General features: G+C 35.2%; 8 protein-coding genes across 11 annotated transcripts; 3 read left to right on the forward strand and 5 right to left on the reverse strand.

Moving 5' to 3' along the window:
* Positions 1-2,408: 2,408 nt before the first annotated feature.
* Positions 2,409-6,886, reverse strand: LOC105223308 (putative gustatory receptor 39b). Its single transcript, XM_049446600.1, has 3 exons — positions 5,874-6,886; positions 3,787-3,957; positions 2,409-2,910 (listed from the first exon to the last, which is right to left on the reverse strand). Exons 1-3 carry the CDS (start codon positions 6,771-6,773, stop codon positions 2,827-2,829), a joined length of 1,155 nt encoding a protein of 384 aa, XP_049302557.1. The 5' UTR covers positions 6,774-6,886; the 3' UTR covers positions 2,409-2,826.
* A 7,357-nt stretch (positions 6,887-14,243) lies between these two features.
* Positions 14,244-21,212, reverse strand: LOC105223296 (dynein axonemal assembly factor 1 homolog). The gene is made up of 6 exons (XM_049446546.1): positions 20,785-21,212; positions 20,343-20,713; positions 20,169-20,267; positions 20,044-20,108; positions 19,873-19,958; positions 14,244-18,826 (listed from the first exon to the last, which is right to left on the reverse strand). Exons 1-6 carry the CDS (start codon positions 20,978-20,980, stop codon positions 14,406-14,408), a joined length of 5,238 nt encoding a protein of 1,745 aa, XP_049302503.1. The 5' UTR covers positions 20,981-21,212; the 3' UTR covers positions 14,244-14,405.
* Positions 21,213-25,780: 4,568 nt separating this feature from the next.
* LOC105223297 (uncharacterized) lies at positions 25,781-37,433 on the forward strand. 2 transcript variants are annotated; one of them, XM_011200976.4, is made up of 12 exons: positions 25,783-26,172; positions 26,254-26,503; positions 27,330-28,682; positions 28,745-29,236; positions 29,564-29,681; positions 29,747-29,882; positions 30,266-30,395; positions 31,694-31,891; positions 32,287-32,355; positions 34,008-34,769; positions 35,521-35,976; positions 36,492-37,433. In XM_011200976.4, the coding sequence occupies exons 2-12, from the start codon at positions 26,410-26,412 to the stop codon at positions 36,947-36,949; spliced, it is 4,266 nt and encodes a 1,421-aa protein (XP_011199278.2). In that variant the 5' UTR covers positions 25,783-26,172; positions 26,254-26,409; the 3' UTR covers positions 36,950-37,433. The 2 variants fall into 2 exon arrangements, with proteins under 2 accessions (XP_011199280.2, XP_011199278.2); XM_011200978.4 differs by lacking the exon at positions 32,287-32,355 and having other exon boundaries at positions 25,781-26,172.
* A 176-nt stretch (positions 37,434-37,609) lies between these two features.
* LOC105223298 (THO complex subunit 5) lies at positions 37,610-39,703 on the reverse strand. Its single transcript, XM_011200979.4, has one exon. It carries the CDS (start codon positions 39,606-39,608, stop codon positions 37,671-37,673), a length of 1,938 nt encoding a protein of 645 aa, XP_011199281.2. The 5' UTR covers positions 39,609-39,703; the 3' UTR covers positions 37,610-37,670.
* A 363-nt stretch (positions 39,704-40,066) lies between these two features.
* On the reverse strand, positions 40,067-40,975 carry LOC105223300 (transmembrane protein 138). Its single transcript, XM_011200981.4, has 4 exons — positions 40,743-40,975; positions 40,607-40,679; positions 40,354-40,525; positions 40,067-40,291 (listed from the first exon to the last, which is right to left on the reverse strand). Exons 1-4 carry the CDS (start codon positions 40,874-40,876, stop codon positions 40,182-40,184), a joined length of 489 nt encoding a protein of 162 aa, XP_011199283.1. The 5' UTR covers positions 40,877-40,975; the 3' UTR covers positions 40,067-40,181.
* Positions 40,976-41,356: 381 nt separating this feature from the next.
* On the forward strand, positions 41,357-42,299 carry LOC105223301 (60S ribosomal protein L24). The gene is made up of 3 exons (XM_011200982.3): positions 41,357-41,438; positions 41,598-41,673; positions 41,743-42,299. The coding sequence occupies exons 1-3, from the start codon at positions 41,434-41,436 to the stop codon at positions 42,130-42,132; spliced, it is 471 nt and encodes a 156-aa protein (XP_011199284.1). The 5' UTR covers positions 41,357-41,433; the 3' UTR covers positions 42,133-42,299.
* Positions 42,300-42,818: 519 nt separating this feature from the next.
* LOC105223302 (protein disulfide-isomerase A5) lies at positions 42,819-45,020 on the reverse strand. The gene is made up of 4 exons (XM_011200984.4): positions 44,796-45,020; positions 44,099-44,744; positions 43,435-44,040; positions 42,819-43,376 (listed from the first exon to the last, which is right to left on the reverse strand). The coding sequence occupies exons 1-4, from the start codon at positions 44,820-44,822 to the stop codon at positions 43,090-43,092; spliced, it is 1,566 nt and encodes a 521-aa protein (XP_011199286.2). The 5' UTR covers positions 44,823-45,020; the 3' UTR covers positions 42,819-43,089.
* Positions 45,021-46,892: 1,872 nt separating this feature from the next.
* On the forward strand, positions 46,893-52,158 carry LOC105223303 (uncharacterized). 3 transcript variants are annotated; one of them, XM_029549093.2, is made up of 5 exons: positions 46,893-47,122; positions 47,410-47,967; positions 48,043-48,895; positions 49,323-50,083; positions 50,526-52,158. In XM_029549093.2, exons 2-5 carry the CDS (start codon positions 47,647-47,649, stop codon positions 50,868-50,870), a joined length of 2,280 nt encoding a protein of 759 aa, XP_029404953.1. In that variant the 5' UTR covers positions 46,893-47,122; positions 47,410-47,646; the 3' UTR covers positions 50,871-52,158. The 3 variants fall into 3 exon arrangements, with proteins under 3 accessions (XP_029404953.1, XP_029404954.1, XP_011199287.1); XM_029549094.2 differs by lacking the exon at positions 46,893-47,122 and adding an exon at positions 47,158-47,289; XM_011200985.4 differs by lacking the exon at positions 46,893-47,122 and having other exon boundaries at positions 47,176-47,967.
* Positions 52,159-71,073: the final 18,915 nt, after the last annotated feature.

The following is a 71,073-nucleotide window of genomic DNA, read 5'->3' on the forward strand; positions in this document are numbered from 1 at the left end:
TCCACATGAGTATTGGTGTACTTTCGCAAATGTACAAAAACCGTTAGTATGTATGTACATATATATGTATATAGGTTTATGAGTACCTCATCGTATATAGTTGAGGCTTTAGAAGATACTGATTAGAAGCACTTTCTTCGCTATTGTTGTTGTTGCGCACGCAAATGCTCTTATCATCGATTGGTCCGAGCTTTAGGTGCACTTGTTATCAGCTAAACTCTGAATTGGAGCGCCAAAAAAAATAAAAAATTTATTAGTATATTTGTATGTTTGTTTTGCAAATATATCACATTTTTGTTTTGTTTGTTTACATATATTCATTTCTTTAGAGGTTGACAACGTGCACACGCCCAACTTTTCATGTTTTGTATTGTGCTTCAGTTTATGTGCATACTCCAAAACTTGCAAGCGTAAGTGATAAGCCGGAAACATGCAGTTTGAATATCCTCAAGTGCCAAATTGTTCTGACATTTCTGCTGAAATCAACAATACGAGTATATTGCATAATATTTAGATAGTATTTATTTAAAAAGGCACTAAAGTGTTAACAGTGGTTAGACCTCTATTTAGCAAAATCTAGTTACAATCCCAACGTTATTAGTAGCAGTCGATGTTCAGCAAGGAATGTTCTACCGCCGAGTGGTTTTCGGCGGTGAAGAAACTCTGGCGTTCGTAGTCGATTTACAATTTGTAGGATCCATAATTTAATGAGTAAATGAGATAAAATCTTTACACACAACTTTTCAATGTTACTGTCGGCGAATAAGTAGGTCCCCCTGCGGGTAGGGGGGACCCCCTCAAGGTTTAGGGGGAACCGACTATACCCGTGGTAAGGTATGCCGGTCGTAAGAGGCGACTAAAATCCCGCATGCACTGTGTCTGTCATTCTGGGCTTGCCTTGAAATGTCAGCATAGTCCATGTCAGATATAGTGCTATAGTATTCACCGTAAATGGTTGTTATACACTGCATATTTTTCGTTTACGATTTCGTTTACGAAGGGTTTTAAGAGACACATGTCATCATACAGCCGGGTTCTTAAGAATTCCTAGGAGTTCTTAAGGGCTCGACTGGAGTAGCGAGAGCTACAGGTCACACCAAAGACTAAAACGTGGTACCACGGGGAGCATTTTGCCCTTGGAGGTAACTCCAATCTGCTCATTGGGTTTTTGGCACTTTATTTGATTTGTGGTGGCTGTGGTTTAAACCTAAATGCAGGAAGGGCATTAGTCCAATGTGGAGTCGCACTTCGACCGGGTGCCGGACCCGGAGTACGGCAGAGAGCCTCGAACCCGACCAAGGTGGCTAGGGTGTTCTCTTTTGGTTTTCACCCGAACCAATTGGAGCCAAAGTATAAGTGTATGTGGCTTCACTCTGCTTTGGTTCTTCCAGAGTGTAGTGTTGTGCATGCACTTATGCTTTGGGGCGCTGATCAACGCATTGTTTTGATCTATGTGCTTCTAGCAATAGAAAGCACCGTGTATTTGAGCCTTCGCAGGCAGATACCCACTTAAAACAGCTAATAGGGAAGCTTTTTAAATGAAATTGAGTGAGGGTATTTTTCTAAACACAACGTATCTTTGGATGAAATCGGTCGAAAACTTGCCTTAGCCCTCATATAACTGATATTTAGGATTTTGAAACATCCGCCCGACTTTACCCCATTAATATTTTTATATTTAAAAAATTGTTTGAAAATAAGTTCCTGAGCAAATTCCTTTGCCTCAAATCTATTCCATACAATGTTTTCGAACTTTCCACCTGGCTTTATACCGTTTAGGTTGGTCAAAATGTGTGATATTTTAGTGAACCTTAGTGGTCAAACTTTCTTAAAAGTTATAAAATTATATTAATGATTTGGCGCTCAATATAAATGAATTGATCTTGGTCTAAACTTCACGTCCTTAATATAATGAATTTCGATACTCTGGTTGACGTTTTTCACATTAACTCAATTTATTCATTTAGCTTCTTCAGTTCAGTTTTTATCACATACATATGTATGTACATATATCTCATTTCAGGATGATTTTCAAATAAGGTTCGCTGATGTGAAGTACAATACGGCAATAAAAAGGGAATTTGTATATGAACTTCAAAATCAGTTAATATGTTACCAAATTTGCTTGAAACCCATTCGTCGAACAATGAAGTCGAAGCTTTTTACTATATTTATTAATATTGTTAACACCTGAAGGTATTTAGCGAGTTGCAAGAGTATAAAACGTTCGGTTGCACCCTAACTAAGTCTCTTCTTTGTTTTTTTTATTAACTTCTTTAAATATACCCTACGTACACATTTCATTTACTAAGATACATATGTATTTTATGTTTTCTATTTAACGTTGTTGTACGCATTTCTTCTCATTTGCAATTTAATTACCATATGACCAATAGCTGAAAAGGAAATACAATTTTAATTATACAAGCAAACCGGTTTCACGCTCACTTCTTGTGAGAAGAGCCGAGCCCCCTTTGCCGTAAAGACCTGAATAATTCATTCATAAAAACACTCATGTATGTGCTTGCAATCAAATAATATATTTGTAGATAAATATATTCGGTATGCAGATATGTACGTATGTAGACAGGAATTCTTTAAGTATTGCTCACTAGAACGAAATCTTAACGCTGTGTTCATTATTTCCATAGACATGCACGCAATTTCATTACATTTCCTTAAATTTAACATTTTTAGTATTATCTAATTGATTCCAAAGACTCTTATACATGTAGTATATATTATATATATGTACATATGGACATATGTATATGCACATTATAGTTCCAAATAATTTTTAATTTATTTCGTTTCTTCAAAAATGCCTCAGTTCACATCTCCGTAGTCCTCAGGATATGTCCATCGAAATTGTAATAGTATTACCAAATATGTTACTATTGCTGTGAAAATCTGAAAAATAATGAAATTTATATTTTATGGGACATTATTGTAGATTTGTTTATAATGTACAATGGAGCGTTCGTTAAGATCGCAACTTTTTATTCTATCATATATACATATATTCAAACTTTTCTTTCGGTTAACATTGTATATAATATAACGTATATAATAACTAACTAAATCATATGTTTGCCTGAAATATATATGAAAATTACATTAAGACTATTTTTCATTATAAATCATCCACTTGGAATATAAACAATTTTATTTGGCTAAGGTATGCTAATTTGTATTCTTTAAGTTAGTATCCATTACCTATTAAAATGTTTTAATGTACATACATTGTAACAAAAAGCTACCCGTAAATTGTTCAATCAACTCATAACCCCATATCTCATTAGCAGTTATACGAGTATGCTCTTCATGAATGTGGGATCGGAATTCGTACCCAATACATCCAAATATCCACCAAAATCATTCGAACGGACTCGCGAGAGATGTCGAGCTCTCTTGTCATCTCTCTAATACTTGCTGATGATATACTTGATGGTTTTTAGCACCATATCCTTCACTTTTTTCATATTTTCACCAGTTGAAAAGGTCGAAGATCGTCCAGAATTTGATTACAAATACAAAATTTTAGACAAATCCTTTTTTGATATTTTTAGTCATTGTAAAAATCGCAACGCACTACCGACTTAAGCAGCTGCTGTAAACAAACTGGACGACAGATAGCGCTCATATTTGGCTTAGTAATTAAGGATAGTCCTACCAACTTTACAAAATACATTTTTTTTATCTACTATCTACTATCATTTACCCGTGGAATTTAATTACATTTTCCGGGAGCTTGCATATTGAACATATAGTACATCCTTCACATACCTTCATTAGTAATCGCAAATCCACAACCACAAACTCTTTAAGCACTATTACCATTGGATCTTGCTTTATTTGCATAGCAAATTCGAATAACAAATCATTGTAGGTTTTTGTATTTGTATATTTGTATCTGCTGTTTAATAACCGCTGTACCAAGATGCCGGTGGTCATACCCTAAATTATATAAAATTCAATATTAAATAAAAGTTAAACTCGAATTTTTAAATGAGTTTATAAAGTACAAAAGTTGTCATATAATATAATGTGAATTAAAAGAGAAGAGAGTGTTATCTTAACTTACTTAAAAATTCTCTACAACCCATTTAGCTACGGATGAAATCGGATAAAGAAAAGGTCGCAGAGCCGATGTAGCTGTTTAATTTTGAATTATTTGAAATACAGGGTAGGCCATTTAAAAGATTGTACCCATTGGCAACGCTGTAACTTTATAACAGCGCTGACAAAGCTTTGTTTCGCATACCGCGTTCTCCCGCGTCATTCGACGACAATTTATACCATGGAATACACTCCAAAAGGAACGCGCTGAAATTGTTCAGCTTTATATTCAAAATAACTTTTCAATTGTGTTAACTCAACGCGTTTCGCAAAAAAAATTAAAGTGAAAGTGCTCCAGTTAAAACACAATTGAAGTCTTTATACGCAAAATTTGATAGAAAGCAATCTCAGTAATGCCAGTCATGCATTTCCAGAAACGCACAAGTGAGTTAGATAAATCAACGGTAAATCATTTCATATGCGACGGAATGGTTCATCGACTTCGAGTTATCGCCGCTCTCAAGGTTTTAGACATCTCTCGCACACTGCTCCGAAAAGCAAACCGGGATATATAAAATTCAAAGGCACAAAGAACTAACTATCCAGCTGATTATCCGCGATTTTTAATGTTTAAAAACGACTAGTGTATGGGGGTACTGAAAACGAACTTGACTTTTGGCGAAAACTCATCAAAAAAGGCACATTGTTCTCTGAATGGAGGCGTCAAAATTGCCGATTTTAACCACCGAAAATCTAATTAAAGTTGTAAGAAAGTGATTTACGACCAAAAAGTAACAGATTCTAGACCTACGTTTTGCGCGAATATGATCATCGGACTTTTTTTCGAAGACGATGATGGAGCCACGACAACAGTCAATGGTGAGCGTTATCGAGCCAAAGTTAAAACGGATTTTGTGATACAGTATTATTACATAAATGACATGGATAACTTCTGATTTCAGATTCAATGGCAAATCATTCCCATCACAGCTCGATCCAAATTATCAATTCTATTGCGACAATTTTTTACGGGCGACATATCGTATGATGTGATGTATGAGGCCACCGAGATCACCAGATTTGACGCCAGATTTTATTTGTGGGGTTATTTGAAATCCAAGGTATACGCTAATAAGCCAAGATGACTACACTGCGGAAAGCCAACATTCGACAATGACAGCCGCCACTAGATTGTCGTAAATACCCACTTTTCATCGTCATGGAACCATGTCGAAAAAAGAGTGCATTTAGCTGGACGCGAGAATCTTTATTTTAATTAGTATTTTCATAATTGGCTTTGCAGAACGTGGTTCATCTTAGATATACTATAAACTATTTTTGAAATGAACAAAAAACATTGTTTTCTTTTGTTCTTTTTTTTTATCGAAAAAACTATACAGTATGGGGTGTTTTTCTTGGTTCCTTAACGTATATTCAAACTATTCTGAGTATACATTATGCTAAAAGTTTTGCTATGTGGAAACGGAAACTCCACATTTTCTACATTTCCTAGCAATTGTTTGATATAAGCAGGATAGAAAGCAATATAATCTCTTATATTTATTCGAAGAGGGCACAATAAATCAAAGGTAAATCATTTAATCAATTAAACTTCTTGAAATCATTCTAACCCCAACCGTTACCCGACCGCACTTATACAACGGGAAGTACAGATTACTAAAGCAACATACTAGAAAAATAATGGATTACTTTTTAATATACCTATTATGAGCGGGAGGGATGAACCAATTAAAACTATACATATGCGTAAACCTTAATTTAGATTCTCAATACGAATAATTTACTCTACTCACCTGCTGCTTGCAGTTCTCCCCAGCATAGCATGCAAAGCTTATAACGGTTGCCAGTGGAAATGCCGTTGACATGGTTAAGTATAGGAAATAGAATTCGAAAACACGCGATAATGTTAGAAACGTCCAATATGAATTAACGGTAATATCCAGAAAAATAACCGTTAGTAAGGCACATAGCGACCAACCAAATAAGTCATCGAACATAGCTGTTAATTTATATATCTCACTATACACCAATTTCAACTGCAACAAATAATCGAAAGATTCCAACATTCTGTAATTGACATCCAAACACAAGCGCGGCTTGCGCATACGAGAATTGACCACCGAACGCAGCTTCATATTCAAATGTGTCATATAAAAATCGATATAATCCATATAGATAATGGCCAACAGGCAGCGGGTACGCAACACCAGAATACAGCCCAACGCATACCAAAAGTAACCGTAATAGTATTTGATCGAAATGACCACCATCGATATGGACAAACTGCCATAGGCGACACATGAGTAGCAGATATATTTGAAACGTTGGCGACGCCGCAAACTCCAACGACACAGCCCAGTTTGTAGGCGCTGCTGAAACAGCCACACAATACGCTGCGATTGTTGCAAGAATGCAAAATGTCGACGATAGGTGCACATTCCCTCGAGCAGGCAGACACTTAGCGATATACTTTGACTGAGAAAAACCATAACGCTGACATAATTGGATACCAGCACTTCGTCATCCATTGGCTGTTCGAAGATCCCATAGGCAGTTAGAATCCAATTCGCTGCCAGCATGACGAATGTGTAGATGCGTTGCCATTGCTGGAGTTCACGTTTGCCGTTGTTGGCAAATGGCACCAATCCAACAATGGCCAACCACTTCAATATCGGCTGCCACTCATGCAACATGTTGCCGGAGGCATGTAGACCAGCTAACGCGTCCGCACAATGCACATGTGAGCTTGGCTATCGAATAGTTCAAGGTTTCCATTTACCTACATTTGCATACGTATCCTTATTTGTAGTTGTGTAGTTGTCATCCTAGCGAGCGATACATTTACAATAAGCCAGACATTGCGTTATCGTTCACGACATTTTATCTGATAGCGTCCATTCTTATTGATGTACAGCACTTAGCTTAATTCTTCAGAGTAATGGCGTGTGAAAGCACATATGTATGTATACGATTGCATGAGCACGTATACCAGCGCAAATAATCATTCGGTTCTTTCATATGTATCGATGTGCTTAGCGGAAATTCAATTTACTAGAAAATTGCAAAATGCAGTTTTAAAAACTCATCAATTTAAGTGTTGCAAAAAAGTCGTCGTGGCGAGTATGGTAAAAAACTAATGCAACTCGTTAATCTTTCTCAAAACATATGGGGTCGATTACTTTAATTCCTACTTCATCGCAGGCTCTTGAAGTGGCAATGTTGAAGAAAACTCAACTATTCGTCTTCATATGTCCGTCTTCTCCAAATTGTTGTGAGCTCTAAATCGGTCGGGTTCCAAATACTTGTAGGATTCCAAATGAACTTCACCCACCGAAATCCAAAGTATGCCTTGAGACAGGTTTGGCTACCAGAAAAACTAGATGTGGCAATTTCCACTAAAATATCGAGTTAAACGCATATCACGATCTCTTTTGTTCAACTGGCGTAGACACCGCTAGTCGGTTGATTATACGAGTCAAAAACGCGCCAGTCGTTTCTTCCTTTGCTACGTGGAAAGTTTAATATTCAAGCGAAGCCTTGTTCTTTTAAAACTATGACTCCACGGAGTGTAATTTTTTTTTTTTGGATTTCGGTCTATTTACGTTACGAAAGCCAAATTATAAGGTCAAGTAAAAATAAATCCATTATGTGTTAATGTCGAACTTTTATTAAGCCATAGTTCCATCGAATGCGATTTAATTAAATATACACCATTTTTTCGACAACGTCTCACCAGTTTGAAGTTAATTTCGTAATTCCACTCAGATTGCAACCCGAAAGACCCTGCAAGAAAACAATTAAATTCCAGAAGCTGCTTTTGAGGCAAACTTGTCACAAGCCAAATCGTTCGCTGTAGATAGGAGCATGCAAAGAAGCTTTCCAACAAATCTATTTGGATGGCCTAACGTTGTACTGATGTACTATAATTGCTTTCCCATTTGGTGAAGTTGGTGGCTTCTAAACTATTGGTTCGTTTAATCGAGCTTCTTTTTGCCTGCAATTATACAATATATGAATATTATATGCACCATATACTCGTATTAGAGCTAATAAATCCCCAATGACTTATAACAGGTGAGATATTTCGTCTTGCCTGGCACATATGTAGATGGCGCCACTAAAACTTGTATTATTGGCGAAAATTAAAAAAAAAAAATTTCGCGTGTTGAAAAAATATTTTTTGAAGGGAAAAACTAGAGTTGAAGCAAAGCTTGATGGCGATTTTCCGGACACTATCCCAGTGTTAGTAATGCTAAGTTTAAGCGGTGAACCAAGTGTACGCCCAAAAGGGGTTGTTTATTGACGAAAGCATCTAAAGTTCACAAAATAATTTGGATGACCGTAAATTTTAGTTGTTCGAGATAGCAGCTAGTCTGAAAATAACGGAACGTGTATATTCGCATTCACGATTGGTATGAAAAGATCTGTACAAAGATGATCAAGCGTAATAATTCCGAGGTTTTGCTTTAATATAAAAACATTGGATGAAACATGGCTGCATCATTTCACTCCGAAGTACAATAGACAGTCATCCGAGTGGACTGCCAACAAATCTATTTGGATGGCAAACGTTGTACTGATGCAAAATTCGTTTGCTAAATTATGGCGTCTGTATTTCAAGAAACGCATAGAATAACTTTTAATGTTTTAACAGTGACTATTATATAGCATTATTGAACTGTTTGAAGGACAAAACAGCCGCAAAACGGCCGCATTCGAAGTAGAAAGCATGATATTGTAGTTACCAAGACAATGCATCGTGTCACAAACCTCTTCTTTAGAAAAATCGATGCAAAAGTTCATAAATTCTTTCGAATTAGCTCTTGTTGTGGCACCCAGGCATCGAGCTTCATTTTGTCTGCAGTTCTATATCATACGAGGGCTGTCCGATAAATAACCGACCTAACCATGATGCACGCGACTTTTTCAAACATATTTTGTAGCAAAGGACAAATAAAAAGGGCTAAGTTCGGGTGCAACCGAACATTTTATACTCTTGCAACTTGCAAGAATCAAAGCCAGAGAAATACATTAAGGTGTAAAACGAACCATATAGAGTAAAGTCAGCTGGATAGGGGCTAGGCCAAGTTGCCTCCTAATTTTAGTTATACATATAAATCACACATTGGCCGACATTTTCGATCAAAAGTTAACTATAGCTACCGGAGTCTAAATATTCGCTTGGTGCTAGAGGTGAACAGTTTTTATTGGATTTAAACAATTTTGGTCATTATTCGTGATAGTTTTATACCATGGCGACTGTTGAGGTGCGTGAAATTATATGTTTTGAAATGAAACAAGAATTTATATTGTGTTGAAAATTTATTTGCGATTTTTCTAATTTTTTTTTTAATAACGTAGCGCAGTGATGAACAAATTTTTTGGTTTTTCCTTTTTCTGGTGCGTAAAAGAGAATCCATGGCGTGAACACGCCACGCATACATATCTGGCCGTGTGAAAAACGCATTTCCAGATTTATCCCACACTCTTCTAGCTACTATCCTTCTGTTCTGGTTGTCATTTCAAATGCAATTTACCTGGAACTGAATTTTGTTTTGAAATGGCGTATAATGTTGAACTCAAAAGAATTCGTCAGAATCAAGCATTCTGCCCCCCTGTAGTCTTATCTGCGTCACAATCAGTCAGAGCGCTGCACAGTTTCGGCGCATGAAGATTGCGAAACATAATAATGACAGGTTCAACGCGGCACGCAAATGATGCTGCGGCATACCAAGCCTCATGCCCAAAGAATTTAGAAATTCATGGATAATTCACGACTTCGTGTCATTGTCAAGACGATCGGAATTTGCCCATTTCCAATCCGTAGCGAATACGATGTAAAATCTCATCGGCAATGTAATTTTATCCGTAAGTGACGCGAATTTGAAGGCTGATATGTCGAAATGACCATCGCGAAGCGTGTGCGAACTTCAGTAGCATGCGAAGTAGCTATCGAATCGTCCATCGTTTGATTACATTTATTATCATGTAATTGCTTGCATGCTTCTCAAAATGTTACACACACTTTGATTCACAGTGAGCATTGACTCAAATGAAATTGAACCACGTACATTTATCAATAGCAACCGAAGGTATTAGCAATCGTCGTTTTTTCGGGTGGATTATGTAAATTCGTCCTAAGGAATTAGTTGAGAACACACCTGGATGACAATATATTGGTTGGCCTTGCTTTCTGCGTAGCTATTTCTTTGGCGATGCTCCATGCATAATATCAAGGCATTGAAGTAGAAATGTTCTCACAAACGAATCACTGACGCAATTTGAGAAAAAACTCGTCAATGTCAATGTTATGTTGTTGGAAGTGTTTCCGCTGGCTGTACTGTATTCTCTGGGTTGAAAAACACTCTTTAGCCATTCTCCAAATGAAACTGCGAAATGCACAACAGTCGGAAAAGTCGATTTCACCAAACTGCAATATCCATCATTGGCATGGGTTTTGAATGTGAATAATACAATAGTGGCGAATATTAAAAAATCCATATGTTGTCGACTTCGATATTCACTACTCTAAGTTGAATGGTAAAACTAGATTGCCGTCTGATGAGCTACGACGATAGAGTGGATCTCCATCATTTCCAGTTTGCGTTTCCGAAAGAAAAGCACGTGGATAGTGTTTCGTGCATTTATTGCAAGTGGGATTGTGGTTTGCAAGGTCCATGCACCATATTGGTTTTCATCGCTTCGTAGAATAATGGATCTTTCTCTGCATGAGGAATTTCGCAGAAATGATTTCATCAATTTTGATCTGGTGTAACTACCGTCCACCATTCAAAGAAAAATGTGTGCGTGGGGCAAACCTCTTTTTTGCACTCAACAGAGTACATCCAGCCTCTGACTGACAGCGATCCATAATGCAAAATATGTCAGTGAGAACGATGTAGTTCGTTTGTCTTGGGCTGCGAATTTGATGGCAAAAAGAGCGCCGACCGATATTAGCGCGATGTCTAGCTTCGTAACAACTTTCAATCTGTAATTGTTCACTTCGTTTGAAACACACATAAAGTTTTCACTGAATAATTTTCAATAATTTTTCCGGAATAAAAAGTAAGCGACCGAAAGTGAACGATTCAAATATTTTCAAAATATTGAAAAACAAAACAAATAAAGAACTGTATGAAAAGTCACTTTTTGGAAATTTCCAATCTTTCGACTTTTCCTTATGAAAAGTGTATGGTTTTTTTTATATCTAACCCTTTCCAGATCCACAGCCAACAACTTCTGATTTCATGAAGATTGGTTCCCCGTTCTCGAGCGTTAGCTTTGCTAACAAACAATCATTTTTACTTACATATGTTATATGTATGTATGGCCAAGTTGTCGCTCAAAATAAACTATTTGTATGGGAAAAAGAAAAGGCTGTTTTTAGGGGCTTTCCGGCAACTTTCGTAATTTTTTCTTACATAAGAACCTTCTCCTTATAATAACAAATACAACAAAAAAAAAATCAGCCAAATCGGTTCAGCCGTTTATGAGTGATGACCTTACAAAGAAAGTGGCATTGATTTTTATATATTAAGATATAGGGGGCCATATAAAATTTTAAATTTCGAAGATAGAACGTAAAAGATTGAGTGTAGCGTTTGGTGTATGCACGTAGCGCCATCCTACTGGAACCAAATGTTGTCCAAATCTTCCTCTTCAATTTGCTTGAAGAAAAATTCGGTTAACATTGCGCGATATCGCTCACCATTGATGGTTGCGGTTCCTTCTTCATTTTCGAAGGAAAATGGGCCGATGAAAGTGGCAGACCAAAATCCGCACCATAGACAGTGATTCGTGCTGGGTGCATTGTCTTCTCAACGATTACGTGCGGGTTTTCTGTGGCCAAATGCGGCAACTCTGCTTGTTAACGTAACCATCGAGGCGGAAAATGAGCCTCGTCCGAAAAGATGACTTTTCGGTAAAATTGATCCTCGGTCAAACGATCTTCTGCACAATCTGCGAACTGTAGAATCACTAGTATAGCGACCCATTTCGAAAATTTTAGACTTTTACTGAATATCTGTCACTTGCTGCAAGACCGTATAAGACGTTTCGCCAGAAAATGACGAAATTTAAAGTTTTCAAATTTAAAACGTTAGATGGCCCCCCTTATTACTTGCTTTTTGATTTGTGTATCGAAGCTGAACGAATCAAGAGGAGTTTAAAATTTTGCTGTATGAGAAGTAGGCGTGGTTATTGTACGATTTCGTCTATTTTCACAATGTGACATAAGAATGTAAAAGGAGGGTCACTACAATCAGTGTATCACCCTTGGAGATAACTACATATGTTGAATAAAAAAAAACGAATTTTGAAAAAAAGTATGTTATACGACGAAAAATCGGTTCCGCTGTCGATTTGATTTTTTAAAAGTCCCCTAATTTTATACACTTACCTACAAAATCGGTTGCTCAAACTTATTCTCGAAATAATAATAATAATGTGCAAGTATATCCCCTTGGAAATAAAATATACATACATACATATCAAAAATTACCCTGTGTAAAGCACAAAATATAATAATTCCGGACGCCTCTAATGTTTTTGCTCTATTTGGTCGTCTCTAGAATCAATAAACCAATCGGACTTGTTTTAATATATATGTATATTTTTATATTTATTTTTGAAGTAGCGATAATTTATTTTTTAAAAAGATACATATTTAAAGCAGAATGGAAATGATTTTCGCCCAACAATGAATGAATCGACAGTTTCGTTTACTAAAAGAGAAGATAATTGTTTTTAGTTTTCAAGTTGCTTCAATACAAAATCAGCAAATTCACGAATGTATTAAACATGGCCGAAATGATACTTAAAAATCATATCATCCCCATTGGAAAACCCGGTACACCTGTTACAGGATGGGACCAAGACCGCTTGATCTAATATATACATATATGTATATGTTATAATTTAAATATTTGAGTCAAAAATAGCTTTGCACTGTTTTACCTACTTTCTTTGCTTAAAAGTACGCCAACTACTCCTTTCTTCGCATCACTTCTTTAATGTCTAGATCGCAAGCGATTACAAAGTCTTCTGCACTTCACTTTTGAAGTGTTTGCCACCGCCATGTAACAGACACTTGTATTTTTCTATTGAAAACATGTATTGCAATAATTGAGGAAATGATAGCTACAAGTATTTGGTGTATGCTAAGGATTAGTTTTATGTAATATATAAAAAATAATCAATTACAGAAAGTTCGCGAACACCAAAACCACTAAAAGTTATTAATGAAAGCAAAAACTGGAATAAATCAGCGGTTTAAAATATTGTTATTAGTATATATTTTTTTATTTGAAACATTTTAAATTTGCTTATCAACAAAATTTGAACAAATACCTAATTTATATGAGACGTCACTGCTGGTGAAATTCAACACAAACAACAACAAGAGTATTTTTAATTAACCGCGGATCTTCTTTGAATGAATTTTGGGCCATGACAAAAATCATGTTTGCTTTTTTGTTTTGAAGAACTTGTTTTTCGAGCTTTATGTTCGGACCCCACTTGACAACAGACAAAATAATAACTAAGTCTACAAAATCTGATATTACTTACGCTAGAGAGCATTAAATATCATTACCTCATCTTACTGTCAGCTGACAACTTCCTACCTATAAGGGATTTACTTGAATAGCTCTTATGGACGAAGCTCATTTGCGCTTCAAGTACACTTTGAGTATTACATCTATTTTGAAGTGCGGATAACCTCAAGACCTTTTGTTAGCACACAAACGGCGCGAAATGCTTAAGCGTTTCAATTTCAGTCCAGTTCGAACCAGTTTCCCGGCGTTTTGAGTACACAACGAATGCGACAAAAAATTGTTTATTTTCTGATAAGAACTGATTCCATTAGCTATGCACGATTACATCGCCTGTTAGCTGGTTTTCAATAAAATTTAATAATATCAAAACCGGTTTTCACTGGTACACATATATTTTCTAACCGGTTTTCATATTTTTTTAGACTACCGTTAATAGAACAAGAGTTCAATAGACCAAATTGACCAATTGATAAGGCTGGCTTTGTTTTGTTTTGTTTTGATTTTCGAGTGTACACGAGTTCCCCTTTCGACGCTAGTCAAAACATCAGTAATTACAGATATGTATGTATATATGTATATGGATGGAAATGAAATGAGATTGCAAAATCATTCAATAATTTGTATACATACATATATATTTGATGAAACCTGGGTATTCATATGGGCCATAAATACTTGTACATATGTACGTACACAGATGATTAATTGGTTCTTGAAAAACTTGTGTTTTATAAAAAATATACATAAAATTTGTTTGATCGCAATATTTGTTTATGAATTATATGTAATCTCGGCATTAACCGTGATTTCATTGACCACCTCATCGTCATCGCCAATAACTTCCAGACTGCATTCGATCAATTCGAAATCGCTTTTCTGAGCTGCCTGTATTTGTGCGTCTAGGCTTTCGTTGGTATCATCGTTGAATTGTTTTAGGATTGGTGATTTGAGTAGATTCGCAAGACTGTGCGATTTTTCCAGGACATTAGCGGCGGGTTTGTTGTTAAGTTCTTCAGTTTTGGTTGTTGTTTCTGGTTGTTGGCGTACAACGGTGGCATCACTGAGTTTTGTGACTGCCGTATCTCGCTGTACTTCGCCAGCTGTGTGGTGATCACCAATGTGTTCACTTAATTTACTTAGGCTTTGAGGTATATCCTTATATTCAACTAAGTCGTCTGAAAACTTTGTATCAACTGTTAATTTCTTGTCATTTGCTTCACTCTGTATATGATCAGCGAATTGATATAAATAATTTGTGATTTCATTTTCAAGATTCTCCAATTTTCTCATATTCTCTCTGGTCATTTCCTCCAAATCGTATAGATCAATATTTTTGGAGTTATCTTCAACGGTAGCATCGGTATTTTCTTTCGGATTCTCTGTGTTAATCTCTGTATTGGTTGGCGTTTCATAGAAATCGGTCGCATCTGCAATCTCTTTCATGTTGAACTGCTGCTCCTGCTGTTTTTGTACTTCAGACTCGTTTATTACAGCTTTCGCTTCCGCTTCAGTTTTCGTATCTGCTGCGCTTTCTTTCGTATCTTTTACCTTCTTCAATTCATTCTTTTGCAGCGCTTCGGTTACGCTTTTTACCATCTCTTCCTCGTCCATTGGCGCATCTAGAAATTCATCTTCGGTCTCGACTACACCAAAATTCAACATTTTCTCATATGCCACAACTCCACGCGCTGTTTCTTGATCAATGCCATATTCCTCGTAATTACTGCCATCGAATTTCAGCACGCTTACTGCCACATCTCTGAGACTTTCACATTTCTCATTTAATGCTGGATTAGCTTTCATGAGCTCAACTTTGGCTTTTAAAGTTTCTTCGTCTATTTCTTGGTATATTGTTAAGCGCTTTGGCTCTGGCTCTAATTCCAATTCTAACCCTTCTTCATTTACTAATTCTTCACACTCATCTACCGCATCCAGCACTTCCACATCTGGTTCATCTGTTATTGGTAATACGTCCTCGTAGCTTCTATCTAATTCGTGAAACTTTTCTTCGCCACAGTGTTGTTCCACCGCAATACCGCCACGAGTTAGTTCGAGTGGATTTTTGAAAAGTCCACATTTTTGTCCTTCTTGTAGCTTATTTACAAGCTCATTTGTTTGTTTGCTATATAAAACCGTCAATTCAGGCTTAGGCTCAGTGTCATGAAACTTGTGCGCAATTTTATTCATATCTGTTTCATCTAACATGTCTCTGAAGATACGGGGTATTGGAAATTCGGCGTCCAATTGCTTGATATTCATAAAATTTCCGCAGTCCTCTTCATTGCTCTCACCAGTTTGAGCCGAGTTTCCATTAAGTTCCATAATTTTTATAGATTGTTTCGAAAGAGTTGGCTTAGCTTTGCTTCCGCGTGCCTCTTCCTCTAAACGCCGGCTTTCCTTCCTTTCTTTTTCTTTCTCCTTTGTACGTTGCACCATCTTATGCAGTAACTCATTTTCTTCCTGTGTAAATGGACCTGCATTTTTTATTTCCTTGACATTACTTTGCTCCACACGTTCCACTATTCTCTGCAATATATTGTTTTCATCCTCTGTCAAGTTGAAGTCTTCTTTATCCTGCTTGATGATCTGCTTTAGTTCGGTATAGCTGCGTGTGCACTCAACAACATCTTCATTGGAGTTTTCAACTGCGGCCTTTTCAAAGTCCATTTTATCTATAAATTCCTCGTCGATGTCATGGAAACTAGTTGGTCTCGTTGGTTCCAATGAATAGAATTGCTCATTTTCCTCTTCCTCTGCCGCCTCACGTGCTGCATCTTCTTTTTCCTTCAATGCATTTGCTTTCTGTATTAACTGCATGGCAGGTATACGTTCGGTGGGTTGGTAAGGTAATTTAAAACTTCCAACCCCATTCTCTTCTCTGCGCACCTTCGAGTCCCAAAGACGCGTCGACTCTGTACCACCCTCATTATCGGAATTAGCTGATTCGTAGTAATCTGAATCGTCGCTATCACTATAATTAAATTTGCTTTCCGGCAAATCTTCTATCTCGCCAGTGTCCTTTTTCACCACAACCAGCTTACCGTCCACCACTTCCAAAGTATCGTTATACTTATCTTTTTGCGCATAAACTCGATCTACTAATTTGCGAACACGCGCATTCTCCCGTTTCTTTTCGACAGCAATTTGATGATCCAACAATTCACTGGTGTCGCCATTAAAATCTCGCAAATTGGGTGATTTTAGTAGATTCTGTAAACTCTCAGCCTTTTGAGCTTCAGTGGTCGCATATTTACTTTGCACGGCTTCTCTGTTTTCACACTCTTCGCGTTCGTTCTCAGCCTTATTCTTGCGTGCTATCTCCTGAAGCAGTTCATTAAAGGAGCCCAACACTTCACGTATACTGCGCACTGATGGCTCAGGCGATTTTGGCGGATCTGAGTAACTGTATTCTTCATCTGATTCAATTTCACCAAATTCATAGCTCTTCGGCTTGGTTGGTCGTTCTCCGCTTGTCTGCTTCAATAAAGCCAACTCCTCGAGAAGATCTTGAATTATTTCAGCGCATATTGTATTCGTATTTTCACTGCTGTCACTGTCTCTATATTTTATCTCTTCGCGTATGTCTTTTTCTAACGCTTGTCGGTATGCATTGTTAATTTTATACAGTTGTTCATTTTCATCTTCAAGTTTTTGTAGTAATTGACGTAGTTCTCTTTCTTCGCGTTCGAAAGTTGAGATAGATTTTCCTTGTTGTCTATCAAAGTTCGGGGTTACAACAACAGCATCCAGTTTAGTGTCTTCTTCTGTAGTATCACTATTAACTACTAGTGTTGGTATATCTGCGTGATCACCTGGTACATTACTGTCCAATGCTTCAACCTTGAGAACTGTACTACCTAATGAAACAACCTTATCGATGCCACTGGCTTCAGGCGGCACATCGGCACTGCTTCTGCTGTTTTCCTCTGCTTCTCTTTCACCAACTGATAATGTTGTTTGGCATTCTGTACGTACTTCCACTTGATCCACGTGTTCATCTACAAAAGCTATGGCGTTTTCTGGCATAGGTATTTTGCACAGCGCATCCATCTTTGCATTTTGCTCTTCTAAAGCCACCTTGTGTTTTTTATTTTCGTTAAGTTCAAAATTCTGCGCAGAGAAGCTGATGCTTTGGGGTTTTTCAACCGATTCTTTGTCTTTTTTCATTTCTACGAAAAATTCATCCATATGCGTCGAAAGTTCTTCGAAGTCTTCTACTAATTTCTGGTTGACTTCCTCACACTCCTGCTCGTATTTTAATTGTTCCGCTGTTTTGGCTTGTAGGAACGTACTATCCTCTCTTAATGAACAGATTTCGTCTATGTTTTTCACATGACTGTTATAATCTTGCAGCTGCTGCTGATCTTCTACCTCCATCTGCAAACTCTTCTCAGTTATAATTTGTTCTTCCTCTTCTGTATCCATCGTTTCCAAACACTCATCCACCTCTATTTGTAGTTTGATACGTTTCTTGGGCGAGGGTGTAGAGAGATCATTCATTGTTATTTTGGAAATTGCATCTACGGTCGCATTGTACTCATCTTTGCCAGCGTCATCGGAATCGGAGAAATTTTGAATTTGTGACATGCGCCTATTAAGATTTCCAGTTTTCTGCACAACCGCTGGTAATATCTCATTGTCTAGCAGACGTTCAATTACACCACTTGTAATTTCGAGAGAGCTGTTTTCATTATTTTCGACGCGCCCTACTACTTCTTCAATAAATACACGCTTCTGAGCAACACTTGCTTCTTTTCCATCATCCTCAGTTGTACCAACTTTCTCTCCCAACGAATTCGTACAAATATTCAATACATTTCCCATGTTACCATCTTTTGTTATTTCTAAAACATGAGATTTTGTAATGGAATCGTTCATAATTTTTGATTCTTCTTTATCAAGGTTTGATTGCAACTCGAGCGATTTGGAGTCCGCTGAAATATTAGCATTTGAGTCTGTAGTACTTAGTACCGATGTTGATGAGCTAACATTCATGTCTGAGGAAGCTGTTTCCGATTTGCTATCTTCATTCACTACCTCTTCCCATATACCCAATTCCATATTTATTCCAGCATCGACTTCAGCCTGCCGATGTCGCTTCACTTCCATAGAATCTTCATCGGAATCGGATGAATTGAAAAGTGCATCTTGTTGATCTGGTGGTTTATGTCTATTTCGCATGCGAATTGTGGCTGTGCAGTAAGGGTAATAAACGAAAGATTAGTGCTAGCTCATTACTTATATAAAATATATCTTTATAGTATTCTGTCATTTGGAATAGTTTATTTGTTCGGTTCTACAAAACTTTTACGAAAAGTACATTATTATAGATTGATCTAAAAAATTTCAACAAAGTTAACGTGTATTAGAATTATAAAACCTAAAATATAAATAGTGGAACTGCTTAATGGAAAATTTAGTTTAGTTCTTTAAACCAATTCCTTTCCCATTAAATTCGGGGAAGTTAAAAAAAATTAACGGATGTTCAAAAACGAGTGAAAATAATGAAAAATTCGCTATATTTGATCGTTTTTTTATAAAAACTGAAGAATGCTACGCAAGCCACCAATGAAATTTGTGAAGTTTCCGGAGACGATGCTGTATCAGTTCGTGTAGAAACGCTTCGCTCGCTTCCGTTCAGGAAATTGCGATGTGAAAGATGCACCTCGCTCTGGTCGACCTATCGTTGAAAAAGTCGATGAAATTATGAAAAAGATTGACCAGAACCGTCACATAAGCAGCCATCGCATCGCTAAGGAACTTGACATTCATCATCAAATGGTTGTGAACCATTTAAAAAAGGCTGGCTACAAAAAGAAATACCACATGAATTGTCTGTGAAAAATTTAATGGGTCGAATTAACATCTGCGATTCTTTGCTAAACGAAATAAAATCGAATCAATTCTGAAGCGAATAGTAACAAGAGACGAAATGTGGATTAAACACGACAATAATGTGCGAAAAAGATCATGGTCTAAGCGTGGTGAAGCTCAACAAATGGTCGGAAAGCCAGGATTAACGCCTCGAAAGGTTATGCTGAGTGTTTGATGGGATTGGATCTTCCATCAAGACAACGCTAGACCACACACATCATTGATGGCTCTGCAAAAACTGGGAGAGCTTGGCTGGGAAGTTTTGATGCATCCACCATATAGCCCTAACCTTGCAACATTGAAGATCCCGTATGTTCATCAAACAACTTAACCTAAACAATTTCGTGTAATCAACTAAACCTACCGTTAACGCTGTCACGTATCTTTTTACGCTCCATGCGATTCCAACGTTCATTTTCTTTGCGTTCACCTTCGTAACCACCAATTTTCCTACAAAGGTTGAGTACAAAATTAATGCTTTATAAATATTATTTGTAAATACTATATATTAAAGACAAAAGTAGGTTTAACCCACCAAGCTTCTGCACATGCGCGGTCTTTCGGAAACACTGGACGACTGTCAAGGTAAGTCAGTTCTTTCTAAAAAAAAAAAGAAATGTGGTGAAATGAAAAGTTTGCGTCTCAATTGTGGATACTTACACATTCCAATATTAGGGTCTTGCGGTACTGCGGTAATTTAGATACTACTGGATTACCTTGTAGCACCAGCACACGCAATTGCGGCATTTTTGCGAAAATCTATGGAATAAGAATAGTTTGAAATAATTTAAATAGAATTTGGTATATTTTTACAGATTAACATTTTCTACTCACCTTCACCACCAAAATATCATCAATACGATTGTTCGATAAGTCCAACACTGAAAGTGTCTTACAATTTTCCAAATTTTTAAGACCATCAAAGTCTTTTAAATAATTCGACGACAAATTTAACGTACTCAAAACTGGCAATACATCGAAGCCACAATTCTCGATTTTTCGTATATGATTCGAGGCCAAATTGAGCGTATCTAGCTCGGGGCAGTTTTCCAAATTCTCAATACGTTTTATCAAATTACTTTGTAAAAATAGACACTTGAGTTGTTTTTGATTATCCAGTCCTTGTATTTCGGATATGGCATTGCATTCTAACCAAAGGCATTTGAGGCCCGTGTATTCCTCCAAGCACTCAATGCAATCGATGCCTGCGAAGCAAATAATTTTATAATCATACATACATACCTATTACTTCGGGTCCTCTAGTTTTAAAGCTCACCTTGATAGTGCAGATAAAGCACATCATTAAGCGCCGGCGTCTGATAGAGTTTATCCTTTTTGCATAGCTCTTTTAGGCGTTTTTTAGTAATACGTGTCAAACCAATGATCTCCCTTTGCTCGGTTCTGTTGTTATTGCTGTTGTATAATTGGGCTCCTGTATCACCTCTATCACCGCCAACGTAATAGCGATCCATAACTGTTGTTTTAAGTAGTGACGGTTTCGGAACGCTTACGTCTTTTTGATTATCTCGTTTTAAGAGTTTCTTTAGTTTTAGTATTTTCGTTATTTCCCTTTAATTTTCTCTATTTTATATTAAAATATTTCAAATATTTTTCGTTTCTGACAATAAAAATTACACCTTGAATTTCTATTCAAAAAGTCCACAATATTGAAAAGTGAGTGGGAATATTGATTACACAAAGTTGTTGTTGGCAACAGTTGCGCGGCGCAGAATCAAAGAGTTACTCACCATAACAATAATTTAATGTGGTGTAGTAGTTGTTGTTTTTAATAATACGGTCTGCGTTCAACCTCTGCTCTGATTTTTTTTCCTCTCATACATACATACCTATGAAAGTACATACAATAGATTTGAGGATCTTCCATATGGTTTGGGAAAGATCTTTGGGATCCCATCCATTTCGAAGGTACAATTGCAAAGATTCAAGATATATACCCAATCCCAAAAAGGTTAAGGGCCGTTTCCTGAATGTCTGGTTTGCAGTCATCTGTCAGTTGAGTTCTGCCTAACTTAACTAAAGTTCTTTCTTGCTGTAAAGAACCCTTTTTTTAAATACCAGTTCTGGTTAACTTAACGAAAATTCCTTCTTTCGGTCAAGAAGCTGTTTTTAACCAGAACTTAACTGTTAACCAGAAATTGAGGAAATCGAAATTAAGAAAAGGCCCTTATTATGCAGCGTGCCCCAAAAGTAAGGTATTTAAATTTGCCACCATTTAATTAAATTGACTATTCCGACAATTTGTGTTTTACTTTACTTTATTACATAAATTACGGCAAATTTAAATTTTGTATTAATTTTGGGACACCCTTTATTTAAAAGGGTGCGTTATGCGTTAATTTTGGCACACACTTTACAAATCTCAAAAGCCACTAACCAAAGTGGATGCGGACAAGTTCGTTCGGGATGTGTCGACAGTGTGAAACTGGGCAAAATCAGGTTATAGCCTAATCCACTTCCCATATAACGATAGCACTGTATTTGTCAGGTGAACTTTGTGAGGTCCACATATATGTCAAGTGATAAAGAATAAGCACTTTGAAGGAAAACTGAATGATTAGGAAAAAATCACGTGGAAATATTTTGTGAACGTTGTCTATAATTTCTAGGAAAGCATAAACCGGAAAATTACAAAGACTTAATAAATTAGCTTATAAAGTTATATAAAGCTTTAGAGTGTAAGCCAAATATAAACGAAAATCACAAGTATTTTTTTTATATTACGTAACTAGAGGACCCGTTCACGCTTCACTGTGGCTGATACATAGATAATACTACTACTACCATCTATATTATTTCTATTAGTTGGATTATAATTATTAGTTAATGAAATATATGAAGCAACTTCTGTCAGTTTACAAAATGAATTATATGAAGCTACTTCTATCAGTTTAAAAAAAAATGGATCATAAAGCATTTCGTGTGTTAACAAATCATTGCTTTTTGGAGGAAAATACTGTTGAATTTGGGCTCAGGGAAATCCACCGATGAAAAGATATTTGCTAAGCTTAAAGTGGCGAAAGCTATGTGCAAAGTAGGTACCTCGCAAGCCGAATTTTTGCGTCGGTGATAGAAACATTGCTCCAACATTTCCCACTGGAGTCCAATCGAGAGTAATTCTAGTGGACTGCACATGATGAACCGGTTTTCAGGCGTGGAAAATCGAAAAAGTCGGCTGGAAAAGTTATGACATCAGTCTTTTGGATGAAGGTGGTATAATACATACTCAATGATTGATTACCGAGCCAAAATCTCAGCGTCCCAATTTCACGTCTTTAGTTGAACAATGTTATTTAGATTATTTTGATTTTCCAGTTAAGAATCACAATAAATACTGGGTTCCATACAATTGTTGTGTAACGTGTGTGAAGCTGCTAATAGGTTGATCTAAACAAAAACCCAGACATAAGCCATTTGCTATACTAATGATTTGGACTGAACCAAAAGTTCATGTAAGTGATTGTTATTCTCGTATGACTCAAACCAAAGGCATGCAACCAACTCCAAATATACTATGTACTCAATATCCAAAATTCTCTTCGGCAAACAGACCTATCCTACATAATGCCGAACTGCCTGTACCAAAGCCTCCAAATCAGTTTTTATATCTGAAAGAGATGTATTCAAAATTTGAACATTCAAGTTGGTACGTTGGTTTCATAGGAGTCGGTAAAAAAAATTAGACAAAGTGTGTGTCCCCACGCTGCTGAACCTGGAGAAGGTCTTTTCCCAGGGTAATCGTAGTTCTTATATACCTAATGTAAGAATCTCAAACTTACTGTTGGCTTGATTAGCAAAATTAAATGAAATTTTATCACTACCTTATGGTAGCGAAGATACGCAACATATAGCAAACACAGGGAAGGTACAACGTTGTGAACGTACTATCATATGCAAACAAAAAAGAGGTCGAAATGCTATGAAGAGCTTGAGAAGTTGGCCGATAGTAGTAACGCTCGAAAATTCTACAAAAAGATGCAGCGACTAACAGAAGGTTTCAAGACCGATGCATACTTTTGTAGATAGTGGTAATCTAGTGGCTGATGCTTAGACCGTACCGAAGTTATGGAGGAATCACTTCTCCAGCTCGCTGAACGGCAGTGAAAATGTAACATCTATGATGAGGTTAGAATAGCAATTACCCGCCTGAAAAACAGCAAGGCAGGGACCGATGGATAAGCCTTCTTAATATCGCATATAAGGTCTTATCGAGCGTAGTATGTGAAAGACTGAATAAAGACTTATGAAGCCACCGTTAACAAACTGATTGAGCCTTATCAGTGTGGCTTTAGACCTGGGAAATCCATTATAGACAAGATTTTCAACATGCCCCAAATCTTAGAAAATGCCCTTGATAAGAGGACTGACACACACCTCCTCTCCGTCGATTTTAAATCTGACAGCACGAAAAGGAGCTGCCTTTATGCCGCGATGTCTGAATTTGGTATCCCTACAAAACTAATACGGCTGTGTAAGCTGACGTTGAGCAACACCAAAAGCTCCGGCAGGATTGGGAAGGACCTCTTTGAGCCGTTCGATAACAAGCGAGGTTTCAGGCAAGGAGATTATCTATCGTGTTCAATCTGGAGTAAATAATACGAGCTGCAGAGGTAAATAGAGAAGGTACAATATTCTATTAGAATGAACAGCTGCTGGCGTACGCCGATGATATTGTTATCAAGGGCCTCAACAATCAACAGACTGGGTAAGGCGTATGGGTCTGGCTCGCACGTCACTGTTGACAGTCATAACATTAAAGTCGTAGATAATTTCGTCTGTCTTGGAACCAGCATCAACACCAACAACATTATTATGAGTTATACTTTGTACTGAGTAGGCAATTGAAAAGTAAAGCCCTCTCTCTACGAACAAAGACCAAACTCTAGAAGTCCCTCATCATCCCCGTCCTGCTATATGGTGCGGAGGCATGGACGATGACATCATCTGATGCGACAAGTTTTCGAGAGAAAGGTTCTGCTGAAGATTAATGGTCCTTTGCTTTGCTTGAAAATTTTTGGAAAGTATTTTTTATTATAACAAAAAAATAGCAAAATTTGAGGTAAAAAAGATCTACAATTACCGTGTTAACCCTTTTTTGGCACAATTCCGATTTCTTTGGCGCCGTGATCTAGAGGTACCGTTGGAAAGACAAGTCCTCCTGATTAAAAAATAAAAAAGGTACCGCAAGCGCTTAGTTTACGAGATATTCGACTTCAAAATTCAAAAATTCCCAAAATTCGAACACTTCAACAAGCTACTTCACCCGAAAATACAAACAAAGAAAAATTGTTGAAAATCCTATATATTTGGTGTTTAAGATGTGGCAACGCTCGTTTTCTTCAAAATTGTAAACAATCTAACCTTTTCAACGATAGGTGGGCTAAGTGATTTTTAAATTAATAAATATAGCTAAAATATAAGAAAATAAAAGTGAAATGTTAACTTATTTTAATGTTTGAAAAGTATATTTAAATAACCAAAGTTAAAAATGTGAAAAAATTTAGTGAATCGTTGTGAAATACTATAGGGGTATTCGCTTGCTCTTGCAAAATTGCAGATTACAAAAATGCCATACCGAAATATACAAGGGCACGAGAGCACCCATTGCAGAGTCTAGTGATGTATGATCGGCTGATTCGGTCAATTTATTGTGAATGACTATTATGCATGACTATTGTGCACTGGCGCACCTTCTGCATACATTTTTAACAAAAAAAAACACTGTAACAAATATACTTGGGTTTTGGTCTGACATATTTTACAGCCATTGCAAATAATTTTCTGCGTGTGTTTGTTGTTGTGCCGGACACCAAGAGGATATATATGCAATTCTTGCACCGTGCAAGGGTTTTGCAAGAGCAAAAGAATACCCCTAATGTATTCTTTTTTTCTTGAGCAATTGCTTGAGAGCTGGATACGAACTGGAAACTACCCTTAAGATATTAACAAAATTTGAATACGCAAATTGAAATTCTTGCAAAATATTGATACAAATACTACAAGCTACTGAAAAACCAATCATTTATCACAGAGAAAATTAAAATTAACTTTTTGCGAATACGTTTTTCGGAAATTTTATTTAAAAACTCTTGCAAAAACGTTAAAAATAAATTATTGAATTGTTGTACGAATACTTTTTCCCTTACTTCATTTTTGAAAACTCTTCTGATGTCCACTTGCAACCCTTAAGCTAAATGCAACACTGTAAGCGAACAGCTGTTTCCATAAAGTGACAGCTGTCAGCGAAACAACAATTAAAGGCAACAAACAAAACGAAAGCATAAAATAGAAACAACCTTTTATTAATACTACAAAGAAGTAAAAATGCTAAACTAGTTAAACATAATTAATATCATTACTGTACAATTAAGAAATGTTGAGATAATTTGGTGTGTATACAAACGACAAAAAGGGAAAAAGTATCTATGTATATAAAGTGAATAAGACAATCGAAATGTAATGTTTTTGTGGTCATTGCGAACGTTTTCCTGTTGTTGTATACGTAATTCTTCCATGGCCATTGATATAGCCATCTACGTTTTATCTTTCCTACGATAAATATATGTGATTGTATTATTCTATGTTTTAATAATTAACGCGGAGGTGCGGTTGCGGCAGAAGAAGTGTAATAACAATTCGAAAATAGGTAAATATCATAATATATATACATATTTACACATATGCAATTCTGTTTAATAATAACGTGCCATTTTCCTCAAAATTTAAGGCGAACAAAGAAGAGCGACGCCAGCGGTATTAGTAATTAATGCTACATATTTGCTGTTAAGTGATTTGGCAACTTGTTGGTGTTATTATTCGCATAATTGAACAACGAACCTCATGGTTTAAGGCTTTAACGCATTACTTATGCCCCAAAAAAGAAATGATGGATCCCCAAAAAATAACTGAACTGGCAAATTTACTACGTAAAAACGGGGATAAAATATTAAATTCAGAGTTTTCGCTGAAACTATCAGGTATGCAATTTTCTTATTTAAAATAATTTAATATAAAAACCTAATGTAAAGCTGTTTTCTTTCTTACAAGCGTGATTCATTTCATTTAGTCTTCTAAATATAATATAAATTTTAACAAATGTTAATTTTCCAATGTTTTGCTTTTTATTTACTTTCTTAATTGTTTCGTCTGTTGATTGTTTTGATTTATTTTGAGCGCCACAATTTGACAGTTTATTTTTAGATAAACATACATATGTTCAGTCCTCTTAATTTTGTATATTCTTACTAACACATACAGCATTCAGTTACAAAGTTAAATTCAAATTGATGTTTTGCAAAATGTTATTTATAAAAGTAAGCATTGCGGTTCAATTATATATAAATAATTTTTCGAGTTTAAATAGGAAGATAGCCATTGTAGATTTTGAATATATGCGTTCTTTCAACAAAAATAAGCATTTAAACTAAATATTTTTGGTTTTGACCTAGTTAACGTGAATAAACTCTTTCATATTCTTTTCATATTTTACGACATTTACATTAACTGAAATTAACATTCATTTGATTGTGGTACTAGGTCGCAATTCGCCATCAGAAAATTTTATTACTAATAATTGCATATACATATACATATGTATGTACATATGTAAGTGCTGATTAGGATTTTGCTTTTTCTATTGTCTCCTGCGCCATTATACTTGTGCTTAAAATAGAGCAAGCTCAAAAAGAGCACATCAATTCAGTCGTTATCAGTTACATTTGCTTCTGTAACCTATCATGCAATGCCTTAATGATTTCTAATAATATACACATAAATAATTACATATGTGTGCAATATTTACAGGTTCACTGCTACGCGCGCTAAATGACTCATTTACGCTAATAACAGATGGCGCTGCCGAAATCGGTGCTTCGCCGCAGACCTTCCAAGTCGCCAAGACGGTCAATTCAAGATCGCCTGTGTTCATCGATTTACAGCTTATTTATGATTTTGTACAAAAGACACCGTTACTCTGTATCATACACTATCCTACAGACGAATACTTTGATGGCACAATTGATATCAGTAAGTTTCGTGCGTTGCGACGTCTCGAAGTGCAGAAGACAAATGTACGACAAGTGGTCGGTATACAACGATTACGTGCGCAACTGCAACAGCTTATTTGTGTGAAGAGTCTTACGGTTGTTGAAGACGTTATAACCAAGTGCGGTGGCGACAACTCGAATGGTTTTGTATGGAATGAATTGAAAATTGCCGATTTTAGTTACAATAATTTGCAACGCGTTGATAGCGCTTTGGAATTCGCACAATTCTTGCAACATCTTAATTTGCGTCATAATAAATTGCGCAGCGTAGAGGCCGTCAAGTGGTTGCCGCATTTAAAAACTTTGGATCTAAGCTACAATTGTTTGCAATATGTACCGCAATTTCATTTAGAAGCCTACAAGCGGTTGCAATCCTTGAATATGAGCAATAATTTTGTGGAAGATCTAATGGGTATTGCAAAATTGGAAGCCCTCACCGATTTAGATCTATCTGACAACTGCTTGCTCGATCACTCGTGTTTATTACCACTCAGCGCGCTTATTACGTTAAACTATCTAAATTTGTACGGCAATCCATTGTGTTGTCATCCCAAACATCGACTGGCCACTGCACAATTTCTACACAAAAATACCGCAACTGTGAAATTCCTATTGGACTTGGAACCGCTTTCGAAGAGTGAAAAAGCGGTGACTGGCAGCCAACAACTGCGTCATGTAGGTGCGCTCAATCGCTATGCGCAAAGATCCTCTTCCACATCCATTAACAGCAGCCGTGTGCCATCCTCAACACACACGCCTTCATCCAGTGTGGGTTCTTTGAGTTCCTTCAAATTCAATGCTAGTTCTACGAGCACACTGGATAGTGTTAAAGCAGCTAATGGTACGAATGGCACGCGAAAGTCATCTTCGAAAACGCGTACAGTCGATATCATTGAAGATGAAGGCGCGCTTGCGCAAACAACTGACGAACGCGATGAGGCTGTGTTAGCCGAAAAATTAAAACCCGTCAAAGTAACACTGCAAAAAACAAACATATCAGCGCCAGACACGCAACACTTAGAAGCGAAGAAACAAATTGAAAACCTACGCGAAAAGTATGGCGTTAATTGGTTGCAATCCGGCAATGCGGAAATGATACAAAGCGCCTTAGGTATTTCAATAACTATAAAAATTATGTAAATAAGTTTACATTAATATATCTTAACATTGCAGGTATGGAAACTAAAAATAATACAACAACAGCAAATTCTTCTAGACAACAGCTTGATGACTTCCTCGGTGAACTTTCTGAATCAGCGCTTGCTTCAACACGAGCCAAGTCTCAATCACAATATGATACCAGTGAAACGCTTGACAGTTCACTGCATTCATCCACACCGCTTTATGATAGCCATTTAAGTGGTGAAGTGCCAAAATTGGAAGTGCTCTCCTCGCCAATCAAAGCAAATGGCCCCAATGACAATATTGATGCAACTATGTACCAAAGTATGAACAGCACTAACTCGTATACAAACGAAAATCATACACTTTATAGGTCGGTAAATGACTCCGATAACACATTAATGCAAACCGCTGAAGACTCTTTGAGCTCCGCTTTGGAGCAGGCAAATATGAGCGATGATGCTGAGACTGAGGTAGAGATTGATGATGAACCGCCACATTTGAAAAACGTCTATTCAAATTCTACAATAGAAGAGCCCGACGGTATGTGTAATGCCAAAGCTTTAGAATTTATGATACAAAGGATAACTATGAGATATAACTGCCTGTCCGTTAAAATTCAAGATAAAGATTTGTGCTTCTATATAGCCGAAGTTTACCTTTTTTCTAGCTTACTTCTTTGTATAATATAATCAAAAGTGGAATAGAAAAAAATTGTAAAAATAATTTAACAATTTATGTTGTCTTAAAAACAAGTTTCACTTTAAAATTAAAAGTATGTGTAATATTTTAATTGCTTATACCACAATTTTTTAAGAAACCATTTTTTTTTTTTATTTAAAAAAAAAATATTTTTCCAATTCTTTTCAGTCTCCGAGCCTGAGGACGATGAAGTAACATATATAGTATACACTATGCCACGCAATGAGGCTGTATTTCTAACCATATCAGAAAACTATTTGCGCGTACGTGATACATTAACGCAAAAGTAAGTTTTTACAATATTTTTTATTAATATTTATATGTATTAAAAATGTTACATTTGTATTTCAGAACCATAACCAAGTGGAGTTTGAAAATTTTAGAATCCTGTGATCGCATAAAATCAAATACGATACGTATAAATTTTGATACAATCAAAGCGGATAAAAAGGAGCGTATCTACACCGTTGAAGATGGCTTATGTCAGGTAAGAACCAGGGTTGCAAAAAATACTTTAAAAAAGAACTGAATTAATTTTTTTTTTTTATTTCAAAATCACGAAAGTCGAAATTAAAAATAATTTTTAAATTTCTAATCGGTTTGGAAAATTAAAAATTAAAAAATATTTCAAAAAATCCAATTTTCGTATTAAAATAATTGAATTCAAATTTTTAATTGCATTGCGGCATTAAAAATTGAAAACTTATTTTTAGTCCGAGATTGTTCATATGTTTTCAAAGTTAAAACGAAAACCCAGAACTACTGAAATTCGGATTTCGGATTAAACCTTATAAGAATTTAATTGTACATATTAGATGTTTATAGTAAATCAATTTCAGTAAAATAACTTGCTCCATTTCATCTCTGTAGGAACTAGAACGCAAATTACGTGACATACTCTCTCAGCGTGACCTCACCGAAATGAATCAAACCGTCTACCGTTGTGTAAATTGCACTTGTCAATTCGCAGTGGAAACTAAATATAAGCCGCAGAACCAGGGTAAGTTGCATGAAAACCGAAATGATTGAGTGTATTTAAATCGTACTTGTAGGGTATACGTTATTTTCCAAGTTAATTTTTTTTTGTAAACGCACCCTAAACTTTCAGTTTTTGCCCTAAAAATATACGTTAAAAAGCTAAACAGGATATATTAGGCTTGTCAAGAAGTTAGTGAAAATGTCGGAGACTTTATAAAATACATATATGTATAAATAAATAATCAGCATGACGAACTGATTTGATTTAGCTTTGAGCATTTGTTAGTATTATACATACATACATATGTATGTATATGCGAACTAGTCCCTCAGTTTTTGAGATATCTTTTCTCTCCAAGAAGCTACTTACTTGTCGCAGCCGCCCATATCGGACCACTATAGCATAGATCTGCTATACAAACTGATCGCTTGGAATGAAGTGCTTGTACGGCAATTTTTTTATTTGACCAAGTATCTTCACGATATTTAGCTTGGATCATTATCTAAGGTAATAATGCAAATCTCCGAAAAAATTGTTATCGGATCACTTATAGCATATAGCTGCCATACGAGCTGAATAATCGGAATCAAGTGCTTGCACGAAATTTTTTTTTATTTGCCCTATATATCATTTTTATCTGCAAAGCAAATAAATCTAATGTACTGTTTTTATTCAGTACACCATGTCGTATAAGCAACACAGAATATACATAAATCGCTTGAATGCTCACGTTTAAACGAATATTTTTATGAAAAAAATCAAAGCTTTTTTGTAGGGCAAAAAATTTGGTATTAGAATATCACGTTTTCAAGATTAACTTTATTAATGCGAAATACCAAAGAATACCATGTTAGGTATATACAGTGAAATTGCTCATAACCGGATACTCGCCGTTGCAGAATAATTAGATTTAAAAAAACGGGAACTCCATATTGTATACATACATTTTTTTTTACACATTTTATGAAATTTTGTTCGTTTATAAGGGATAATTTGAATGAAAAATTATCTCTAAAGTGTCCGTGTTTGGTTCGGTTTTTATGTCCGGTTATGGGAATTATTTTTATAAGAAAATATTAATGAAAACGTTGTGTCCATGAAATTTGTCCGGTTATGGGAGGTGAACGGTTATAAGGATTATCTGTGATGGAGAACTTCACTCTATATTGGGAAAGACATGATATTGAAAATAAAGAACCAGATGGATTCTTGTTTTTTGGGCAAAAACTGAAACTAATGGGTGACGTTGGGAAATAAGGGACACAATGTAAATCTTATACATGTATAAATAATATTATAAACATTTCCTCCTAATATAGCAATTCATTGTCCCGACTGCAAAAGCAGCTTTGTTGCTGAAATACATGACATCCCCAAGCCGCCAATTGAAGCGGCTGCTGAGAAACTATCGCCCGCAGCTATTGTCGAGGAAACACCAATCTACGCGAATACACCGCCGAAAGTAGCCAGCAAGGCCACAGCAAATATTGATGTTGCCAATGATACAAATAGTATTGGTAAGTTCATAACGTGTGTATTAGTTTTCTGATTTTTTTTATTTTGGTGCTAGCTATTTTTATTTTATAACAAATTTTTGTTTTTTTCCGAAACCGATAAAAAATTAACTATTTTGGTGCATTGTGTTTTCCAAATGTACATATGTATGTATGTTTGCAACTGTTTATTAACAAATGTAATATTGTATTTGTAATTTTAATTTAATTATATTTTAGTAATATATACAAATGCAATAATAATTTTATTTCTTTTCTTCATTTGCATGCCCTACTACGATGCAAACAAACCAAAAAAATATCCACTCAACTAACAAACAATTATCTTGTGTACTGTTTTTGAATCACAATTATATCAAATTATTAAACTACAACATATATAAACTGCATTGATAAAGTTAAAGGATCCAACAGGCTTACTGCAATTAACACATCCAAATATAGGAATCCACTACAGGGGCTGAAAAGTTAATATCACTTTTATTTGAACTGTTTATTAGCAAAAGCAGCATTGATTTTCCAAAATTTTTGCAAATGTTAGTTTTAAAAACATTTTTGATGTGAAAAACATTATTCGATTTCCCCAATCAATGCTACTTAAATTATTTTCATAAATTTCTACTTGCATTTTCAAACCCTGCGCCCGACCTGCAGTGTGTGCTAGTCAATACTTTTAGAAAACCGCAAAGTAATCGAATATTGCTTTGGAATACTCGCAACAGCCATATAGTATGGGAAGCTCTCTGCAGTTATGTACATAAGGGTTGCAAAAAATATTTTTTTTTAATTTCGAAGCACAATTAAATTAATGAATTTAAATTTTAATTTCAATTCCCAATACCAAAGTGAAAGATAAAAAGCATATTAATCCCAAAAATCGAATTTAAAATTTTTTAATTTTTTATTATATTTTTTAATCGCAAATAGTGGATTAAAATATAAAATAATTTTAAATCAAATACCGGAATGAAAAAATTTAATCTCATTAATCGGATTAGAAATCAAAAATAAATATAATTAATCGCAAATACCGAAATTTAATATAAATGTTATCCCAAAAAATCAGATTAAAAATTTAAAACATTTTTTTTTAAATAAAATTAAAATTTTAATATAAAATTAAAAATATTTTTTTGTCTATATAATTCTATTTAAAAAAAAATTTAATCGCCAACTAATAGTTAAAAAAAAGAAATTTGCTTAGAATTTACTATTTTTCGCCTTTGCTTATGTCGTGTGGCACCATTTTGGTTATCGTTTGAAAAGGAGGCTTATTTTTAATAATATATCAACATAGTTTAACTATTTTTATCATATTTATATTTAATTACTTTTAATTAACAGTAATTTACCTCTATTCTCCTTTATCCCTTTTAATCCCAGTTTTTAATTTGAAAAAAAAAAAATTAATAAATTCTGTTCTGGTTTAATCCAAGATGTTTGATTGAAAAAGTATTTTTTCAAATTAATTTTAAAATAATCAGTTTTTATTCTAAGGTGTTTAGATTAAAAATTTTATTTTTTCATTGAAAATTATATTTTTATTCCTAAAAATCTTAGTATAATACTGAAAATATTCTAAAATTAATTCGCGACAAATTATTAAATTTAATTGAAATAAAAATTTAAAATTGGAATAGAACTTTAAAATTATATTTTTATCCCCAAAATTTAAATTGGAATTTAATTTTCAATTCCAAATTTTTTAATAAAAAAATTGGCAACCCTCATGTTTTTATATTTTACCTACATATGTATAATATGTATATCAAATATTCGTAGTATAAAATATAAATTTAAAATAGAGTAAATTTCATATAGCATAAATTTGGGTCTCAATTTAAGTTTTCAAAATGTTTAACAATTTCTAACAAGTGCGTACTAATAGAAACAAAAAAAAACAATAAATCATTTCAAGCGCACAAAAATAACCCCAGTAGCTTAAGCCACATAACAGCTTGGGTGCAGGGTATCGCATATATCATTACATAATGCAATATGCTTGCATTTTTCTATATAAATTTGATTATACGAAAATCAACATTTACAAATGAACCTTTCTATTTTCACACCCATTCCTTCAACAACTCTATTAAACCACATCCAACAAAATGTAAAGGCTCCGCTAATTCACTTAACGAATCCTCGTCCTGCTCGAAAATCACCAACTCACAAAACTCCTTCGATTCTAATCAATCGGTTGTGGGCAGCTCCAATACAGAACGTCAACAGGAGTTCACCGGTGAAAGCAGCGATGTCGATATAATTTCCAACCCAAGTCAATCTAGTATCGAAGTTTTGGATCAACACATCGGCCGTAAGGAGTCCGAGGAGCGACGCCTAGCACAACACATGTCAGCGCTGGAGGAAAACTATGACCTCAGTTATACGCAAAGTTTTATTGAACGCGAATTTGGTAATGCAGCTATAGCGGCTGTGCTAGAAAATCAAATAGTTGAAGCTAAACCAAGAAAAATTACAACAATTATTCCACCAACAAAAACTGCTCTGCATGTTGACCCATTAACGGTGAACAGCAACAATCCTGCTCCGCAAACTGTTGCTCCCGCGCTGGCTAATTCAGCACATGTCCAGCTCATCGAAAGCAGTTCATCCGGTTCGGTTACGGATAGTGTGTGTACTGCTTATGAACAACAACAACAGCAGGAACTTTTGCAAAAGACATCCTCCTCCGATGAGTTACTCTCCAAGAGTGCGGAGCAGGCGATTCTTAGAAATTTGCTAGCAGCGGAAAGTTTTTCCTCAAACTCACCAGAGCCAATAATAACACAAACGAAACCAGGAAATAGTTCAACTAATGGACAAAGCACGCAGGGCACAAAAAAGGAAGAAAGCAACAAAGTATCATCCATGTTTGGTGGTGAGTGCAATTGCCGTTCCTTAAATACGCCTGAATAGTGAGACTACTTGATTTAGGCCTGCCTGTCCATCCACGATATCAAACAGGAACCCCACAATACTTTTTCATTAAATTTTTTTTTTTTAAGAAGGGAACTTTAACATCAAATCAAGAAGTGTTCTTCTAATTCGAGCTGGAACTAGAAGTAAAGACGATAGAGCGAAATATATAGAAAATCTAATATCCCAAATTTAGAGTTTATTTAGGTTCAAGAACGTAAAAGTAAACAAAAAAAGTTATTTTGATCGATCAATTAGTATGACAGTATATGCTATAATAGTTCGATATAGGCCGTTCCGACAAATAAACCCATTCTATAGGAGAAAAGAACGTGAATAAATTTTCAAATTCGTATCTTAAAATCGGAAGGAATTGTTCGCGTTTATATAGACAGACAGACGGATATGACTATGTCAACTCAGCTGCCCTCAGGCATCGACATACCAACGGAGAAAATAAAAATTATTTGCAAGCCGAATATTGTTGATTTCCTGAGTAATATTTGTATAAACTTCGAATACTTATTATGAGTTTGTGATTGGTCTCCTTCCATTTTGAGGTTAACACGAACTTCTTGAAAACTTTTTAAAATAAATAATAAAACCTAGAAAATATTTCCAATTCTAAAACTCCCAGAGCGCATTTAGTTCCCAGTAACAGTTAAGCCCATTTAGATAGATAAAGAATCTAATATTTTTTATTTCTTCCACAGCTCTTGTACAAACCACCAACAGTCTTATGTCCAGCTCCAGGAAAACAAATTCGCAAGCCGACCAAAAGTGCGAGCCCTACAAATTTAATTATACAGATTTCAATGATGTGGATCACCGCCTTAAGCTGTACTTCTATCAGACGAAATTTGACGAGAACGAACAGTTCAAATGGTTGGCACGCGGACGCATATATAATGACAATACAAAAACGCTCTGTGGAGGCATAGTGGTGATGTCCACCTGCAAGTGCTATCTAATGGAGGCTTTTGGGCCCGAAAATGAAGATGTTGCCAAGTGGTTGCGCCTACTGGTGAGCGTCACCGCAGATCGGCTGGACTGCATACAGTTGTTGCCGTGGAAACTTGGATTGGCCTTTACATTACGCGATTGGGGCAATTTTCAACTTTTACTACAGGACATCCTACGCACCGATAGTTTGTTGCTATACTTTGCGAGTAAGTATAATTAAAAAACAAGAATCAACGTCAACTTCGGTTGCATCGAAGTTATAATACACTTCACCGCCGCATTTTTATACTCTTGCAACATATTACTATAGAGTATAATAGTTTTGTTCACCTAACGGTTGTATGTATCTCCTAAAACTAATCGAGATAGATATAGGGTTATATATAAATAAATTATCAGGAGGGCGATACGAATCCGGATGACTATCGGTCTGTCCATCCGTACGTCCGTGCAAGCGGTAACTTGAGTAACTGAGATATCTGATATCTTGTGGAAAAAGTAAGGCGGACTTCCCCATATTTTGGCCCAGTGAATTTTTACCGAAAATATCGGGCAATGTGTGAGATATATAATTGCAATTCAGTGAGAATCATTTCCTGATAATAGTATGTCCGTATGCCACAAATGGATTGAACCGGGTCAATACTCTTAGCCTCCATACATCTAATATAAGATTTTCAAACTACTGCATGACTTAATAATTTGTGTATATTTTGTTTAGATAACTCGCTACCGTCACTGTGTGAACTGAAATATCAACCAACCGCCCTGCTAATGAGACGCATCAACAATGCTGTCAACGATGAACAACTGAAAATGTGCGCATTACTTAATGCCTGCACAGTGACTTGTGGTCAAGCAAAGCGTAACTTGAGCACATGCACTCTTTTAACTACAGACACGCATCTGTGCATCAGCTCAAGTAAATTTGATTGGCTTTCTACCTCAGATGCCGATGCTGAAGTGGAGATTTGCATGAAGCAATTAATGTCAAATCTCGTTGAAGTGGAGCAAATTGATGCTAATACCTTTCTAATTAATTACCTAGACGAAACTCAAGATCTGAGTGAAATATGGCAGTGCACTTTTGAGACACAAGAGAATGCCGACAGTTGCTTAAATGCCATTGCACAATCATGGGAGAAACTGTTCGGCGTGTCGCTCTTAAATACGACGTAAAAAGCAGTAGCTTTCTAATGCAATTTTAAGCAAATCTATGTATGTATATGTATAGTAAAATAATGTTTTTTTTTACTAATTCAGGATTAATGAATGTATGGTGCAGCGTAAGCTAAATTATTGACAAGGGTGTTAAACAACTAAATCCAATTGATATAGTTGTAGCCATATGTAAAGTAGGTAAATATAAAACAAAAAGAAAAGAAACGAGAGAGTTATTATTAACAGAATTCATAAATGTACGTTTATATTGTATACAATGCAAATCATTTTATATACAAATATTTAATTAAATAGCATTAGTTCTTCGTACGTACATACATATACACATACTTATATTAACCATTTCTCTATCTACGACACGCATATATAATATGTTCAATAAACGTGTCTTGTGGTTTATAAAAAACTAATGTTTATTTTATCACTATTTGACTTTTGTTCAATTCCATTTACTGCAAATTAAAATTTACTTTTAAAACAATGCAACAGTTTTTGATTTTTAACTTCATTAACCTCCGCTTCCCCGAAACTATAATACGCTTCACATTCCTGCGTAACTTACTCTATGAAGAGTACTATTTAAACTAATTTGAGTTTGCTTTATTTCTTCTTTGGATTATACTTTGCAATTTTAGCCTATAAATGACAACGAACAAATATTTTCTTTATTATTATTTTATTGTTTATTACAAATCTAAAGCATAAAAACTCTCACATACTATTGTTTAAATGTATTAACAGTGCCTCCTTCGATATAGCGATATGGTCTTGCACGTATACGTTTTGCGAATGCCTTTATGTAGTGTTTCTCGCGGTGATACTCAACTGGATTGTACAGAGGGCCCTCCGTCTCCAAAAATATGTCAAAACTGTACATAGTGCGTACAAGTTGAGTCGCCAACAATGCCAATGGATGTTGCAATTGTGACTGTGTCAGCGAATTTGTCCAAAACTCCATTGATTTTACTGCGGCACTGTTCATGGCATTATGCTGACCATTCCAATAAATGCAAATGAACCAATGAGGACTTTCAGTGGGAAATTTGCTACTTATGCTAACGAGACATTCCATTTTGGCCGAACCGCGTACGACTACGGCGCGATAGAATAGCTGATTGACATTAACCAGTTCTTTGTCGACATGTGGCGACGAGGCCACATACTCTTCATAAGTGAGTGCTGTCCATTGTACGAGACTACAAGCAGGACGTGTGGTAGGCAAGCGCTCTTCTTTAAGATACATATCAATATGCTTTTGTACTAAAGCACGTATCTGTTTAATTAAATTCAAGCGTGAATTCCACAACTGTTGAATCGATTTTATTAAATCTGGTATTAGTTTCTGCAATTTCGGCTGTTCTGTTGGTGTATTAGTCACATTTGTATCGACAACTTCATGAAAAACTTCAATGCAACACATGGACTGCAGCCAACGGTACGGACGTCCAAATTCTTTAGCTTTTAAATAATCTAGACACTCTTTTGTTGACATATTAATATTTTTCAACTCGTATTCTGCGCCGGGCACCGGTATACGGTCACCGAGATCCTCATCATTCAAATATTTTAGCACATCTTGTGTGAGTGTTGCATCGGCGAAATTTTGCTCAGTTTCACCCAAAGTTACCACCGTTGCAGCGGTGACAAAGCCCAAACGCTTAAAATAACGCAATTTAATTGCTATAGTTTCTTCAGTGTTCTTCGTACCGTTCCCAATCGTAAATCGTACCTCAAGGGGATGTGGTTGCAACACGCGCTTGCGTTGCTCTTGCATTAAATCTACAAGTAAATCACTATTTCCTCCATGTGTTTTACGCTTCTTTGTAACACTCCCTACCTCTACCTCATCGGTGTCAGAGCTAGCCCCACTCTTAATCGTCTCCGTCTGTGCTGCCATTTCTAATTGACGCACATCATCTTCACTACCCACTACAATAACACAAACATCGCATTCTTTTGCCAACTCCAACGCATGCAAATTCATATAAGCTAGATAAAGTGGTTGTGGTAGCAACTGCACCAATTGTTGCAATTTCCATTCACGATCCATGGGCACTTGTAGTGCATCTTGCAGTGGACGTGTTGCTTTCAATAGAGTACGCAATGATGGTGCGAACGATGTCAATTTCTCCGTTTTCAAAATAATATCTCTAAACACTTGTTGTTTGGTATTGAGCAGTTCCTTGCATTGTGCCGACAATTGTTTGCGTAAATTTAGTTCGCGCTCAAGGCGTGCCAAATGTTTGACATGTCCCGACAACGGCGTCATATCTGTGGGCATCAAGGTTTTATCATCATCCATCTGCGCTTCATCGTCTTCGGGCACCAATTCAATATCTTCGTCTTGACTTTTAAATTTGTGGCAATAGCGTATCTCACGCTTTAAATGGTTAACCTCGTACAGTAAGTTCTGCAAGTGCAGTCGATTGCTGTCCACTTGTACCTTCTCGCGATGTAAGTCTTCACGTCCGGAACGTAAACTGTATTTAACCATTCGATTTACTTTTTTAATCAGCACGAAAAGCAGTGACGCGTACTTGCGTTTCTCGGTCAGTTCATCTGCACGATCACGTTCGCCAGTGCTATTTTTCATTTTTAGCACTTCTTCAAATATGCTGCGAAGTGTTTCAAAATTTTTGTGCAAGGAATCAGCCATAATGCTAGTAGTAAAGAAAGTTCTTGTGAAGTAAAAGATATTAATGTAAACTAAAATATTTATTTGACAACCGGTGATAGCTCAACAAAATTGAAGTGTTTTTGACAGATAGAACAAATGTTGCATTTTTTGTTTATAATTGGTAAATGTTTGGAAAGGTAATTAAATATAAAAATTAAAACAAAAATTATTAAAAAAGGGTACTTTATATATAGATATAAATTTTATCGCATATATTTCTTTCTATTTATTTTTCAAAGTCCTGGTAGTTTCTATTCGTTTTTTTTTTTTTATAAAATTTGTAGTAATATTAAGCAGTAGACTTTATTCAGTTTTCGCCGCTTATGAGATTTGAAAAAAAATATTCCTCCGAGCAGCAGATACGCACTTCCGCTGAAGAATTCATTTTATCAAATCTCATTTTTACATTTGTTATTAATTAAAAAAAAAGTCACACATTTTTGTACATTTGAATAAGATAACTTTATTTTGAGCGATTACTAGTTTTAAACGTAAATTAAGGAATGATGTTTCTTTTAGTTAAACTATTTATTATTCACTCCTTAATGCGAATTACTTTACACTCAGTTGTTCGGCAATCCAATCAATATTTTCTTCATCATAACGAGGATCGGACACAACTAAAGCCGTATGTTTACAGGCGTAGTAATAAACAAAAGAAACTGCAATTAGAATATAAAATTTCAATATTATTAAAAAAGGTATATATATTATATAAGTCTACCTAATCGCTGGAAAAATGCCAATGCTGTTAAAGTGCCTGACCAATCCGTATTTGGCGCCCACATAACATTGTAAACAATCCATAAATGTTGCGTGGCCGAAAGTATAAAATATGTCAGAGTTGTGATTAGAAAGAACTTACAACTTCGGAAAATTATAGAGGCACCGCCGACCTGGGGGTAAACAAATTATTGAGATGTATAATTTTTTCGTAGAAAATTGTTTTATAAAAAAATTTGGTTAGTTTGGCTCACCTCATAAACGCAAGTTGAATGCACAGCAAAAGTGAAGAAAACATATTCACAAATAATGAGAATGTCTTGAGTGCTAAGGGAAATTGAAAATTAATTTAAAACTGTTATCAAAATTTAATTGCACAATCCTACTTACACATAAAAGACAATAGATAATTGAAGTTTATCATTTAGAAAAATATGCGCAAAGGTATTGAAAAACAAATCAGCTAACAGAAATGTAAATTGCAGCAATAACAATAAGGAGTAACGTCGTAAAGTTAACTTCATATTATTAACTTTTAAAAAATAACTCTAAATAAAACAAGTCTACTTTGCTGTTTTGTTGACTTTCAACTCAATACTCTGACGTCAAAATAAATTTTATTTTTTTTTATAAAATATTTGTTATTGGACCTTGATACACAACCACTACTCCTACACGCGCATGCGTTGTCTCTAAAGGACATATCTGACAATATATTATAGTTTGAAATAAAGATGTTATATTATTATTAAATGTTCGTACATACCGTCAGTAATGCTTTTATAGGTAGGTATAAATCAAATATTATTTATTAAATTTTTTGGAATTGTTCTTAAAAAAAAAAACAATTTCTTATGGCGAAATAACAGTACACCTCATAAATAAAGAGCTCATATATTTACATATGAAACACCCGTTGCTATGATTGATAGCAGCTACGTTTGCCTTCTAACATTTTCCAGCTATCTGCCGCTAGGGGCTGCGCTACCCAGTTAGCCGGTGTTGTCAAACTTTGACATTTCACTGACAGCTGTCAATATCGCGCCCATTTCCGTTTCTTTCTACTGACAACAATAGCAAGATGAAGTACGTTTATTCGCTAATTGTAATTTTTTATTTCTTTATATTGCTAACATCACATTTGAAAAGTGAATTTCCTATGCATTTTTGTTATATTTGTAACAGAAAATAATTGTGCAAAATGAAATTTGAGGCATATTAATAGTGGTTTATTCGTTTTTGCAGAATCGGATTGTGTTCATTCAGTGGGTACAAAATCTACCCCGGTCATGGCAAGACCATGGTCAAGGTTGATGGCAAGGTATGTACAATTATATCAATATGTTATTGATAAAAAATAGTGTTAAATGATGTTTTTTATATTTTGTAGACCTTCACTTTCCTCGACAAGAAGTGCGAACGCTCCTACCTGATGAAGCGCAATCCACGTAAGGTCACCTGGACTGTTTTGTACCGTCGCAAGCACCGTAAGGGTATCGAGGAAGAGACCACCAAGAAACGTACTCGCCGCACTCAAAAGTTCCAGCGTGCCATCGTAGGTGCATCGCTTGCTGAAATTTTGGCAAAGCGTAACATGAAACCTGAAGTGCGTAAAGCTCAACGCGATCAGGCTATTAAAGTCGCTAAGGAACAGAAGCGTGCCGCTAAAGCTGCAAAGAAGACCACACAGCCCGCCCAGACCAAGGCTAAGGCAGCACCTAAACAGAAGGCTGCTAAGGTGACACAAAAGTCTGCGCCACGCGTTGGTGGAAAGCGGTAAACTGATACAAACAGCTGAGACGTTTCATTTGCCTTGCAATTGGAATATGAAATATTAAATAATTACATATACCGCAAGAGTATAAGGAGTTAATTTTCTAATATGAAAAATATAAGTGAAAATATATAAAACATCGTGCGAATGAAAATTTTTGCGCGAAAACAAAAGTGAAGTGAATTTAATTTGATATATATAAAATAATTAGTGACAAGTAACTGCCGTGTGGCAAATGGTTCTGTGCAGTTAGAAATCTTCGAAAACTAATAGGAATTGCGAAATAGCTCTATTTTTATAGCGGTAGATATCTGCCGAGTTGACAGTCCGGTTACGTAGACCCGACTGTCGTGGGAACGGATCACTCTAGAATATACTTGCCGATTAAATATTTCATGGCAGATTTTAAAATATTAGAAAAAATATATTTTTAACGAGTTGAAATTACTTTTAAAATACGTACAAACGCTAGCGTCTTCATTTGAATACTAATTTGACAAAACAATATTCATATAAAAGTCAGTGTGTTCAAAGAAAAAACTTAATGTTTTCGCTTTTTTTTCAATAAAAAGCATTCGCGTATTATAACGCTTTATTACTGTAGCCCCAACAGTGCCGACTTTTTATCCATCCAATATCTACTAAATTGACAACTTTCCGTAAAAATATTTTGGAAATTAGAACAAAGTAACTAAAGTCAAAGAAATTTTTAATTTTAATACAAATTGAATACTGAACATGATAGATTTTATTTATCAAAATTCGAGAGCACAGTAAGAGGAGCAATCACACTTGAGTATGTATATAAAAGATAACTTATGGAGATAATGCTCACAAGTAGCAAATTTGAACTTATTGTTAGGTAAGTATAAAAAAAGTTTTAGATTCATTTCGTTGGGTAGGAGTTAAGTTGAAATATGCTTTCCAACTCATAAATTGCGATTAAACACAGTTATACTGGCATCACAGCTCGTCTACCTTGTGTTTGACATGCACAGGTTCACTGGCCGACAGGTTTGGGTTTGTCATGTAGGAAATAAAATCCTTGCTGCTTCGTCCACCACTGTAATCGGCTTTAGTTTTTAAGTATGAAAAATAAACAATAGTGGGATAACCATTAACACCATGAGATTTACAAAGATTTTGCTGTTTGGTGCAATCAACAGCAGCAAGTACTATGCGTGGATCGTCTTTTAATGCCTCAGCAGCTGCATTAAATTCTGGCTTGGTTTTCTTACAATGACCGCACCCTGTAAAATAATTGTATTAAGAGTGCATTGAAGGAAATAATTATTCTACTTTACTTACAAGGCGCATAGAACATAACAAGTGCGTGTTTTTTACGCTTCAATGTGTTGAAATTTTCTTCGTTCAAAAAGAGCACCTCACTACCCTCCTCTTCTTCCCACGACTTCTCCGGTGGCGGTGGTGGTGGTGGTTCTTTCGGATCTTGCATAAACTCGATTATTTTCGCTGCATCCCGCACGTTAACATCAAATTTATAAACACCATGCACAAAATATTTAAGCGTTGGATAACCACGTACGTTGAATTGGGCAGCAATTGTTTTCTCTTTAGTGGCATCTAAAGCGGCCAACACACCAGGAATTTTCCTTTCTTTCATAGTTAGCGCCGCTTTCTCATATTCTGGTTTCATGCGTTTACAATGACCACACCAGGGCGCATAGAACATAACTAAAACGGATTTCTCATCTTTGAGTGCGGGTTCAAAACCTTGACTTGTCAAATGCACAATTTCAGAATTCGGATCAGCTGACCAATCAGCTTCCTTTTCCTTTTGAACAGGCGCTGCATCTGGATCTTTCATAAATGAAATTATGCCCTCTTTATTATTGTCGCCCTCATACGTGCTTTTCAATTGTCCACGCTCGAAATACAATATGGTGGGAAAACCTAGTGAAAATATATATATTTATTGCGTTTTTTTTTTTTTAATAAACTAAGTGCACACCTGTTATATTATAGGCACGTCTTGCTGGCGCGTTTTCGGTACGTTCTACATCCATTGCAGCAATAACGTAGGGTTTACCTTTTAATTCTGTTGCCGCTTTAGAATAGTCCGGTTTCAGCCGCTTACAATAGCCACACCATGGTACATAAAACATTACCAACATTGGTCGTGTATCTTTTTGCATGTGACGTTGGAATGATTTGTAGTCATCAAAGTGTAACACATCTGCACCCTCAGGATCCTCTTCCCATGGTAAATCTCCGGTGGGATTTCTCATAAAATTTACCATTGACGCAACACTGACTTGGCGATCATAATCTTTATGAAAATCACCATCTTTGTAGTGTTTAAATATATAAGAGTTGGGAGAAACCTTTAACTTTTTACAAAGTTTCTTGCGTTCACTTTGCAAACAGTCAATTAATACCATGGTTCCTGTACCGCGTACTACATTTGCAGCTTCACGAAAAACCTTTAATTCAACAGGTGCTTCCTTCACCCCCGCAACAAACAATACCAATACATTGGTTTTGGTACGTATTAGTTTTTTGAAATCTTTAAAATCTGCTATATCCTCTACTACCGCATTTTTAGAGTTGGTCTTTGCTCCGCTTTCTTTACTTAGCAACGCCAGCAATACGAATAACTAAAAATTAAGCGTTAATAAAATATATTTTTGTCATATATTTTTTCTTACTAGTTTACTCCACTTTCTTATGTACATGTTTTCGGCGAATAACTAGTTTTTACCAAAGCAATGCATGTGTATCACATAAATATACGCTATCTTTCGGTATATCGATTTATTTTGTTTTAATAGTAAACTGTAATAATAAACTTTTAGAACATAATGGTTTAAAAATTAAAATAACCAAAGTGAAGTAGCTACTACTTATACACCCACACAGCTGAGAGAAAGCTTGATGACGTTAGAAAATGCCGTATGAGCAGCCGATAGAAAAGCCGGTATGCAGAGTTGCAATTTCAAGTAAGCAAATTGTTTGGTAAGTTTTTATGGTTAACAAAATTTAAAAAAGTATTAAAAAATGCGCGCGTGAAAAATTTTTAATTTGGAATATTCAAGTATGTGAAGTCATCATTTCATTTTCATATATCCATTTATGTTAACGGAGGACTAAGACGTCATAATATCTAAAGAATGCCTAAATTTCATCTCTTAAATCTAAATTGACATATTAGAATTATTTTAATTTCTATTTATGAACGTTTTACATCAGTTTTCAAAGCTTCAAAGCATTTTACCCAAAACTCACGTGAACACTATTTCTATATTTAATTTATAAGAGAACGTGTTACTAGAAAGTGGAAAATTTAAATTACTAAAAACTCTCCAAGTTTTATCTGAGCAAAATGATTACACCAGTCAACATAATGATTTTTTTGGGGGTTTTTGTTTTTATGGTAAAATTCTAATTTTAAACATTTAAATTTTTTGAAATTTTTGTTTTTAGTTCTTAAAGTTTGCTTCAATAATTATCTTTTATAAAAGAAATAAGAAAATATCAACTTTTCAACATTAATTCCTTGTTATTGTATATTTATATTAGAGCTCTTGGTATTCGACTAATCGGATTAGCCGGATATGGCCTTATTCGAAAAATAATATTCGATTTGCATTATCCGAATAGCCCTAAGGAGTCAACTGTTCAATTAACCTTTCGTTGTCAACTATTCGCATAGTACATAGTTACATTCAAAATTGTTTTCTACTTACATAAGTTTATAGAAACTTTGTGGTATACACGCGCACAATTGACATTCCCAGAAATTTAAAAGGCAAAATCCTTGTATTTCAAGCAATTTTATTTTATTCAAATACTCGGAGCAGATACTTTCCTATCTTAATATGAAGAAAATTATAAAAAAATATAAAAAATATGTTTAAACAGAAGGTTTAACAATTACTATTTTCTACAAAAGCAAACTTTAACTAAAAACTGTGCCGTATTTTTAATATTTCGTTTTTGAAAAAAGATTTTCATTGTTTCTTAAAAAAAGTCATAAAAACCCTTTGTTTATTAATATTTACTATAATTTATAAAGATTATTATAACTCTAAAGAAATCTTACGCTGAGTGAAACAACGAAATCGTGTATATACAAGATAATTTCGTACATCACTTTTATTTCATTTATTATTTGACATTTAAATGTATATTTCACGTGTATGAAAGAGGAATAAGCAAGTACAATCGTTTGACAATTGACTTTACTTTTTAATGCTATTCTTGTTTGTAAACAAAATTCCATTTGTTTTATTTGTCGTTTCTGCACCTATCGGCTTTCCGCTTTGTCTCAACAACAAACCATCTTGTTTACAATAGGCCAGGGTGGTAGGTATTAAAACAATGCAGAATGAATATATATATACCAAATTTCACAATGCTCATCTGTTATTACTTATATTAAAATTACTAAAACTATTAAGTTGACTATTTAGCGGTAAAAATTACTAATGCAGCTATGAATCACATTTATTTGCTAATTATGTTATGGTTGCGTGCAAATACATCACTACATATCGATGACTACGAAATGCTGACCGCAAGATGGCGCTGCTAAATTGTATTTTATAATGATTAATATCTTGTTTGCTTTTTTAATTATAAATTTAATTTATTATTTTCGGAGAAGATACATAGCGTTATATCCCGTAATAAAGCGAAAGAAATATTTACAAAAGTGCAATTTTGCGTGAACGTACTCTTTAGAATTTGAAATTTGACAGATGACAAACGTCAACAGCTACACACTTTTGTGGCGTCAGATGAACTTTATTTGAAAACAACTGAAATTTCGTACAGCAAACAATGCCAAATAAGAGCAACTACGAGCGAGCAAATTACGCATTTAGTTCTTAAAAAAATATTTAGACGTGAAATTTTTGAAATTGTTATTATAAACATTTATATTTCCTAATAGTTTTTGTAAAAGAAAGGGTATTAGAGTTCTTAGCATAATTGTGAAATTGGAAATACAAAAATTACTAGTTGGACATAAAAAGTGATTATTGTTGTTGTATTCACAGTGAGTGAGTATTCTTGTAAACGCAGTAGTTCCACGCTCAGCGAATGCGAAAACAAAAGATGAGCGCATAAAATATTGAAAAAGATGAACGCGATGGATAACAATCATAAAGACAACGAAAAAATGAACAGAATTACTGAATTGTAGAAATGAGTATTTTTTAGCTCATTAACTATTAGCTATTTATTGTATTATTTAGTTAAAATTTTCCTTTAATTCGTGAACGTTCAATGACAGTGCCTACTATCTGTATGAATTCACAGTACGCGAAAGTAACGACAACGTCTGGACGCTCGTCTTTGGCTACTGTCGGACATTGGAAACAACAGCAGCAGCAGGTTCAGCAGCAACAACAGTTGGTCAATAATATTTTGGTACAGCCTATAACAGTACAAACAGCAACCGTGGTTCAACCGCGTAAGGTAAGGGCGCAGGAAGCCAGTACCAGTGGCTTCGTTGGCGCAGAAAAACTCAATCATCCAAATATTGCTACGGTACACATGACGCCCACTAACACAGATACGCCATTGCGGCGTTCGGAAGTGGGCATATACCGTGAAGGAGCGCGTAACGTCAACACAAATCTTTTGGCTACACCTTTAAACGATGATGATGAGGAACGGCGGCAGGCGCGTCGGCGCACTATGTTACAAAGTGGCAGCGGACGCGAGTCCATGTTCGAGGATAATGAGACTTTGAAGAAATGTTTGGAAATTTATAACGGGAACAAACTTAGTAAGGATAATGCGTGGTCATTGTCCTTAATTGATACATTATCTACGCTACTGGATCGTCATCACAAGTCGTTAAATAACTTTAAGGTGAGTGTATTGTTTGTTTTAAATTTAAATGTATTATGAACTGATTTTTTGTGCTTGTTTTATGTATATATGCAGGTGGCTGGCTCTTCATTAGAAGCTTCGTCCAAAGTTTATGGACTTCGTGTCGACTCTGTTCACACGGACGTGTTACGTATGTCTGCAGGTCTAAATGCTCAAAAATTTGCTGATCGTCAGGCTCAAAGTGATGATGATGACGACGTGGCAACGGGTGGTGAAGGCAATGCAGATCCAAATGCCTCCGCCGCCGTTGTGAATGAAAATGGTGAAAAAGTTGCTGAAAAAGCCAAAACCAAGCCAAAACGAACGCGCCGTGTTGTGTCAACAATCACAAAAAATAAGGACACATTAAATGCACGTTTAGATACAGTGCCCTTACAGGATCCAGTGTTTGGCAAACTCAATACAATCGTTGGTTCAATAAATTCCTCAAATCGACTAATGAATAATATCTTATTGACTACTGAATCTGAGCTACGATTACGGACAACATTTCGGTTTTGGGATGCACAACAGCTGGAGGCCGGTTGTGATTATACAGATGCGCCTGCACCTGGAAATACGCCTGCGGACACACCAACGGATGCAATGAATTTGGCACCTTGTGATCGCTTAGTGCAAATAAAAAAAATTGATGAGTTGCAATTACGACCGCTGCACACTGGTTATGTGATCTCCGATACACCTGAGGCTATACCAGACAATAATGATAACTCGGAAAGTCTGCGTGGTAGTTTGGATGTACCATTTGAAGATGCGCCATTTGATAGTGGTAATTGTGATGATGGTGGTGGGGAGCATATGTCCATGGCATTCGATATTAACGCGGAATGTGAGCCATTACCACCATTAAATGATCAACCTGCTATGCTGGATGTGGACTATAATGATTTCGAGGAGTTGACTACAGGTAATTAAATATATAAACAAGAAAAATGGCTACCTTCGGCAGCACCGAAAAGTTTAATACACTACACAAATAAAAAAGTTCTCCATATACAACTTTTACTATATGGTATAGTGGACTGATCTAAACAATTTCTTTGGTGTAGCGTTGCCTTGGGCTATAATTAATGTCTTGCGTGAAGCTATCTTGTCAAATAAAGTGGTTTGTGCCTTAATCGTTTCTACTCGTCACTTTGATCATATATATATATATTTATATATATATATATGTACATTTAAAGATCTTCGACGGTTTCTTCTGAGTTTTACAAACTTCATGGTAAACTTAGTATACCCTGTTGAGGATATACATAAAAATAAAAAAGATTTAAATCAAAATAACTCAAGAAATTTTTTATCCCTGCTTTATTGTTATTTTTTCTCTTCTATAGAGGAGCGCACAGCTATAAATAATTGTCGTGGCCTACGCAAAGCACCAGTTTTGCTGGAAGATTTACGTCCGGTTGATGCAACCTCAAAACTCGAATATTCATATCGACCACTAGATAAAATATCACAATTTTGGGCCGGTCCATCACATTGGAAATTTAAACGTGCGCGACCGCGCCCGTCTACGGCGCCGACATTACAGGGTGTGAATAATCAACGGGCTCCAGCACGTCGTGGTCATGCGCTACGTAAGAAGCGTTCAAAGCAATTGAAATTCGAGCAGGAATTCGACGATATTTTTATTAAAATAGAGAAGTACAAAGCACGTAAAGCGAATTATCACAAGAAATGGGATCAACGCAAGCTGAAATTACCGACCGATTTGCAATTAGATTCGGAAATGTTTAATAAATTTAAGTGTGCGCCAAGCGCTGTAGTGCAACCCGTCGTTGAAGACGATGACATTGAGTTGGCCGGTGGCGATGGCATACATGGTAGTGATCATGTGAGCGCAGCTGATGATCATTTTGGCGATCACGATGATGGCGCTTGTGGCGATCTGGGCGGTGGTGATGCGGGTGGTTTGAATAGCATGGGTGGAAATGCTAGCATGGTTGGTGACAATATGGGCAACGCTTCGCAGGATGTTTTCGGCGACAATGGTGAACTGGAGCCGCCGCCTTTAGATGGTATCGGTGACGATAATCCTGCCAACAATACAGTATTGGAGATTGCAACGAGCTTTGATGGTGCGCCAAGTCAGGTGAGTGCCTACAAATGTTCAATATATATGTATGTAGTGTCAGTGTAATCGCGGTTGTATTCAGGGGTTAGATTTAGTCAGAGACTTCAAAAAATAACAGCTTTACATAATTTGTTCTGTTTAAATTATTTAATTTTATAAAATGAAAAACATCAATAAATAAGGTCTCGACTTTATTTGACAGAAATTAAAAAAATATATTTTTATAATATATGTTTATCCAGTTCCTACCAAAGCTCTTTACGGTGGGCATTAATTGTGTCAAGTCAGAAAACCGCACTTCGGACTATAACAGGATGTTTTCGAAGAAACTAACCCCGCAGCCACCTGCTTTACCCTTGGTTAAAAAAAAATAGTAAATTTCGGGAAATTCTTACTCATAACCTCTTCATTTCTCATCCGAGTTAATTAATATTTTATGTATTTTATTTACAATCCACAGGTCACCAAAATCATAGTCCCATTTGCGAAACGTGCCAAAGTTATTGATATGAAAAATTTAAAACGTTGCTGCACACAATTGATAAATAAGCAAATCAAAGAACCAACGCCGCCGGAACAAATACCGCAACATCCAATTATAAAGGAGGAACACTTTGTAGCCGGCATGGCCAGTTTCAAAGATGTATACGAACACCTGCCCGACATTTTGTCCCAAAATATGGTGGAAGCGCTTTCGCCCTCTATTGCTTTCTACTCAGTTTTGCATTTAGCGAATGATTTCAATTTACGTCTGATACCACAACAAAATTTGGAAGATTTCAAAATACGTCAATTAATGGATTGATAACTGTTTAACTGTTTATGCTTAGAATTGGTTGTTGTTGATGTTCATAAAAATTTCGGTATAATGACGATGACGATAAATTGACTGTGCTGTCCCGTGACCAGTTAAAGCAATTTCAAACGCCCACCTTAACAAAAAATATAAATAAAAATTCAAAACTCATATTTTTACATTTGTAATGAAAGCCTCGTAAATTCCCAAGACGTTAACAGCAACAACAACAATAAAATAATTATAGTTTTTAAGTCACTCTAATCATTTACTTAGTTCATTTTGTTAAGTACACTTTCTACGGAGCTATATACATATAAAATTTTTTCATTAATTTCAAAAAAACGGACTTCTATATATAAATTTGTTGTATTTCATTTGACTTTATGACCAAAAAGAAACATGCCAAACAATTTGAAAGCATTTTTTTTGTTGCAAATTTAACAAAATTTCTCTTGTAAAAATCCTAACTTGTTTTTGGGTACTTTGTTAAATTTTGTATTGGAATACAAAAAAATTAAAAAGCAAGTATTTACACATTTTTATTTCATTTACTCTATAAATACAAATATCTTTGCATGTGTTAGCAACAAAACAAAGCGCAGCTTGTTTGCAATTGCGATCAGTGCTATCGAAAGCATATTTGGGCACAAAAGTATTTACAGTGGTATAGGTACTTTAATGTTCACAGCAGGCTAATTATGAGTGCAACTTTTCATATCTCAAAGTATTTTCCTGTAAGTGCCTCAATATGAAAAAGCGCTTTTCATGAAAGCTATAATTGGTATAAGATGCTTAATAAAAAAGTAAAATAATATAGTATGTACAATATATAAATACCAATTTTATAGAAAGGAGATTGACGTTATTATTGATGTCACATAATTATTCATAACACTTACATTTGCGTTCAAAAACTGAGAGAAATAAAAGCAGATATCACTCATTAATTTAAAAAAAAATGGTCACAACTCAAAGGAAGCTATTCAAAAATAAAGAAAGAAAATACAAAAATTAAGAAAATAAAAAAATTAAGAAAATACAAAAATTAAGAAAATAAAAAAATTAAGAAAATAAAAAAATTAAAATAAAATAATTAAAAAAAAAATAAATTTCATTGCAAAAAAATTTATTATTTTTATTTTCTTAATTGTAAAAAACTAAAATAAAATATGAAGAAAAAAATAAAAAATATAAAAAAGTGAAAAATTATTCAAATGAAATAAAAAAATTAAGGGAAAATAAAAAAAATCAATAAAGGGAATGAACAAAAAAAAAATTAAAAATTAATATAAATATGTTTATAATATTATGATTTTTTTTCGCAGATAACAAAAAAATAATTTTTTTTATTTTCCAAAATAGTATATTTGAGTTGTGCCTCTATAACAAAGCTTTCTCTAACTGTTGATAAAGGTCAAAATTTTATTTCTTGATTTTCAACGAAACCGTAGTATGTATGAAAATTTGACCGGAGCTGGACTTGAACCTGGGAAGCACAACCCTGGGACAATTCTAAATAATCAACTTTTTTCTTTGTAAAATATTAACATACAGAGACGTTATTGCGTTCATCATATTGAGAACTTGTTTTTTTAACAAGAAAGTTTTAAAAAAAATTTACAGTTGTGGCTATTTTCTGTTTAGTGTACGATAGGTTTTGAAATGCTTTCATTTTAGAAATTCAATATTATTACTTTATTAACTTAAAAAACCATAGAAATAAATTTTATAATTACAATATTTTATCCAACTCTACTTTCATTAATGAATTTTTTTAGTTCTATATTATTAATTCATTTATTTTTAAAATTAAATTTTTTTTCTTATTTGTTTTCTTTTCTCGTTTTTTTTGTATGACTTATTTTTATTTTTTTTATGTTTTTTTTTTAATATTTTTTTTTAATATTTTTTTTTAATATTTTTTTTTTAATATTTTTTTTTAATACTTTTTTTTAATATTTTTTTTTAATACTTTTTTTTTAATATTTTTTTTTATTTTGTTTCTTTTTATATTTTTTTTTTATATTTTATTTTTTTTTTATATTTAATTTTTTTTTATATTTTATTTTTTTTATATTTTTGTATATATTTTTTTTTATTTTTTAATACTAAAATAAATTTTATTTAGTTTTTGTTTCTAAGTATCAATATATTTTTTTGATATTTTTGTGCTTAATATTTTTTTGTTGTTAAAATTTTTTGCATTTTAAAATATATTAAATAACGTTTTTAAATGAGAAGGGTTTCAATTTCAGGTCTCAAATTTTTTTCCTGAAAGTTGAAATACATACATATGTTTAGCTTATGTTCGTGGCACCAAAAATATTAAACAGAATACATTAGTTTTTTTTTTATTTTTTAATTTTCCTAACTTTTCGAATATTCTCCAATAATTTTGTTCTTAAGAACTTTTTCCAGTAAATTTTCAGTATTCAATTTTGTTATTACATTGCCACTTCGACAAGTGGGAGATAAATATTGTACAAGGTTCTTAAAAGTAAAAATAAAAAATCTCAGTTGCTCATAACTACATTCATTTTGCATGCAAAAATTACGAACCAAACAAAAAATAGTAATGAAAGAATTAGCATTCAATTGGCTTACCAATAAGGTGTATATTCGCCGTCCATAACTTGAGGTTAAATGGATAATGCACTCATTCGGCATAACAATCAAAGCACGCACTCGTGCATAGCTGCATATGTACATAGTATATACAAACGCACGTGTACTAATATACTCGTAGTACATATAATATACATTCATATTTAAATAATTTTATATACATACATACATTAATGCATATATACTTATATACATATATTTATATCGACGTTGTTGGTATATAAATTATTATCATTGACTTTTCAAATAAATTTATAAAACTAATCTTGATTTGTCTTGATATTTTTTATAGTAGTATATGTAAATACATACTGGTTCTAGAAACAAGAACGCCGATGTTAAAATAAAACACTCAAATTTGGTCGTAATAGTAATAATTTTTTTTTTTTTTTTGTGCAGCTAAATTTATGCCATCTATGATTTGAACAAAGTGTCTCCACTCACTTACGCCAATTTTCCATGAACCTGTGCAGCTTTTCGGATGTAGGGCGCTGAACACTACGATGTGACCTGAAAGCCCACACCAAACGAACAATTTTTGAGGATGCAGTTGCGTTTCTTAACGATTATTTTGGACACAATTCCGATTTCTTTGGCGTCTCGATCTGAAGGTACCGTTGAAAAGAAGAAGTCCTCTTGACTAAAAAATATATAGGGTTATTAGGGTTATAAGTACCGCAAACGCTTAGTTTACGAGATATTCGACTTTAAAGTTCAAAAATTCCCAAAATTCGAACATTTCAACAAGATATTTCACTATATTTAACACACTTAATGCATATTTTTCTCTTCAAATTCATTTAATTAAATCAACATTTAAACAAATTCACAATTTACACTTTTTGCAGGTTTTATTAATAAGTAAGAAATTTATATTTTAAAAACTACCTTTTACACTCGTAGTGAGCATCATTTATGTGCTGCCATATGATGATAAGCAAATATGAGCAATTCGCTGAAATTTCTCTTTTCCGCTATAATTCCTCTTTCTTTATTTAACAAACTTAGATCTAATAAAAACAAGCGTCTATAAATTATATTTCAAATTGAAATGAGTATAAACAATATTTTCATTCATATGGATATTTTCTTATTTAAATTTAATAAACAACTAAGTAATAATATTACATAATGAAATACTTAAATTTTTAAAGGAGTACTTCCTACATACTTGGTGTTTAATATGTTGCAACGCTCGTTTTTTCATAATTGTAAACAATCTAACCTTTTCAACGATAAGTGTGCTAAGTGATATTTAAATTAATAAATATAGCTAACATATCTATACTAATATTATAAAGCTGAAGAGTTTGTTTGTTTGAACGCGCTAATCTCCGAAACTACTGGTTCGAATTGAATAATTCTTTTTGTGTTGGATAGTCCATTTCGAGGAAGGCTATAGGCTATATAGCATCACGCTGCGACTATTCATGCCATGTACTTTGTTTGGCTTGCCTTAAAGTTGAAAGTTCAGCGCTCCACCACAATGGAGCCGGCCTACGAGTTTTGCTACCTGATTGTGGGATAGATAGATTAGCCGCACTTCTGATGATTTTTTGGACGCGAGACGCTTCTTCGTTGATGTTAAGGGAAATGGGATAGGAGCTGCAACCATGTAGACACGCATCTTGGAACTTTAACCAATCAGCAGAGTCAGTCTGGTATTTCAACCTCGGGCGAAATGTTGAAGGAAAACGGTTTGAAGGGAGTCTGGTAATAATGTGGAAATGATCACTGCCATGGAGGTCATCAATTACTAGCCAAGTGTATTTGGCAGAAAGGGAAATCGAACATATGGTGAGGTCAAGGTGGGTGAAGGATTTGTGAGTAGAGAAGTAAGTTGGGGAACCGTTATTAAGGACAAAAGAGTTGGAGGCAAGGATTGAGTCTTCAATTACACGGCCTTTAGCATTAAGCGAAGTGGAACCCCACATAGGGCTCCAGGCGTTAAAATCGCCTGCCATAATAAAAGGACTATCAGTTGACGGAAAAATACTATTAAAGTCAGTGGTTGAAAATGTTTGATCAGGAGGGGAGTAGGCGCGGACAATGCATATTTTATTGGGCGATTGAATTTCTAATACCAAGGAAGAGATGCGGAATTGGAGAGGATAACATATGTGCGGGACATTTTTCTTCACTAAGATACCAATTCCTTGCTTACTAGATAAAATATGAGGCAAATTATGAAAGTAACCAACATAGGCCAAAGGGGTACGAGCATTGGCCATGTAGGGGAGGTGGGTTTCATTTAAAAGGATTACAGAGGGATTGTGTGATTTAATTAATATTTCAAGATCGATGAAATTATTGTATATCCATTTATGTTCCACTGTAATAATGGTAACATTTGTTATATAATTTATATTAATGACTTATCTATGTTGGATGACTTGTGTGACGGTAATGTTGTTTTATATGTATTTGGTGTTATGAGGACGTTAAGATCGGGGAATTTTGCATGTAATTGGCTGAAAGGTGACATCTCGGTATCACTGATAATTGGACTGGGGTATGTAGGGGTGGGTGGGCTGGAATTTTTTTCTGCATTTCTACTTGTAGTCGCTATTTCTGGTGTGCTGGCGTTAGTTGCTGTTTGTTGTCTTGCTGGGGATGCTGTTGTACTGTTTTTCTGCTGAGGTTTGGATATGGTTGAAGTTGTTTGTGTGATTGTTTTAGTATGACTTGTTTTCTTGGATGCTCCGTTATTTGCTTGTGGGTTGTTGTTTGTAGTTTCTACATGGGGCTTGTTTGCTGGAGTTGTTTGCAAGTCGTGTGCTGTGTTTACAGTTGTTGGTTCAGTCATTATATTACTGGTGTTTTTTACAATTTGTGCGAAGGACGGCGCCTTTGTTTTTTTTGAGGGGGTTGAATTTAATGTGTGCTGGGGTCGCTGTTGAAGATTTTCCATGCATCTCTAATTGTGCATCGGCGCTCTATTTTTATTTTATTTACTGGCTTGTGTTTAAGGAAAGTGGGACAGCCTGGGTCATTGGATGGATAGGTTTCAATTTGGCAGTTTATGCAGAATGTTCTTGGGCATGAATTATGTGGCGGAGAGGTTGCACACTGGCTACATAGCTCAATATTTCGACATCTATTTTTGGTATGACCGAGTCTTTGACAGGTTTTGCACCGCATCGGATTTGGGATAAATTCTTGCACACGAACCCTTTCCCATCCTAATTTAAGGATTTCTGGTCTACGGATTAGGTCGAATGTCACAATTGCAGCTCCAGTAGAGATTAGTGCGTCACCAACTTTTCGCATGATTTTTTTTGACTTCGATCACTTTTTGGTTTCCTAGGCCTTCCACTAATTCTTCTTCGGAGAGATTGATTAGATTTCTGGAGAATATTCTGCCCTGAGTGGTGTTAAGACCTTTGTGAGAGGTAATTTTTACAGGTATATTGAAAGACATTATATGATGATAATGGACGGATTTTGTCATCTACAATTGGACCGATAGCACTTGCCACTAAGAACCGAGGGATATGGTCGTCATTTTGTTTTGGCGCAGGAAGTGGTACAAAGTCACTGAATTTTGGTCGTTTGTTGGGACGTTGCAAATCAGGATCGAGTAACCGAAACCTATTGCTTTCGGGGGGGGTCAGCCCCCTTCATGGTGTCGAATGATAACTACGGCACTGAGTTTTTTATTTTTAACTACGGCACTGAGTTTTTTTTTATGTTTACACTAATAAACTAACAACTACAACTTTAAGGAGTTGCGGTAACTGAATCAGTTAGACTATCGTAGTCGATCGCAAAGAGGAAAAGAACGCGAGAAACGGTCACGGGACGTGTTTACACGGTGGTTGTCCACTTTGAACTGACTTTAGTTTAATTTTGAAATAATCAATATGTAAGAGATATGAAACAAAAAGTTGTGTTGCAATCGAAAAATTACTGAAAAATTGCTCTTATTAAATTACATTTCCCGAGAGTCAGGAGCAAATAAGACACATTATTTTTTGAGGCAACGATTAATATTTCTAAGTCATCACTCACACAGAGTAGAGTTCAAAGTTTTTGTTTAAATTATGTACTTAAAAAATTTATTTTATTAAACGATTATCGATATTTTGTGAAAATTCTATGGTTACATCGCTAAACACTCGATTAGTTACGGTACTTTAAAAAAGAGTTGCCATAATTAATAAAAATTACCTGAAATTGCCTGATTTTATAGGGTGTACCAATACTTTTGTTTCGCTATAATTAGCACTTTATTTCTTTAATAATTACTATTACTTAAATATAAGAGATAATTAAATGAATTAAAACAAATATAATTGATAATTACTCGTCCTAACTAAGGACTTTTTTGGTGTTCAAAACTTATTTTATAAGTGGTAAAAAACAGTGCTAAAGTCAAGGTGTCTTGCTGTGCCAATACTTTAGTTCATCACTGTATATATATGTATGTATATAATTTATATAACGGGTGATTTTTTTGAGGTTAGGATTTTCATGCATTAGTATTTGACAGATCACGTGGGATTTCAGACATGGTGTCAAAGAGAAAGATGCTCAGTATGCTTTGACATTTCATCATGAATAGACTTACTAACGAGCAACGCTTGCAAATCATTGAATTTTATTACCAAAATCAGTGTTCGGTTCGAAATGTGAAAATCCGCTTTTTTATCGACAAATTTTGTTCAGCGATGAGGCTCATTTCTGGTTGAATGGCTACGTAAATAAGCAAAATTGCCGCATTTGGGGTGAAGAGCAACCAGAAGCCGTTCAAGAACTGCCCATGCATCCCGAAAAATGCACTGTTTGGTGTGGTTTGTACGCTGGTGGAATCATTGGACCGTATTTTTTCAAAGATGCTGTTGGACGCAACGTTACGGTGAATGGCGATCGCTATCGTTCGATGCTAACAAACTTTTTTGTTGCCAAAAAATGGAAGAACTGAACTTGGTTGACATGTGGTTTCAACAAGATGGCGCTACATGCCACACAGCTCGCGATTCTATGGCCATTTTGAGGGAAAACTTCGGACAACAATTCATCTCAAGAAATGGACCCGTAAGTTGGCCACCAAGATCATGCGATTTAACGCCTTTAGACTATTTTTTGTGGGGCTACGTCAAGTCTAAAGTCTACAGAAATAAGCCAGCAACTATTCCAGCTTTGGAAGACAACATTTCCGAAGAAATTCGGGCTATTCCGGCCGAAATGCTCGAAAAAGTTGCCCAAAATTGGACTTTCCGAATGGACCACCTAAGACGCAGCCGCGGTCAACATTTAAATGAAATTATCTTCAAAAAGTAAATGTCATGAACCAATCTAACGTTTCAAATAAAGAACCGATGAGATTTTGCAAATTTTATGCGTTTTTTTTTAAAAAAAAGTTATCAAGCTCTTAAAAAATCACCCTTTATATACATATGTATGTATATATATGTATGTATAATTTTATACTTAAAAATTATCTAATATTAAAGCTTACATTCAGTTTAACCTATAGATCGTAAATTTATCACAAGTGGTCATTGAAAGTTTTAAAAATTCCGTGTAATTTTGACAAACATGTATTTCAAAAGCAGTGGGCAAATTGTACAAAAAACTTCCTATTGGAATACCTTCCCACATGGTACTTATTTGCAGACATACTTAAAGATCAAAGAAGCTTTTTGCAAATGCATCGTGTTTGCTATTGTAATCACGTTCTTATGTATGTATGCACATACATATATGTACATACATATGGTATGTGTATATGGGTGTACAAGTAAATAAATTTAGCTGGTTGCATTGTTAGCGTTAACATCAGCTGAGCATGTTTTTTATTATTTTAATACAAAGTCGTCAGGAGGATATTGCATGCATTATATAATATTTACAAATGGAAGTGTAAAATGCGCATTTTGTTTACTTGTTGTTCGAGCTACATGTGAATCTATGCTTATATAAATAAACTAGCTGACCCCGCAGCCGTTGTCCTGCGTGAAATTATATGCTTTGAAATGAAAAGAAATTTGAAATGAAAATTCATATTGTGTTGATATCATTTAATTGAGATTTTTCTACATTTTTTTTCAATGTAACGCAGCTTGATAAACAACATTTTTTGGTTTCTGTCCCGGTGCGTTAATGTACAGAGAAGATGGTTTTCCAACTCGTGTGCACGCCACTTATATCTGGCCGTGTGAAAAACATAGCATTTTCAAATTTATGTCACCCACTATGCGACTATCCTGTTGATCGTCATCTCAAATTCAATTTTCACTGGAAACGGAATACATTTGAGCTGAAATGGCAAATCGTTAGAACTCAAAGGAATTCGTACAATCAAGCATTCTGCGCCCTTGTTTTCGATGGGTGCTTCACAATCAGTCGGGTTTCATTACACAGTTTCGGTGCATGAAGATTGCGAAACATAATAATGACAGGTCCAACTTTGAGACGCAACAGGATGCGGTGGCATACCAAGCCTCTCCAAAGAATTTAGAAATTTCACTGGATAATTGACGGCGTCGTCGTCATTGTCAAGATGATCGATTGATTTGTATGAACGCAAGTCTCCCGGAATTTGACTTTGAATCTTCCAGTTTAAGTCATCAACATCGGTATTTTTGGCAGCTAACATTGCGCGTGCACTTAAGGAATCGTAGTTACGATAATTTGGCCAATGTCCGAACATTCGTGATGAGTTCATCTTTCGTGAATTGATAAAGGGAAGATGGAATTGATATCGAACCACCGGAAGTATCAACCGTTATTGTACCATTTCCAATTTTTAGCGAAGACGATGTAAAATGTCTTTGACAATCTTTATATCGAAAAGTATGCGAACTTCATTTTCATTCCAGTGATTAACGTGTTCCAGCATTTGTAATTGCTGGCTTACTTCTCCAAAACTTATATATACCATTCACAGTAAACAATGACTCAAATAAAGTTGAACCGCGTACCTTAATCAATAGCAACCGAAGGTAGAAACAATCGTTGTTTTTCGGGTGGATTGTGTAAATTCGTCCTAATGCATTAGTTAATAAGACACCTGGTTGTCAATCTACTGGTTGGCCTTGCTTTCTGCGTAACTATTTCTTCGACGATGCATCCCAATTATAATATCAAAGTATTTCCGAATGTCCTTGCAAATGGATCACTGACGAAAGTTGTGCTTCCTTTGGTCACGTATTTCCAAACGTATTTTATCGATTTCACCAAACTGCAATACTAAACACTGATATGAGTTTTGAATGTGAATTAGACAATAATGGTGAATACAGTACGATCCATGTGTTGTCAACTTCGATATTCACTCTTCTAAGTTTGAATGCTGAACGTTCTGTTATCTGGTGAGCGACGCCGATAGAGTTGATATCTACCATTTCTAGTTTGTGCTTCCGAAAGAAAAGCAGAGTGAATAGTGTTTCGTGCATTTATTGTCAGACATACAAACCGAAGTGGGATTGTAATGTCCGCAAGGTCCATGAATCATATTATGGTGTAACCATCATCCAAAGAAGAATGTGTGCATGCAAAATAGGAGGTTTTTGGCCACTCAACAAAGTACATCTCATTCAACAGCACCACATATACATACGTTGCTTCAAGATAAAGTCAATCAAACATCGTAACTGTTGTAGGAAAAGTCGTGCTGTGACATCGTGACGATCACTTGCTGATTGACCGCGAATTATAATTCCGAACGTATGTCTCCGCATCCTGGGAGTACTTCTTGCCTTGCCTTGCCTTGGCCTGCCATACTTTGTTGGCAAAAAGAACACCGACCGATATTAGGTCGACCTCTTGGTGGCTTCGTAACAAATTTCAATCTGCAATTGACCTCTTTATGTGAAACACACGTAAAGTTTTCACTGAATAATTTTCAATAATTTTTCTTTTGAATACACGAAAAAAAAAGCAAGCGACCGAAATTGAACGAATCAAATAATTTACAAATCAAAATATTGAAAAACAAAATAAACAAAAATTGAAAAAAAGATGTGTATGGAAAAAATTTACTTTTTAGAAATGTCCAATTTTCCGACTTTTCCTCATAATGATATATATCCAACGATATCGCCTTTTACTTTGGCATCGTTTTGTTTCATACACGTTTACGCCAATTTAAGGTTTGAATATTGGATACTGCGATGGTAGCGCCATCTATCGATCAAACATTACAAAATTAAAAATTGATTAAAAATGAAAAAATAATTTAAAAAACATTTTCCAGTGGACCAAATTGTAAATATAAACCTTTCCCGAATCTCCTTGAACGTACAGACAAAATTTCATCAAAATCGGCCCATCCGTTTAGGAGCAATCTCAAGGCAAACACACGGTCAGAAGATTTATATATATAAAGATGTACCATGGCCTGCAAGAAAAAGTTTTACTAATTTTTTGCATAATTTTGTGCCAAATTCTTTAAACTCTGACCTTATTTAAGAAATTTCGATATGAAACTTACTAAAGTGGGTAACCGTTTGCTCTTTTATCGCTATACGACTATCGAAGTAGCCTATACCAGTTGTTTGTTCGACTGTTAAAGACTAGGTGTACGACATGTAATCCCAATATAACGGTTGAGACTTATCAATTATTACTGGATAATATGCGACCGAGTGTAGGGTTGTGTGAGTGTTCAGAGTGGATTCGGCGCCGTTCGCAGTTCAGACCGACGTATGGAACGACTTCTCGCATTTTAGCTCGTGAAAAGTTCCAAAAAGATCCGACATTTTTGAGCCAAAATTCGTTCAGCGATAAGGCCCGTTTCTGGCTCAATGGTTATGGAAACAAGCAAAATTGCCGTATTTGGGACAAAGAGCAACCTGAAGCGATTCAAGAACTGTTATTTCATCCAGAAAAAAACAAAGGTTTGGTGTGGTTTGTGGGGAGTGGGACCATCGGTCCATATTTCTTCAAAAACTATGCCGGCGAACGACCGTTATCGCGCCATGATAATCGACTATTTGATGCCTGAAATTAAAGCTCGTTATCTCGGCGACATTTGGCTTCAACAAGATGGCGCCACTTCCCACACATTGCATTAATCAATGGATTTATTGAGAGAACACTTCGGCGAGCAGATAAATTCACTTTTTGGACGGCGATTAGTCACCAGGATCGTGTGATATCACACCTTAAATTTTTTCACGTGGGGATATGTGACGCTTAAAGTATAAGCGGATAATCCCGCTTCGATTCAGGCCTTGCAGCAAAACATCACACATGTCATTCGCCAGTTATCAGTCGAAATGTTCGAACGAGTCATCGAAAATTGCACTCAACGGATGTACCATCTGAGCGTAGCCGCGGTCAAAAATTGAAAGAGATAATCAAATTGAAATGCCAAAGGATGTTCTTTCGAATAATAATAAGCATTTCCGATTCAATTTGAAGTTTGAAGGGAACCTTGAAATAGGGTGATCATCAATGATAATCAATTTTATTTTCACATTCTTCTTCGCCTGAATCATTGTTAGGTGAATATATTATTATTGCTCATCGATGACTTGATCTTGCAGATATGAATAGAGAAGATACAATCTTCTACTAGAGTGTACAAATGCTGGCGTATGCTGATGCCATAGATATTATTGGCCATAACAACCGCGCCATTAGTTCTGCTTTCTCCAGGTTGGATAAAGAAGCGAAGCAAATGGGTCTGGTAGTGAAAAATGACAAGACGAAATATCTCATGTCATCAAACAAAAAGTTGTCGCACTAGCGACTTTGCTCCCACGTCTCTGTTGTCAGTAATAACTTCGAAGTCGTAAATAATTTCGTCCATCCTGGAACCAGTATTAACACCAAAAACAACGTCAACCTCAAATGCTGATTCGGACTGAGTAAGCAATTGAGAAGTAAAGTTCTCTTTCAATGAACAAAGACTAAATTCTCATTAGATATTGTCATTGACTTTGACGGCGAGCAGATAATACTCATTGACTTTGACAATATCTAATGAGAATTTAGTCTTTATTCGTCGAGAGAGACCTTTACTTTTCAATTGTTTACTCAGTCCGAAGCAGCGATGAGTCGGTGTTACGAGTTTTCGAGAGAAAGGCTCCACAGAAGATTTATAGTAATTTGCGCGTTGGTAACAATGAATACCGCAGTCGATGGAACGATGAGCTGTATGAGATATACGACGACATTGACATAGTTCAGCGAATTAAGAGATTGTATAATGTGGTAACTTTTTTTAATATTCTGTTTTAATTTTTTTCTAAAATGCAAAAAGCAGAAATCGTTCTGCGCACTCAGCCCGGAATAATGCGCGTTATAAAATATAATATTTAACAATAGATCAAAGAAACCATGTTCAACAAAGTTACACACCCTAATACTTTGTGTAAACGGCGTTTTTATGAAAGTTTTCTAACTAGTCAGATCCAAACACATGCAAGCAAGACCAACAATTTAATAATTTACTCTTTTATCAATATTTTAATATGCCAGTTTAACTCTTTATGTCAATTTATTTCATTATAACGGTTTTTTCGTTATAACTATCAGATCATTTTATCATACCAGTTCTCTTAGTTTTTCAATAATTCCGGTTTATCCCATTATCACTACACTTCATTGTACCAGTTAACCTCATTACTAGTATATTTCATTGTGCCATTTTATCGCATTATGCCAGTTTATTATATTATACCAGTTTTTCATTTGGCCAAATTGTCTCAATATCATGTATTACATTATGCCAGTTCAATATACCATTTTTTCAATAATTTCAGTTTATATCATTGTACCATTTTTTCTCGTTATGCCAGTTCATTTTGTTATACCAGTTTTTTTGTTTTGTTAGTTTATTCCATTATGTCAGTTCATCTCATTAGATCATTGTTCTACGACATACTGCGAAATAAAAATTTGTTTGTTATTTATTTTTTTCCTAAAGGACTTTTATGTGCGGTCACCTATGTTTATATGTGCTATGAGTAACTATAGAGTATTCGATAAAATCATGCAAAGTATCATAACCATAAATGCAATATAACCAACTGCGAACTGTAGCACACATATGTATGTACATACGAGTATGTGTGTTGTGGCGCTTGAGGCACCTAAGTGCGAATAAAAACACAAAAGCAAAACAAAAACACTGTGAAAATTTGCATAAAACACAAATAACTAAACAAAACTAAACTAACAAAGTTTTGCTAATGCACAAAACCGCTAACAACAATAACAGCGTGTAACAAGATCAATTATGGAAACAAAGCAGAGTGCACTCATATACGTACATACAAGTATATACAAATGGTATGAGCATAACATGGTATTCAAGCAAAGCAGAGCAAAGTGTCGATGACTTTCTGACTATTTCTTGTATTTGTTTACATTTGCAAAACAGCGCAGCGAAAGCATTTACAAGAATAGTAAGCCAAGTTAGCATTGAAAAATTTATTTTTAAATAAAATGAAAAGCGAAACTTCGGGCAGAGGTGAATCAGATAATGCGCAAAAAGTGTTTTATGATATAAAATGTACTTTGTATACTGAGTAGATGTAAATAATCCAAATATATTATTATATGTTACGTATACGCCACCGTTTCCATGCATTTTCCTGCACTTGCAGCCTGTTATAGTTTTTGTTATTTATTATAGATGATACCAATATTTTTAGGATTGCAAACAAACAGTTGAGACTATTCACTATTCAATTGATCGTAGTGGCTAATCAAAATAATTATTTTTTGACTACCATTTACTTTTTTCTTTCCTAAAAATTTAATATTACTGTAGACTAGGTGGCAATAGTAGGATGAAACCCATTGGAAAAGGAAGAGAATATAACAAATATGAAAGAAAAAATAATTTATGGGTGATTTTAGGTCGGGATGTGCCAAGGATGGTTTCGTTTTTAAGCGGAAAAAATGACGGAAAAATTACTTCGAAGGAAGAAAGTCCAATTGAGAAGTTGTAGGTAATAATATACATATGTATATAAATCGGTAAAGAACCCTAATATTCGGTGAAATCTGTACTTTCTGATGGTATGAAAATATATGTACATATATACCTATTAGGGTGTGTCATTCTGAGGCAACCTTTTTTTCAACTGAAAAACAGGCTCGAAACTTTCGATAACACTGTGATAGTCAAAAAAAAAGACAAGACCAAATTCGACGGTTTCCCCCTATTTCGGGTCCTACGAATCGAACTGCATCATTACTTTTTTGAGTTACAATCATGGTTTCATACAAAAATTTTTGTTGAAGTTTTTCATCAAAGTGGCCCATTGTAAGAGAAAGGCACATTTTTCTTCGGTCTCTAACTTTTTTAATGTTAACTTTTTTGGTAAACTTTCTTTGGCAAAGCTTCTCAGAATAAGTCCGTCTTTAAGTTCTTAGGTGACTGTAAACCCCAAAATCAATGTTTTTTGTGTCCTTATAGCCAATATGTCGAAAAAACTGGAATTTAATCCATTTTTTTAATGTTTTTTCCTCCCGTTTCGTCAATATTTTAATTTACCCTTTGATACTTATACATTAAGTGACATCTTGTAATAGTAAGAAACTTAAGCAAAGACAACGGTTTGAGCAAACTAACCATTAAAAAAAAACTTAACAAAATATGTATTTTTTAAAAAAGCTACACAACTATGTTTGCGTGCTATTTTATTTTTTTTTTTGTATCTTATAAGTGTTATCAATAAGTATCATAAATTTGTACACAATATTTAAATTAAATTTAACAAGACTCATCTGTCAATGTCCAACACAAATCAGCAAGCAACGAGTCAAGCTTTTAACCACTGCACTAATAATAAATAACAACAAGTAACGTTTGGAAGAAACGTTAAATGCTTGCCTAAGAGTCAAAATTTAAGCATAGATTGCAGTAGTTAATTTGACTTTGACTTCGCGGAAAGAACATTGTTTTAGTGCCTTGTATATTAGAAAATAAATTAAAATGAATAAGTGTCCAATTGGCCTATCGTTGTTCTGCTACGTATGTGGAAAATTTACAAGCCCTCGGAGTAGACGCAAAATGCCCGTTATAAGAGACGTAGATTGGGTGCCAAATACCATTTGCACGCAATGCAACAACAACCTGCATAACTGGTCAAAAAGACTGTGCTTAAAAATGGGGTTCGGCATCCCAATGATTTGGATAGATCCACAAGGGCATCATAACTGCTACGCTTGCAAGAACAAATTTGCAGGACTCAACAAAAAAAAACACAGTTTACAAAAGTGTTCAATCTGCACAGCTACCAGTATCTCACTCAGAAAATGTTCCGATACCAAGATGTCCAAGTCCAACTGACAGATATATTTCGCCAACATTTTCCACCTACAGATCTACTCACAATGTATAGCCCAACCGAACGTCACTTGGAGATTTCCCAAGTCCGTACGATGGTACGACAGCTGAAATTATCGCAAAGACAAGCGATTTGCCTAGCACATCATCTTCGATCGGTAAATATATTGTCGAAAGATGTGAAGCTGTATGGATACAGCAAAAGACAGGAGGAGCTTTCAGATTTCTTTGAGGTTAATGGCGACAATACTTTTTCGTATTGTAAAAATATTCCTGGTCTTATACAATACATGAACTGTGAGTACAAACCAGAGCAATGGCGCTTGTTTATTGACTCGTCGAAAAATAGTTTAAAAGCAGTATTGATGTATGTGGATAACACAAAAAAACCGGTTCCAATCGCCATAAGCTCCAACACAAAGGAAACATACGAAGCAATGAAATTAATTTTGGACAGAGTTCAGTATCAGCAGCATCAATGGAAGATATGTTCGGATTTAAAAGTTATCGCCTTGCTTACTGGTTTGCAGACAGGATACACAAAAAATATGTGCATCAATTGTCATCGGGACACAAGGTACCGCGGAAACCAATATAGAATGCATGATTGGAAGCTTCGCACAGAATTTCATTTAAATGTGGCAAATGTTATCCATATTCCGCTGATACCAGCTAATAACATTTTGCTACCACCACTGCACATAAAATTGGGAATTGTCAAAAATTTCATAAAAGCAATAAATCGAGATGCCGAAGCTTTTAAATGTTTGACAGAAATATTTCCAAGACTAAGTGTTGCGAAAATAAAAGAAGGTATTTTAAGTCTTTTAATAGAACGAATGTTATGTTGATACATTATTTTTAGGTGTTCTCAATGGCCCCGATATAAGAAAACTTATGAAGAACGCAAAATTCGGAGAACTTCTAAGGCCAAATGAAAAAATTGCCTGGAACTCCATTATGACCGTTATAAACCATTGCTTAGGAGTGCACCGTTCTGAAGATTGGAAAAAATATGTGGATGACATGGTAGACGCTTTGAAGAAATAGGTGTGAATATGTTGCTTGCTGATTTGTGTTGGACATTGATAGATGAGTATTATTAAATTTAATTTAAATATTGTGTACAAATTTATGATACTTATTGATAACACTTATAGGATACAAAAAAAAATAAAACAGCACACAAACATAGTTGTGTAGCTTTTTTAAAAAATACAAATTTTGTTAAGTTTTTTTTCTAATGGTTAATTTGCTCAAACCGTTGTCTTTGCTTAAGTTTCTTACTATTACAAGATGTCACTTAATGTATAAGTATCAAAGGGTAAATTAAAATATTGACGAAACGGGAGCAAAAAACATTAAAAAAATGGATTAAATTCCAGTTTTTTCGACATATTGGCTATAAGGACACAAAAAACGTTGATTTTGGGGTTTACAGTCATCTAAGAACTTAAAGACGGACTTATTCTGAGAAGCTTTGCCAAAGAAAGTTTACCAAAAAAGTCAACATTAAAAAAGTTAGAGACCGAAGAAAAATGTGCCTTTCTCTTACAATGGGCCACTTTGATTAAAAACTTCAAAAAAAATTTTTGTATGAAACCATGATTGTAACTCACAAAAGTAATGATGCAGTTCGATTCATAGGACCCGAAATAGGGGGAAACCGTCGAATTTGGTCTTGTCTTTTTTTTTTTTGAAAAAAGCTATCACAGTGTAATGTGAAAAACAACGTCACTCAAAAGATGAGCTCTTAATATTAATATTAAGAGGTGCCTCTTTCAAATTTTCTGTTTTCCATCTAAATAACATGGAAAAAAAATCATTTTTTTTGGGGTGGTTATTGTGCGGAGGTTATTATATGTGCACGCGATGGCTGCCAGTGCGGATGGTAAACTCGATTCCCATTCTACTCGACAATCGAGTTTTCTCGTAAAATAATAGATTATTCGAATGTCAAGAATCGATTCTTAATCGACTTCGACTACTGAAGATCGATTACAAAAAAATATGTGGAAAATATGCAATGAAAAGTCTATTAAGTAAACCACTTTATGGCCAGTGACCATTTTTCAGCGAAAGTCAATAACATCGACAAACGATGATAGCAAAATATTAGGTTGTCAAAAAAAGTCTTGCGGTATTTTCGCTAGTTGGCGCTGAGAGCGCGTAGTTCTAGTTTTATTCGTCGCATCGGATCATGCTATACCTTTTTGGAAAACTCATTTCACGCACTAACACGTGTGATTGATTGTCGTTTCTTTTAAGTCGTTCGTGAGTTATAGCGTCGCAAACATGGAACAAAATAAAGAGAAAATACGGCATATTTTACACTACTACTACGATAAAGGCAAAAATGCATCTCAAGCCGCCAATAAAATTTGTGCAGTTTATGGACCCGATACAGTTTCCATTTCCACCGCACAACGATGGTTTCAACGTTTTCGTTCTGGTGTAGAGGTGGTCGAAGATGTGCCACGCTCCGGAAGACCTGTCGTCGAAAATTGCGATAAAATCGCTGAATTGGTCGAAAGAGACCGGCATAGTAGTCATCAAACCGTTATAAACCATTTGAAGAAGCTTGGAATCACTAAGAAGCTCGATGTATGGGTGCCACACGAATTGATTCAATAAAAATACCGCAAGACTTTTTTGACAACCCATTATATAAAAAATACCTCTCAATATCCAAACGCTTAATTAAAAAAGGCAATAATGAAGTTTTATATTGGTGGAAACTATTATATTTTGTATGAGTTTAAAAATCAAATGTTAAACGCAAAGTAAATTGTATCATAAAGAAAACAACAAATTTACAGTGCATGATGAGAAAATGTATAATGTTTTGTTCTTAAGAATGACAATAATCTATTGTTACTAGGCCTGGACTATAAAATTATTGTATAGAACTTCCGAAGTAAGCTTCCGTAGTTTCTTGTGAGCCATTATTATTTCATGAGGAATACAATTCCACTCCCTCCTATTGACCAAAGCTGGATATACAGAAAAGCTTGATGTTTGGGTGGCCTATGTTTTGACGCAAAAATCTTCTGGACCGAACCAACGCCTGCGATATGCTGCTGAACGGGAACGAACTCGACCAATTTCGGAAGCGGATGGTGACTGGCGACGAAAAATGGATTGCATACGACAATATAAAGCGAACACGGTCGTGGTCAAAGGCCGGTGAATCGTCCCAAATAGTGGTCCAGCCGTGATTGACGGCCAGGAAGGTATTGGTGTGTGTTTGGGAGGGAATCATCCACTTTGAGCTGCTTCCATATGGCCATACGCTTAATTCTACCATCTACTGAGAACAACGGGACTGCTTGAAGCAGGCGATCGACCAGAAGCTCCAGAATTGGCCAACAGGAAGGATATAGTGTTCCACCAGGACAACGTCAGACCACATACTTCGTTGATGACTCGTCAGAAGCTGCGGGAGCTGTGATGGGAAGTTTTACCGTATCCACCATATAGCCCGGACATAGCACCAAGTGATTACCACTTGTTCCTGTCCATGGCGAACGCCCTTGTTGGTGTAAAGTTGAACTCGAAAGAGGCTTGTGAAAAGTGACTATACGAGTTCTTCTCAAATAAGGAGTGGGGCTTCTACGAGGGGGTATTATGAAGTTGCCGTCTAGATGGAAACGGATTATCGAATGAAACGGCCTATATTTGAACTAAATCCGATCACGAAGGGAGATATTTGACAACCTAATATCGAGGATGGAGTCATGTGTAGAAGTTCACGTAAGTGAGGAAAGTTCTCTTATCATAATTAACTTAGGAGTGGCCAGAAACGATTTTTTTACATATGGCTCAAGCAGCTCACAACTTCCAGTCTTTGACCATGTATCCTCTGGGTAGCCTAAGTACATCCGTTTGAAGGCGAGCTAAAGTGAGAAGGCGAAACATCCCCTCCACAGGGTTGTGCGCTGGGTTTGGGACTCGCCACGTAAAAAACACTACCAATGAAAAAGCGTAAATGGCCTCGGATGAGAGACACTCTTTTTATGACGACTATTGCAATCGAAATAAGGACTAGGATATGACGGCTTGCACCTGGAATGTCCGGTCCCTTAATTGGGAAGGTGCCGCTACCTAGCTGGTTGATGTCCTCGTTAGAGTGAAATGGGTATGGCAGTGAACGAGTGCAAGACGAAATATCTCCTGTCATCAAACAAACAGTCGTCGCACTCGCGATTTGGCTCTCACGTCACTGTTGACAGTCATAACTTTGAAGTCGTAGATAATTTCGTCTATCTTGGAACCAGTATTAACACCACCAACAATGTCAGCCTAGAAATCCAACGTAGGATACTCTTGCCA

This window comes from Bactrocera dorsalis, chromosome 1 (genome assembly GCF_023373825.1).
Source record: "Bactrocera dorsalis isolate Fly_Bdor chromosome 1, ASM2337382v1, whole genome shotgun sequence".
Lineage (NCBI taxonomy): Eukaryota > Metazoa > Arthropoda > Insecta > Diptera > Tephritidae > Bactrocera > Bactrocera dorsalis.

Coding starts and splice junctions, on each gene's coding strand:
- LOC105223296 (XM_049446546.1), bottom strand. CDS start 20,980: ATGGATCGCTATTACGTTGGCGGTGATAGAGGTGATACAGGAGCCCAA. Junction 20,714..20,784: donor GCTTTATCTGCACTATCAAG/GTGAGCTTTAAA, acceptor TTTGCTTCGCAG/GCATCGATTGCATTGAGTGC. Junction 20,109..20,168: donor AGACCCTAATATTGGAATGT/GTAAGTATCCAC, acceptor TTTTTTTTTTAG/AAAGAACTGACTTACCTTGA.
- LOC105223303 (XM_011200985.4), top strand. CDS start 47,377: ATGACAGTGCCTACTATCTGTATGAATTCACAGTACGCGAAAGTAACG. Junction 47,968..48,042: donor AGTCGTTAAATAACTTTAAG/GTGAGTGTATTG, acceptor GTATATATGCAG/GTGGCTGGCTCTTCATTAGA. Junction 48,896..49,322: donor TTTCGAGGAGTTGACTACAG/GTAATTAAATAT, acceptor TCTCTTCTATAG/AGGAGCGCACAGCTATAAAT.
- LOC105223298 (XM_011200979.4), bottom strand. CDS start 39,608: ATGGCTGATTCCTTGCACAAAAATTTTGAAACACTTCGCAGCATATTT.
- LOC105223308 (XM_049446600.1), bottom strand. CDS start 6,773: ATGTTGCATGAGTGGCAGCCGATATTGAAGTGGTTGGCCATTGTTGGA. Junction 3,958..5,873: donor GGGAGAACTGCAAGCAGCAG/GTGAGTAGAGTA, acceptor TATATAATTTAG/GGTATGACCACCGGCATCTT. Junction 2,911..3,786: donor ATTTGCGATTACTAATGAAG/GTATGTGAAGGA, acceptor ATTATTTTTCAG/ATTTTCACAGCAATAGTAAC.
- LOC105223297 (XM_011200976.4), top strand. CDS start 26,410: ATGATGGATCCCCAAAAAATAACTGAACTGGCAAATTTACTACGTAAA. Junction 29,682..29,746: donor CGTGATACATTAACGCAAAA/GTAAGTTTTTAC, acceptor TTTGTATTTCAG/AACCATAACCAAGTGGAGTT. Junction 35,977..36,491: donor TTTGTTGCTATACTTTGCGA/GTAAGTATAATT, acceptor TATTTTGTTTAG/ATAACTCGCTACCGTCACTG.
- LOC105223300 (XM_011200981.4), bottom strand. CDS start 40,876: ATGAAGTTAACTTTACGACGTTACTCCTTATTGTTATTGCTGCAATTT. Junction 40,680..40,742: donor TTATCTATTGTCTTTTATGT/GTAAGTAGGATT, acceptor AATTTCCCTTAG/CACTCAAGACATTCTCATTA. Junction 40,292..40,353: donor GGCATTTTTCCAGCGATTAG/GTAGACTTATAT, acceptor TTCTAATTGCAG/TTTCTTTTGTTTATTACTAC.
- LOC105223301 (XM_011200982.3), top strand. Junction 41,674..41,742: donor TGGTCAAGGTTGATGGCAAG/GTATGTACAATT, acceptor TATATTTTGTAG/ACCTTCACTTTCCTCGACAA.
- LOC105223302 (XM_011200984.4), bottom strand. CDS start 44,822: ATGTACATAAGAAAGTGGAGTAAACTA. Junction 44,041..44,098: donor ACGTGCCTATAATATAACAG/GTGTGCACTTAG, acceptor TATTTTCACTAG/GTTTTCCCACCATATTGTAT. Junction 43,377..43,434: donor TGTTATGTTCTATGCGCCTT/GTAAGTAAAGTA, acceptor ATTATTTTACAG/GGTGCGGTCATTGTAAGAAA.